The sequence below is a fragment of the Dromiciops gliroides genome, chromosome 4 (genome assembly GCF_019393635.1).
Source record: "Dromiciops gliroides isolate mDroGli1 chromosome 4, mDroGli1.pri, whole genome shotgun sequence".
Lineage (NCBI taxonomy): Eukaryota > Metazoa > Chordata > Mammalia > Microbiotheria > Microbiotheriidae > Dromiciops > Dromiciops gliroides.
In genome coordinates, this window is record NC_057864.1 from 23094595 (window position 1) to 23166683 (window position 72089).

Sequence of the window (72089 nt, forward strand, 5' to 3'; positions counted from 1 at the left end):
TCCTCAGAAAGGTCTCTTTCTACCATATCTTTTCAAGCACATTGCCTTACACTATTCTCTTAGGAGTTTGCATGGGTCCACCCTCAATAGTGCTTCTCCTATGGAAGGACAAAAACATCTCCAATAGTTCTGACAGGTATTAATGTTTCCCCACTTTGGTGGGAGTTTCCAGCCACATAAAACCCCTAATGTTGCCCTCACCTTAAATTGGTCCCTTTCAAAAATCTGTTGAAATATTTTGAATAGTTGAAACTAGCCCTATAAATATGTTTGGAGTCATTCCTCAATTTAACAAGGAAAGGAAGTGTGCCATGACAGACCTGCTTGGCATGCTGCCTTGATCCATGCAGGAAAGAGGAGGATAAAAAGTTTATTTCTCTCACTTTTCAGAGCTGCCAACAAGAGAAATAAAGGTACTCATTGAATGGGTCTGCTTACTTAGGGACTCTGGAATTGAGATCTACCATTATCTATTAGGAGAAAGTCAAGTGATACCTTCCCCAATCAAATAGCCATATGAACTTACACACTTGTGTTAAAAAATTAGAAAAAATGTCTCTACACCAAGCACTTTTTTCATGGTCTATTTGGCTTTGTGAAAATAATCAGAAGCCAGTTGCCCCCATTCTCAAGTTTGCTGAACTCAACAAAAGCAGTTTGCTTCGATACCCAATATCCAGACTTCCTCTATTCCTTTCACAAAGTTCCACTTTTAAGTCACTTGAGAGTGTTCAAGTAAAACAATGTTGTCTTGATTTTATTCAAGAATGGGCAGTTGTTTGATGAAAATCATTAATTTATATCATCCCATTATTCTGTCCCCCCCTGGGCCAGCTCTACCATGCTGACCATGGCACTTTTCATTGTCAATTTCCTGAATTTGTTTGATGAAACCCCCAAACCAATCAAGTTGTCTTTAAATCTGGGCCAATCCACCATAGTACATGAGAAAGCATTTCCTCCACGATGCCCTAAACTATCTTTCCACCTCTGAAGTACGACCTTCTCTTGCTAACAATGCCTCCACTAAAGGATGGTAAAGGTCCATTCCTGAGTGGCCAAACACTGAGGGCCTCAAGGTGTCCAAGAGGCAGGGAATGAGGGCCATTAACATGTTATATAATCCAAGGGACAGGACCAGTGTGAATAAAATCCAAGGATGAATGGCTTACCTTGGATCCCCATCCTGAACATTAATCCAGTAAGGATTTGACTAGCAGCCCATGCCTCAACTATGGCCAAGAAACGTACATTAAAGCATTGGATTTTGTTCCCCACAATGACCTAAAGACACTTGGCATAGCTCCTAAACATTGATACATAGAAATATTTATTCCATCTCATCCTTACACTTAAGTATCAGGTTTTCTACGGCATAGCCTATATTCACTTTTCCATATCCCTAGTATTCCTGCTTTCCGAATAATATTCTATATGCCTAATGGTTCCAAAACAATGACTGCTAAAATTCTTTACCATCAAGATTTACTCTAGACCAATAAGAAAATCAGTAACATTAAAAGTGACAATTATAAAATTAGCTAATTTCCCAAGACAACCAATTGTGGTCAACCTCCCCTCCCAACACATACCCCCACTCAACCCCCTGCCAATTTTTTTTTTTTTTTAAGAACTGCTCTTAAAGCAACTCGGGAGTGTTTTTTTTTTCCTGAAAGGAAGTAAGTTAGGTTAGGGAAAAATGTGATAGGAAATTTCAGCCTCTGCAGTTATATTCCGTATTTTTCTCCTCCATCTGTAGCTATGACAATTAGCTAGCCTAGTAGATAGACAGAACACTGAAGTTTGCAACCAATTCAAATCCAGGTTGTATGAACCTGGTCAAGTCACAAACATCTCTTTCCAACTAATGGGATCATAAAAGCAACTACCAGGGTTCTTACAAGATCAGATGAGATATTTATGAAGTGCTTAGCACAGTGTCCCTGGGAAATGCCCATGGATGGGTCTTGGGAACCAATTTCTGATGAACTTTGGTTAGCTAAGTGCTAAAGATCTTATTCAAGACAAGGTAAAAAGCCAAAAAAAAAAGCATATGATTCCTGAGGTACTGAATTCTTAACTCATAGCATAGGATTTAAAGGGGTTTGACAGAAAGCATGAATACACCATGCCACAAACCTGTACCCCAGTAGAGAGCTGGTAGATGGAGGGCCAATCTCCTGAATTGACTTTATCAGCTTCTCAAACATTTGGAAAAGTCTTTACACCCTCATCTTGATTGTTTTTTTTTGTTGTTGTTAGCTTATTAGGGCTGATGCCCAAGGACTACAATGGTGGCAGTGAGATGGGATATATCGGGATAAATGGAAAAAAAAAATTGCTTTTATCACAAGGCTCTCCAACAAGTAGTAGGACAGGCCACTACTGGGCCAGTAGTGGGAACCAGTTTCAATCCTATTGCCATTCTCTCCTTTTTTGAATCCCACATTTATTATGATACATTCTCCTATGTCTCATCTCCTATTCCCCACACTGAACTCTGAGTGAAAAACATTCACAACACCTTCAGATTAGAGGGTATGTACATGGTAATATACAAAAAGTACATTACAAAATGTGTTTGGTGAACTGAATAATAAGAGCTGGAGTAAACCTCAAAAGACCATCAGCAACACCATTTAATTTCTTCAAAGGTGACCTGAAGCCCAGAGAGGAAATTTTCCAAGGTCACAGCTATGCTAACTCGTTATTGCACTTTAAAAAAAAGATCATATATAGCAACATCTGAATTAACTGGACACACACATGGAAGGGGTTTGACCCATGATATCCTTGGATGGCCAGTTTGGCATTAGGTTGGCACCTTGTCTAAGAATTGCCTAGAGCTCCCCCACTCTATAAGCCATTTCCTATTTCTTTCATATGGAATTTTACTCCATGCTACCTCTGCCCTTCCCCCTCCCCGAGTGCATTCCTCTCACCCCTAAATTTTACCCTAAAAGATGTCACCCAGCTGCCCCATGATGAGAGTGGACAGAGCATCCACCCCAGACCCAGGGGGACCCCAGACAAGACCTGGCCTCAGACACAAGAGAGTCGCCCATCGCACGACCCCAGGCTTTTATGCAGATAAAGAGGAGAGGCCCGGGAGGCTGGCAGAGGCAGGAGTCAGAAGAGAAATCCAAGTCCAAGGAGGAAGAGTCTGAGGAGTACAAAGAGATGGAGAAGTCTGATGTGGAGGTAGAGTTGGAGGGAAAGAGGGCAAGAGAGCCAGGGGCAAGAGAGCCAGGGGCAAAAGCAGCTTTGCTCCTGAGGCATCAGGCAGGTGTTCCCAGTGCCGTCTAGAGGGCAGAAGAGCTTGCTTCCTGGCAATGGGCCTCAGCTGCTGCCCCTTCCTCCCCCAGGCTTCTCATGCCCATTCCCCTGGCTCAAGGTTCCTTCCCTCAGCTGCTGCTGCTGGGCTCAGAGGATCAGGGCCACCCCTTCCTTCAGCCACTGTCTCCCTCATGGGCCAAGCTGGGGCTTGGCCTCTGCTCCCAAGGTGGTCACACTTTTCCCCCCTCTCTCCTGCTGCTTCTGCTGCTGCCCTGACAGAGAGAAAACTTCCTGCCTCAGCCCAGTCCACCCCTCTACCTGCTGTAATTTGGCTGCAAACACGATATCTGTGCACCCTCCCAGCTGGACCCTTCTGTGCTTTCCCTGGACATGCCCACATGCTCTCCACTGCCCCCCAACCATGTGCATATGCCCCCTCCCTGCTTCCTCTTCCCATGATCTCTGCACCACCAAACTAGTCTTGAGTGTCAGTTCTACCCACCATTTGATCTTACACCAGTCACCCGATTCATCCTGGACCTCAGTTCTCAGAACCCCTAAAATAGGTGGTGAATTCCATATCTATTATTAAGCTAGGGGGAAAAAGCAATAAAAAAATGAATTAAGTTGTCCACAATTTACAATAAAAATCATAAATGAGTGATGTTATGCCTATGAGTATCATGTAATAGGAAAATTCAATCACAACCAGAACCAAGTGCCCAGAGCATCTTGGTTAGTCTTGGAATGAAGTGAGAGTTCTAACCCTTATTGAAGTGTATCTTAACCACACAAGAGTGGAATTGACTTTTCAAAATGAAAATCAGCGATCAGTAGATCAGAGAATCAAAGCAATAAGAAAAATCTGTAGCACTTTAGATGGTTTAGACTTTGAGGCCGCTAGACAGTATACCAGACTGGATCCATTAGATTTGAGAGATTCCTGTATTTTACTTAACACATTTGTTCATAATTTGTTGCCAGAAATCCACAAATATCTGACACAAATCTGATCCTTTTGTAAATTAAAGCTTAAAGGCTCCTTTCTTATTGGCCTGGGAGAAATATCTAAAAAGGGAAGTTTACAGGAGAGGGTGAACCTAAAAGGTCTCTCATATTTCTAGGATCCCAATATTTAGGGGAGTCACCCAATTAACGCTCCGTATATAAAATTTTGGCCCTCACATTAGCGAGCACCCAAATTACTTGCCAAATAGATAACTATGGCAATACCCTCTTAGAATATAACTTGTGTGTAAAATCTTAAAGGTCAGTAATTAATTAGCATGTATAATCTCACAAAGGGAAGAGATTGAAGAAACCATATCCAGTTTATAGCCAACTTGCCAACGTATGTAACCAAGAAAAATCATTACAAGAGAAAAAACCACCATAAGAGCAGAGAAGAGCAAAACACATTTGTTAAGATGTCAGACTTCTCAAATGAATATATTGTCCTGCCCAAACTTGTACACCTTAAATCAGTCCTAGACATGCTTATTGGCTCTGAATAGAGCAAAGCCCTAGAAGTGGGTCAATAAACATTTACTAAGTCCCTATGATGTGCCACTGTGCAAGATTGTCCCTGTCCTCAAGGAATTCAGTCTAATAGGGAAAGACAACATGCAAACACCATTGTAAACTACAGTAAGGCAAAGCATCCCTAATAAAGGTCAGTTTTTACATTGAAAATCTGCAAGGTATCAAAAAGAAATCATGACACCCAAATGTTGAGGGGGAAAAAAGCAGGGCTTTTAAACCGTATTACTGAAAAAAAGACTAAAGTGTAACTACTGACCCTCCCATTGAAAATAAAGCCTTTAAAATTCATCATCATACATGAAGAGTTTGATCATTCGAAGGAGCAATACTTTACATATGCTCCATGGCCATATGGTTGAAGGCATTTGGAGAGAAAAAGGAATCTGCCACAAACATTTGACATCTTCCATTTTATAATGGACTGAAAGATAAAGGTACTGTAACATCTCACTGTGCTTGTTCAATTGTGAATGACAATTGTATTTAGTGGGTCAAAGTGTCACCTTACTGATTTTCCTTTTCAAAAGATTTCCTCCCATTCATACATCAGAATTAAAATTCCTTGAAAGATAACCCATTTAACAACCATGATTTTCGGCATCAGATAAGGGAATGTCTCCATGTTGATGTCTTAAATCTTGATGCTGTGATCTGGCACAGAGACCAAGGCCAAAGGATTTCCTGTCAATGGAAAGATCACCTTCCAGTGTTGTTTCCACCTGATCTTGAGCTGGTTGGATCTACAGCTGAAAACTGCAAGGCTTTCTTGTAAGGATTCTGTAATCCCTCAAGATTTTGCCCTATGCTCCACAGCGGGAGCATGGAATGAATTGCTATTTCCCAGGTTATGACACGCACTGGAGAAACAAATTTTAGTGCTTATCAAATCAGTAAATATACTGGGGACAATACAAATGGATAAGTTGGGTCTAGACAGGCTGGATTACTATGATTAGCCTATTGCTAAGCCCTCACTGACAAAACTGGTTTCCATCTTTGATCACCAATTGATCTGATAACATACCAGGACATTCCTATATACTCACCAACTGACTCGGGATGCAAGGTTAACAAGCTTTCCTAATCACGATGCCTTTGTGGTTGATAAAGGTGGGTCACATCACCCAGAGCACCCCAAAAGCTCCCCCACCCAGTACTTGTGAATCTGCCCAAGTAACAATATATAAAGGCAGAGACCAGAGAGATCTGTGTCCTCAATGGGGTACACATTCCACAATACACCAGAATCAACTGCCTATATACTTCTGGGACCATAGGGGTAAGGAGCCAATAAGAAATAAGCTTTATGACATGCTCCTTTGAGCCATTTCATTCCTTCTCAGTATGACACCCACAATTTCTTCCCAGTTACCTTCACAAAATTCCAAGTGTCCTTTAATAACTCCAAGAATCTCTCAAGAGGCCAGTCTTATCAAAACCAAGATTTCATAAGTATCTCTTTTTGGGGTGACATGGAACCCAAAGATATATGCATTTCAGATTTAGAGGACAGTAGAGGGACAGAATGGATAGAAGCAAGAAGAAATAAGCAACCGAGAACTTGGTGAAAGATGCCACCTATTAAGTATAGTAAGAAGAGAAATGATCATGTGTCAAATACAAGGCAGATGATCAACCAGAGTATTCTCCTAATATATAAAACATAGCAGGTATAAATGTTGAATTAAGGTATTATATGGCAGAACAAAGGATTAGGGGTGTTCAGTTCCCCTCTCTACCATCCCCTTTGCAATGAGGAAAACTGAATCTAGTTCTTGCATTAAAAACAAAGTGACCATCATCATGGGCAGAGATCCAATGGCAATTCTATCTCTGTAAGTGCACCTGTGCGACTGTAGGGAGCCACAGGCTTGCATGCCTGGAGTTCTTAACTTTCTCAGTTATGGATGACTTTGGTAGCTGGTCTGGTGAAGCTTATAACCTCCTCAGAATGTTAAATGCACAACACATAGAATTATCAAGAAAGACAATTCTATTCAGTTTTCAAAATGTTAGGACAAGTTCAGAGACCCTAGGAACCCTTTCTCTATACAATAAACCACCAATTCTGTGGTTCATAGGATGAATGAATGAAATCAATACACTCACTAAAACCATTTACTACACTTGAAAGAGTCTCAGCTAGAGCCTGAAGATTTGGGGTGCGCTACTCACTACTTAGGTGAATGAGTAAGCCCCTCAACTCCCAAAGATATTTCCACACAGTAAAAGGAGCAGGTTGAATTAAACAACTTGTGTCACTCTATAGTAATGGAATAAGATTCCATGGATCATTTCTGAAGTCTAATTTAGGAAGACTTTAACCTGTAGTCACAGCCCCATTACCAACTATTTTCTGATATTAAATCCACGTTCACATTTTCTCCTTGACTGAATATGAAACTAAAACAACACTCAGGGTGACTGAAGATACCAGGGCATTTTTCTTTTAATTTTTAGGAGTCAAATAATTTAACATACACCTTAATGTTTAATGCCTGAACAAAAGGAATATCAAAGTCATTTTGAAGAAGGCCGACTTCTAATTGCAGCATGTCTCACATGCCAAGCCCTTTACAGTGGGCAGTCATTAACCAAGCTAGCTCATCTGTTACTTCTGAGTTTCATTTGCAAACTCTTTTCATAGGTCACCTTCAGGCATGCCTTTGACAGTTGAGCACTGGAGAGAGCAAAGGGAGATGGATGGGGATTAAGAAAGGAAATTCCTTCTTTCTGTTTGCTTTTGTAGCAGCCTTAGCAACCTCCTTGGTCTCATACAGCAACCAAGCTCAACACCACCCTTAGTCTATCCCTTAGATTTATACAACCATGAAAGGCTGTGCTATGTACACATAACTAAGCAGCTGCTGCCCTGGACTTCTGGCCCAACAAAATTCTTCCCAAGCACCCAGTTCTCTTAAGCAGTGCCTTCTATTTGCCCTAGATCTAACTAGGGAAGTAGTGTCCAGAAAAAAATATCCCTCTAGGTGACATATGCTCATGTCCTTCCCTGACTGCTATTTGCAATAGCAAATGTTAGTGCCAAGTCCATGACTGGTTTTATTGACACTCCAAGGAATAATTGGTGTCCTGGCCAAGTCTCAAATGTTGAGCTGATTGGGAGCTGGTTTCTTCAGGAAACCAGTGCACATGAGTTTCACCTCAAACTCTGTACCAAGTGTCCAATTAAAGCCCTGAGAATGGGCCAAAGTTCTCCAGCCCTTTTGGAAGGTGCCAAAGGAGCAGGACTTCTGGTATTCCAATTCCATTAGCCTACACATAGGCTAATTATGGCTTTGAATTTGCCATAATAGATGCTATATCTGAACTGAAGAGAGGATAGTGGAAAAACACGGGAGTGGGGAAGATGAGGGGGAAGTCAGGTTCCTAGAAGGTGCAGCCCCATGTGACTTCCCTACCCTTTCTTAAAAAAAATCCAATCTAATGCACTCCAACAAGCCTTTAGTGAGGGCTTCTATTTCCAGGGAACTGCATTGGAGGTGAAAAGGGGGAAATCTGAGACCTCTAGTCTTAAAAATGCATTTATTTCATTTTCCAAGGGAAAGTAAGAATCGGAGGCTGTTTGATATTGTCCTCAGCTGGAACAGAAGTCATGTCTCTACTAAGCCTTCTTGTCCAGCAGGAGGCTTGTTCCTCTCTCATGAGCCCCCCATGCAGGAGCACTGTCCAACATTTTGGAAGCTCTCTTCCATCTCTCAATGTTACATATGTTGATGCAGAATTACATCAAGGCAAAATGAAGTTATGGTCCCTCAGGTCAAAATACAACTTGGCCACCAGGTGCTGGGCAAGTCACTTCACTGTCACCATCTCTACCTTCCTAATAAGTGAGGGAGCTAAATTAGATAATACAAGTTATCACTTATGACTAAAGGTCCAAGGGGAGCTGACCTCCACATGTGCTTTATGCTATGAGTAGTCTTGATTTGCTTCTATGTTCAATTATGAGAAATCCTCTCCTCTAACAATTGGACTTTGTACAATAAAGAAAAGCCTACTCAACCCTGAAGAAATTGAATAAATCATTACACCTTCTGAGCTATACTTACTTTCTCATGAGCACATAAATAGGAACAAACATTTTGAACTAGAAGGGACTAAAGGCCATGATAGCCAATTCCCCTCAATTAACATATGAGGAAACTGAGGCCCAGAAAGTTGAAATTTCTTCCCCGAAGACCAAACAGCTAGCATGTAGTGTGGTATTTGGACTCTGGTCTCCCCAATTCCAGGTCTCGTCTACAATACCGTCAGCATCATGATAGCTACCAAATTCTTCTAACACATGTAAGTTGATACTAAGCCAGGAACATCTAAAGCCAATGTGGAGGCATGTTATCACCCATGCTATCTCTTGCTGAGATTTTTCATGGTTAAGTCAATTAATAACCATTGAGTGCCTACCTTCTAGCTCTATGAGGGCAGTGGTAAGCTTTTTATTTTTTAGCTCTTATTTTACAAGAAAGGAAACTGAGGTTCAGAGAGGAAATGGCTCACTTGGATAGATAAGGAACCAGGTGTGTTCTGATTCCAGGTGTTGGTTTTATGCTAGAACATCAGTCCTGGGCATCAGTAGGTGCCCAGGGAATATTTTTATCTCACTGTTTCTAAATTCTTTCCTTAGGCATCTATGCGCATTTGTATCAGGAAATGTAATTGTTCAACTCTCTTCCTATCTCACATCTCTCAATGTTTCCTGAAACATAGCCTTCTACCCAGTGACACACAACTATTCCATGAACAACATACTCCGTATCTCTTGCTTCTGGACATTTTATCTAGTGGCTGTCCCATGCCTAAAAAGCTCCTTTTTTTATGAAAACTGACCTGCCTGGCTTCCTCTCCCATCTTTCACAGGAAAGAACTTCCTCTTAATTCTAGAGTCTTTCATTATTTCCCTATTTACCCTGCATACCAATTGTTTGTACATAGATTTCTGCCATTAGATTGCAAGCTCTTGGAAGACAGGAACAGTCTTTTGCTCCCTATAGTCCTAGGGCCTGCCAGATAAGTATGTGCTTAATGTTTGCTTGATTTTACTTTCATATAACTGTCATTATGTGAAGGCATGTGTGAAGAACCATTCGTGCCTCCCCTTCTAAGATTCTACCAAAAAGGATTTGGTCAATGAAATGGCAGAGGACAACATAGACTATTCCCATCTGGAAACTGAATTTCAGGACTCCACCCAAGGAGTTATGCCCCCAATGACTTGTTATAAAGACCAAGAAGAAAAAAAAAAATCAACTCTCATCCATACATATTGTGAGAAACTTATTACCACTTCAGTTCATCCTTCACTAGTCATCAGGATCTTCCTGGAGCATATGTCTGACCATATATAATCCCCAATCCAAACATCTCCCTATCACCCCCTTGAGGATCTAGTATAAGATCTTCTTTGGTGTTCAAAGCCCTTCATCATGCCCTATCAGTCATCTTACATCCTCTGTGAGTGCGCGCGCGCACACGCGCACACGCGCGCACACACACACACACACACACACACACACACACACACCCTGTGCCCTCAGCTCTCATCTCCTCACCTTTATCCAAAGGTCTAGCCCACAAGAGAGAGGGACCTTCTCATCACCCAATTTAGCACCAGTGACTTTTGGTACAGGAGGCTTTTCTTCATATCACTGATTAGTTTATGAGCTAGAAGCCTCTCTCCTGAAACGAACTTCGACCTTTTGTTTGCTTTGAATCGAGGGATCTTTACCATTCATTTTTCTGAACTTGAGTCTGGCAAATAGATTTTTTTTTAAATTGTCAAGTTGAATTAAAGAATTGAAACTGAAAGAGCTCAACATCTTGAGATCTTTGGCAGATTCAGAGGAGGGAATACATTATTTTTCCCCCCAAGAAGTAAACAAAGTTCAAGGATAGGACATCAGATCCCCAAACAAAGGAACCTCATCAGAAAAGGAGTTGCTCTCAAGCAACGGCTGCGGTTGCAACAAGTTCAGAAAAAAGTTCAGTTTAGTCACAACGGGATTCTTTAACTCATTCTCCAAAGAAAAACCTACAACGTACCAGACACATGGTCATCCCGTCTCTACCTATATGAAGGTTTTCAATGGGGTGATACTCCATCTCCCCAAGAAGATGATTTCCACTCTGAAATGACAACTGAAGATTTTCCTGGAAACTTTAAGCACTGCTTTTGAACCCCAGGGTTCCTAGCTTGGCACCAGGGGGACCCAGCAGATCAAGGCTTTCTCAACCCTCTTATGTTAAGGATCCTTGGGGGGTGGGGGGGAAAGGAGTCACATCCTCTGCTAGTAAAAGATCCCCACTGGAATTAAGCAAGCCTGGAAATCATTCTGGACATCCTTTGTTATTCAGAATCACTGATTCTTCTGTCACTGGTTGTTTAAAACAATTTATTTCAGGTAACCCAATTGGAAGTACTTTAAGTTTCTCTTTTGATAGATTCTGCAAGCAAGAAAATATTCAAGGACCTCCTGCTGTTCTCTCCCTCCCTCTTCAGTGTTCCTTTTCAGTTACACCTTCTTGATTATTTTGATGAAGCCCTGGCTTCCGGGGATTCACTAATATAGTTATTTACTCACAGATAGAAACAGACTATAGACCTATGGGTTCCGGTTTTCCCAGTCATAGATATTGACATAGTATTGTTCATGCATTCCTCCTAGTTCACATTCTTTAGACAGAAGACCTATTTATTGCTAGATCCAGGTGAGCAGCTGCCTAAACCAGATTAATTGAAGGGCCACCCAACCCCTCAAAAAAACCCAAAAAACCCAAACCAAAAAACCCGACTACACTGGAAAGCCCCTGTTTTAGTTTTGTCCCTGAAGCTAGATACCTTTGATCTTCTACAAAAGAATTTAATGTGAAAGAGGAATAAAAAGTTTATGTCGTTAGAAAAAAAGCCAACACTACAGGAAAATACTTGCCCTCAAGCAAAGAAATCTCAAGCTAGGGCAAAGACAAACCTATCAGAATTTCTTACATTGAACCCAAGTTTTGATTTAAGAGACCTACCAAAAAAAAGTCTCCCCTCCAAAGTACACCCAAGAACAAGCATTCCTTTCTTTAATGACAAACTTGGACAAATTACATCTCTCCCTCAGTTTCCCCATCTGGGCGTTGGGTTTTTTCCATTCCTAAGTTTTCTTCTAGTGAAGAAATTTTGTTTTTGAGTTCGGCACTCTCCATCACATTTCTGATTCTTGATAGCTGTGAGACAATAGGCAAGTCACAAACTCCTTAAGCCTCAGTTTACTCTCGATAAAGAGAAACACATTGTCTTGTTCTATTGCAGTTCTATCATAGAAACATTTGTTTTCAAGGTCCCTCTCACCGTGAGATCTGTGATCTGAGAACACGAAGGTCTCTTCTATGACCGTTATGGACTCTGCCATTCTTGACCCAACTTTTAACTTAAACCCTGACAACATTAGAGGTTCTTTATTCTAAGAAAGAGTGACTTCAGAGTCGGAGATGGTCGTCCTTGGGTCACTTTCACCCAACCTTTCTCCTTACATCCACTGGGCATACACAGCCAGTCCAGTTCTAGAGCTCCTCTTTTAAAGGAGCTACAAGAGAACTTACAGCGTCTCCCCATTTGACAAAAGCTTCAGAGACAAATCTTTTCTCTCTATGATGTAAAGAAAACGCCTCATTTCGTGTCCTTAAAAAAACAGGAGACAGAAAAAACGCCAGCACCCCTCAACGCAACCCTAACAGAAGAAAAACACCTCGCTCCCATTGAGCTTTAAGTCCCCGAAGTCAGGACATCCCGGATCATCCCCACCCCCCCACCTCCTCGCGGCCCTCACAGAAAGTAAACACGAAACCCTAAGCCCCTTTTTCTTTACCCCTTTTACTAACAAACTGACCTTCAAAAACCCCTGAGCTGCAAATAAGCTTAAACTCCCTACCCAGGCTTTATTTATAAAGTCCCAGGATATTGTCCTCAGGTGATGCCCATTCCTCCTCTCCTGTCTCCACCCACCACAGGTGGGGGAGGGGAGGGGCTGACTGGGTTTTTTGGGGAAAAGGCTGTTTTTGCTGAGTCTGCAGATCTCAGTGAGCATGCGCATACCGCAGCCTTTAAAATCCCCTTCCCCATTAAGAGAAAGGAAACAGAACAGCTTCTTTAGTTTGGGGACAAGAGTTAGGACTATGCTTCCCTCTTTTTATATAAAGAGTTAGCCCTGGAGTAAAGGTCTTTATTCTTTTTCTTTCTTTTCTTTCAGAAATGTTATCCCAAGGTTTCTCTTTTTTAAGGCTGCAATCCCATCAAGTGCTTTCTGTTTTTAAAAATATTTTTGTTTCCTCCTGGAGGAGTCTTTTCTTTTCCTCTCTCTTTTCCAATAAATAGTCAATCTGTCTCTAGGGAAGATAACATAGGTAGGGAGAAAAGAGTCTTGGTGTGAGGTGAGGACTGAGACTAATGAATGGGTAGCTCTGGGTCTCATACTTAGGAGGTGCTCAGGAAATATCCTGGCTCAATGGAGGTTGTCTTAAGTCATCTTTCTGGGCCCCTTATGTTTTCTCACTTTCAACTTAAAAAACAAAACGAAAAAAACCTTTTGAGTTGTATCTTGAGGACCTAAACGTGGGTAACTGCCATTTAAAGCTAGTTCTCAAATCTCTAATTTCTCCTTTGTAAAGAAAGTGATCCAACTTGACACTTCTTGCCCCTTGGGGTATCTGATGAAAAGGTGCCCGTAAATCTGGCAATGCTAACCGTCTGAGTGGGGAAGGCACTCTCAGTAACAAATGCCTGATACTTTGTGCATGTTAACTGGAGAAGATTATTCTCACAAACATTGAAATCCCTTCTGGCCCTGGGTCTGACCAGATGACTCCAGAGACAGCCTTGTGCAAACACAACCGATGGCTTGTGGTGTAACCTGGCTCCCAAACACCATTCTATTGGGCAGGTTCTACTTACGGTGTTTTTCTGTTGTTTAACAAACAAGGAAGATGAGGGTTGGAAACTCAAGACTTCATTGGACTCGGCTGATGAGGATCAGGATTACGGCCCAGGTGGTCTTCATTCTGAATTACCTGGGTCTAAAATGTTCCTCTCTTTCCATGCTGTGCTTAATTGTTCTAGAGTAAATGTCTAAGAAACATGGCTTGGAAGGGAGGGTGCCGTTCATGTATTTGTTGTGATTTAGTTGGGAACACAAACTTCAGGGCACCTGATAGCCTGAGACCTGGATCTTTGCTGCTAAAAGAGGTTCAAATAAAAGAATCAAAATAATGCCTGAAGAAGTTAGGGACTGACTGATTACTACAAGCCCGAAAGAGTCTTGAGCTATTCCAGAGGATGGCTATTGAAAGCCTTCTAGATTAGTGTAAGAATCTACTAGACTGGTTCCTAGTAATGGCTAGGGTTCTTCTTCAGTTGTAGGAGAGAATTAAATGTATGAAAGTGCAAAAATCTTCTATAAACACGAACAAATGCTGTGATAACATCTAGGGGAGAGGGGTGAGCTTTTTACAGCACCTTAAGACAGGTCTGGTGTTGACAGCAAAAAAGGGCTAATTCTTCTTATTCCTTTTTACTAACAAATTTTAACAAAGCTCACTTGGTGAGTGGTTGCTAGTTAATCTTGTGGCTCTATAAGCTGAGGCAATGAGTAAACAATCTCTGCTATTGAGGAAATTCTCAGTAAGTATAGAATGGTGACTTCCCATAGCCTTCGGTCACAGGTTTTCCCAGTTCTCTAATGGGCTTATCCAAATAAAAACTGCAGTTCACCCCAGCTTGAGGGGAGGGGAAACCCCAACATTTTAGAGCCTAAACTTATTCTCTTGACCTGAGGTGTTGCAAAGAAGGCTTATCCACTCTAATGCACCTTGGTGGACATTTGAGCTATTTTTATCACTATCATAAGGATTTCACCAAATAAATACAATGGGAAGATTTTGGAGTGGCTGCAGTCAGTAAAAGGATAGAAAATATCGAAAAGGGTATAGGAGGAGGAGAGGTAAGTCGATACAAAAGTGTTAGAAGCAAGTATATTGGGCAGAGACAAGTAGTTTGTATTGAATAGTATTAACTGAACCCAGGCTTTACTAATCTATTTCTATTAGCTGGAAAGATCACTATCGGTATAATCTCCAAATATCAACTTTTTCTCTAAAATTTTAATCTAATCTTCTAAAGCAAACAAAGCTCTGGGGCAACTCCAGAGTCTCAGCTTTTTTCCCCTTCTTCTTTCCTTTTTTTTTTCTTTTTTTGGCCATAGAAATCAAGCTCTGAACTAATACAACTGCCCACCTATGTAACAGGATGAAGCTGGGACCACGAGAAGCTAGAGACAGAAGCATAGCATAACAAAAGTAGATAGTTGCTGATCTGGAATTTGAACCTAGACCCCAGTTTCAAATGCAGTTTTCTTTCCACTGCACTAGGGTTGGACCTAAAGGACACACAAATCCTCCAACTTTTTCAATATTCTATCTTCTCCCCCTCCTACCCCCCCATTACTACAAATTGACTTCAAAGGTGTTAATCTAAGTATTTTTCCTATTTCTTGGTTCAACTATGGGTGGAATAGTATTCTAACTTTCTCATGACTTGTTCTGGCTATTTAACTTGCATTAAGAGCAACCTGTGAGATGTAGGGGCGAAAAGTTCCTTGAATACATCAAGCACAAGAAAATCTGGCCCCCAGTCATTCTAAATGCTACCTGTTCATTGACTTCTTATGAGGACACAAACTGTTACTTGGGTGACAAATAGCCTTTGGGAATCATGACTTGGGATTTGCCTTGGGTAAGAGGAAAAATCTCTAGACAAATTTTTAGCTCCCAGTTGAGTCTGCAGAATGGATTGTATTACTTGGAGCTAATCAATTGCCAATGCTAAGCAGGCTGTCAGGACTTGGAACCCAACTCTTGATGTCCAAGGTTAGGACCTGTTATTCACTGAGCCATGCTACAATGCTCTTTATCTCATGCTTTTTCTTTCTCAAAAGAACTGGTGAACAAGGTAGTCTAAGTACTGAATCCTTCAGAACTGGGAATGCAGAGAAAAACATTTCAGGAGAAATAAATGAACAGAAATCTCACAAGTGTCCTAGGCATGATTAGAGTCTAGGCCTTCGAAATAAGGCATCTTTTTGTCCTTAGCTGTTAGAATTCATTTGGCATTTTCAGTAAAGCAGCAAGATGTCACAGTAATTGAAGACGACACATTTAACTTAAATTGGGGCTCCTCTAACTGTAGGAGAGAGGACTATCCTTTTCTCTCATTGGTGATTCTATCCTTCCCAAACCCTTTTTGCCTATAACCCCATTAGACCCTCAATAGACCTGTAAAGTGGATGCTTAGCTGATATCTTAGGGGATAAAGACAGTTGATGACTTGTCTAGTCACCCTAGTAAACTGTCACAGCAGGAGTTTGAAACCTATCTTCTGGACTAAGAGTCAGACCGGTTTCAGAAATGATGCCACGGATAGGTCACAAAGGCTTACTTACTATTTCCATTAAAAATTTAATCCTAGGCTAGTCAGGGGGGACATTCCGAATTTTGGAGAGCTGGGATGTGTTTAGTCTTGGACTGGAATATACAAGGATCCCTGAAGTCTCAGTACAGTCAGAAGCTATGAAAGTTTCCAACACCAACAAGATTTGGGGGCAACCCTGTACAATGCAGGGAGCTCCACTTGATTCCTGGTTGTAAATTTTTCTTTTTATCCTGGGGATAAAAAAAGAAACACTCTATTTGAAGAAAGCTGACAATCACTTGGCTTTCTAGCCACACCAAGGAGGCCATTTACTTGTATTGGTATCTGATCTGTGTAACTGTGAAATGTAGGGAGGGATTCAAACCAAGGAGATCACTTGATAAACCTTTGTGTTTACAACTGATCAAGCCTCCATCTGGATTGTACTGAGCTGAGTGGGAAATCCTCTTTGGGAGGAGGGAATGGGGGGCGGGCAGTATTCTCCGAGCTTTTATCTTTTCTGGTTTGCAATATTAATATCAATATCAATATTGATAAATCATAAAAGCAACCAAGCCCTCCCTTTGAGCTGGCTACTACTTATACCACATGTTTCAAGTCCCTAAGGTGACTAAGAAGCAAGAACACTTCCTACAGAAGATAACTCCAGGATGCCCATAATGATAGCAGATTCTCACAATTCCCAAAATAGAAGTGGAAGGTTCTAAAAGGATGTGAGCCATTCATTGTCTGTGCAATTCACACAGAACCAAACACTGCTGACTGATTAATGAGTCCCTCACATGCTAATAACCCCCTGAGGATTGACAGCAATCAGCCATATGCCTTCAGTTCTGGGAAGTATAGTCAAAGGCCTAGGTTGCTCACTTTTCCTCAAAACACTTCACCACAATAGAAATAACCAGTCAAATGTTGCAAGTCAGAAAGTAATGGAAAGCAGATGTGGTACTTTGGAAATCAAAATAGATTTTGATCAAAGCTGAACTTTATTTAATTTTTTTAAAGGCCTGAATGTCTGGTTTTATTTTTAAGTGTAACTTTCACATGACAGGTGGCGCTCTTTTCGACATTGGAGAGTAGACTTCATTTGCACAGGAAACTCAAATATTGGTTTCTGGCACAAGAAAATGTCTTTTGGGGCTTAGTAATATATAATTTGATATGAAAAAATTGCCTTCAGAAAAGAAATTTCACAAGTTTTATTAAACATTTCAATTATTTTACAGCTTTCATATATTAAAAAAAAGGGTTTCCTTCCAGAAATGTGGCTTAATTACAAACTAAAATCTAATCGCTATCATCAGAAACCCTCTCACAGGTCTCATTGTTGGAGGCTTCTGGTTCCGGTTCATTCCCAGATCCTCATTATCAGAGGCGCTCTCTCTGAATCCCGGTCTGAATCAGCACTGGGTGAAGCTGACAGCGACTCATTGTCAGCCCCTGCAGAGCAGCTGCTCCCAGACCTGACGAACTCATTACCAGACTGTTCAGAGACTGAAAGCCTCCTCTTCCGAGATGACCGATCGCTGTCAGCCATCCTCTGACTGTTGCAAGCTGGGCCTCCGGGGACTGCCGGCTTCACTCCCAGACTGATTTGGGTTCTCGTCAGAATTGATCTCAGACATGACGCGTTTCTTGCCTCCATCACCATGATCTGAATCCCTATTGCTGTTCCTGGCATGTCCGTCAGCAATTAAATTTATCTTCATCTGAAGAATCCTCACTTGATGAGATTATGGCTTTTGACTTTATCCTTCCTTTCTTTGAAGGAGGCAGCCATTCTGGCTTGGGAGTCTTCTCCCCCTCCCGAGGAGGGCGACGCTTTTTCGGCCGGGGGCCATTTTCGGTCTCTTGCTCATCAGATCCCTCATCTCCCTTCGGTCTCCTGCGCTTTTTCTTCCCCTCATCCTCCTCTTCTTCCCCTTGCTCGCTTCCACTGCCCTTCCTTTTCTTCTTGGTCACAGGCATGTCTTCATCGGTGTCATCGTTGACAAATCCATCAAACTCGCCTCCCTTCTTAGAAGGCCTGCCCCTGCCGCCGCCTCTCTTTTCCTTTGTCCCTGCGGCTCCTCCTGTGAACAGGAGGATGCTCTTGGTCTTCTCCACATACAAGGCTCGCTGCTCCAGGAGCTTCTTCTGTGCTTCTTTCTCTCGAAGCCAGTTCTCTTCCTGTTCCTTCAGCAGTTTCTGCCGTAACAATTCTTTCTCTTGCTCCTGCTTGGCCCGTAGCTTCCTCGCCTCTTCAGCCTGCTTTCGTGCTCGGGCCACGTAATACGGAGCCTGCCTCAGTAAATCGGAGCACTGCCTGGCTTCCGCAGCAGCAGCCGGGACCAAGTCAAATCTCAGTTTGTCGCCTACTTTACTCAAATAACTAAAATGCCTGTGGGCAAGTTCCAGTTGCTTGACCACATTCAGCACCTCCTTGAGATTACTCTTCTCGTCCTTAAGAACAGAAATAGCTAGCCTCTGAAGTATCAGAGCCACGTTGAACATGAGAACCGTATCACTGGGTGCCACATGTCTGGCCTTCAGCAAAGTCTGTTTGCACTCCTGCAGCTTGCCACACTTGAAGAGGGCACGGGCCAAATAGAGCATGACCTCCGTGTTCTGGTGTCTGTAGAACTTTTGTAGACAGTTTTCATACATCTGAACAGCGCTGATATATTGCTTTTGCTCCACGTAGATGTGTGCCAAGTTTAGCCACACATCGCTGATATCTGCAGTTGCCTCTCGTACCTGAGAAAATACATCGCGAGCTTCCCGGAAATAGCCTTTGTGGGCCAGCACAGCACCTATGCCATTGGCAGCGTAGAGGTTCTTAGGATCGTTTCCGAGGACCTGCTTGTAGATGGCTAGTGCACGATCCTGGTGTCGCTTTTCCTTCTCTCGGTCTCTGGTGGGTTGATGCAAAGTTTGTAGCCAAACATTGCCAAGAGCCAGCATCGAATATGTGTCATTTTGAGTGGATGGCTGCTTTAATATTCTTTCAAATTTCTTCTGACACGGACCCCACTCTTGCTTGGCCAAATGAAGATTGCCGATCAGAGACCAAGCATCTGGATGATCCTGATTGATCTGAAGAGCTTCTTTAAACCAATCTGAAGCCTCATAAAAGTTTCCTTTATCTCTAGCCATCACTCCTAAGCGTAAATAGCAGTCAACGTAATTCGGATGTTCTCGTAATATATTTTTATGCAGCTTTTCTGCTTCGTGGAATTCACGCATTGCCTCATAAAGCCTGGCCAGATTGTATGACGTTGTAACAGAGATGCCATTATAGTAATGGTCGTCATGCTCAGCTTCTCCTTTGGCACGATCCACAGATGCCAAAAAATATTTCTTTGCCTCCCCTAAGTTTCCGAGCCTAAAATGGAGGGCACCCACATTATTCAGAATCTCTGGTGGGACGTCAGCCTGTACCTTTTCCTTCAGGATATGTGTTGCTGTTTGGTATGCTGACAGGGCACCCTGTATGTCAGTCTGTTCTAGGATTTGTGCCAGCTCGATCCAGGCCTCGACGTCATCCGGGCACTGCTCTGTGACCTTCTTCAAGTGGCCCTTGGCAATGTCTCGTTTGTCTTGATCTTCCCAGGCAGCATAGAGAGAGCCAAGGATTTTCATTGTTTCATAATGGTTGGGATAGGCTTTCAAAACTTTCTCAAAGCACTCCGAGGCTTTCTCCTTGTCACCTCGGTAAATATACATCTGGCCCAAACCAAAAAAGGGGAGCACAAAAGAGGATGTGGCAAATTGGGTGGCTTGATAGTAGTACTGGAAAGCTTGGTCATAGTCCTCGTGAACGTGGAAAGATCTAGCCAGCTGATAACAGCTTTCTGCCTGCATAGCTTCCACCTCTGTGTTATGGAAAGCATGGAGGACCAAGTGCCGGACTTTGTTATAATCCTTTTTGAAGAAAAAGTGATTGGCCAAGTGGTTCAGTACCATAGGATTGCTAGGATCGATTGTATAAGCTTGGGAAAGAAGTTCGATGCCATTTTTGATAGAGTCAGCCTCTTTATCATTGAGTTCTAGGACAGCCAATCCAACTAAGGCTCCCACACACTTGGAGTTGAGCTCCAGGGCCCTGCTGAATGCCAGACGAGCCTTCTCTAGTTGGTTCAGTTTCACAAAGCAATGACCCATTCCTAGTCGAACTTCTGCTGGACAACCTGGGTTAGTACGAAGTGCTTTCTTATAGTATTCAAGGGCTCCTCTGTAATCATTCTTGTTGAATGAAATACAAGCCTTACCTAGAAGGGCTGGGATATTATTTGGAGACTGGTTGAGTACAAAACAGAACTGTGCATCAGCCTGGTCCATCTTGTCACGTTCCAACAGACAGAAGCAGGCTCTTCCCAATAAATGGTTCTGATGATACATGATAACTTTGTCAGCCATTGTATACAACACGGTTGCTTGTGTGATGAGTTCCTTCTTCTTGTCCTTGTTTTTTTCCTTCCTGGCCTTCTGGACGTAGTAGGCTGCCAATGTATCTAAGCAAGTCATCTGGTCTTTTTCATAGTCTCTATAATCCAGGTTGCCATCTATTCTTGCTGCTTCCAACAGCTTCACAAAATCTTCTGTTTTCCCTTGCTTGTGATATTCCAGTGCTAAGGTGATCCATAAGTGCAGCTGAGAATGTTCCTGTTTCAGAATACTGATAACTTCATCCCCTTCTGGTAACTGATTGAAGTCAAGTTCAATGACCTCATCCGTGTCCCAGAGGGGAATCTCAATCGAGCCTCGAGACATGGTGAGGCCAGGATCACAGCACTGAGGGGCAACTGGCTCCTGCTTCTCCTTAGCACCCAGCTTCAACCACTACCTCTTCAAACTGAGTGTGGAGGCTTTTTATAGGTCTGGAGCACAGCGGGGGTCCTTAGACACTGCTTCAAGCTGATTGGTTAGCGTCATCCAAGTCCATTGGTTCACAGGTCTTGAAGGTGGTCTCCAGATGAGTTCACAGTTCTTAGCTTCTGAGAACAATGCCTTCTCAAGGGCCAGCCAGGTGTGATTACAATCTAATTAACTTGAAGCAGGATAATCAGCAGTCAATCACTCTCACTTAATTCAGTCAGGTTAGATTAATCTCCAGGTGGGCCTTTGAGTATCTGCCAAATCCGATTATTTTCTCACAGTTCATTACATGTCATCCAGCTCATAATATGACCACTCAAGTAATGTCAACCAATGGAACTGAATGATGCTGGCCAAATAGCTTAGATCAGTGTGTAATGACCTGCCTCTATCAAGAGGATAAATGCTGTGAGACCCCAGGAGGGTCATGGGTTTCTTGGCATTCTCTGCTTCTCCTGGGCCCAATGTGGGTTGGTCAGTGCTCTCTTAGGAGAGGGTAGACTGGAAGGCCATGTGCTCTCTTAGAGACAGTATGGTACTAGGGCTTTTCTTCTTCCTTGGTTAATACCATGAGGTCAATACTGATATTGAATACTAATTAATATTTACTGTCTAAATGGTTGCAATAACCATTTATATAAATGGCCATTAATGAGTAGCTATTTTAAAGGTCTAGTTTAGCCCCCCAAATTTAAAAAAATGCACTATATACCTGAACATATGTTCCAAAATTGGAGCCAAAGAAAAGCCATCTAGTCAATGTTAACTCCTTGATCGAGGACCACTGGACCAAGAAGTAGAAGGAACATTGGTTTCCTCATGGGGTTGGAATTAGTTGGGCCAAAGACAAGGGAAATGGAATGAATTGATGAACATCATATGAATGCTTAATATTCTGGAATGGTTTTACCTAAGGTTGAACACAACAATTGGTATCACAACCTGATCCATAACCTTTTTTTCTCCACATACATTAAGAATGTAAGATGACATTTCATATAGGAACAAAGTTGAAAATAAGGATAGCAATGTGAATTGAATCTTCCAAGCTCACCTTCTCTAGGCCAAAAGTTGGCTTTGGAAAGTAAGCACATGCCTATTCAAACACCTGGGGGTACCCTCTGCCAGTTAAATCGATCTCCAAAACTAGAATTGGTCAGAACTTGGAAACAGGGCAATTACTGGAGCACAGCCAATGATATGGGAGCTGCTGACTGGGCTTTATTCCTTTCTCAAGATGCAGATTTTCATAATTACCTTACCTAGTTGTGGACCAAGAGGAATGATGGTTTGGATAGATGCCAGTGATACCATGGCTGAAGTGTAGCTAGAGGCAGAGAATGTGCTATGTCAGATGGATCCTCTGCCAAGGTGATAACTATGGCTGCTTCTAATACCATCAAGGGTTAATGGTCTGAGACCAGATAGGCAGTGACTGGGGAAGGGGAACTGTGTGGATGTGGGGATTCCAGGTTCATTTCCAGTGGCTGGTGGTCTGGGAAGGATATAAATGTCAACATCAGAATAGACACCTGGCCATGCTCATCAGTGCACTGCCAATACCAGAAGTGGGACTTGAATGACTAGGTGTCTGAAATGAGTAGTGTCTTCAGAAGTGAGGAGTCCAGGAGTCTAAACCCCCTTCCTTAATCCCCTTCTCCCCAACAGTCTTGCAATGACTTGACAAGGGAAAAGCTCCTTCCAGCTTGCCCTTTCATCAGCCCCACCTCCTGAGCAGATCTTTGCATTCCAAATGCTAGAGACCATATTTCATGTGGGATCGTCCATCTCCTCCCAGACTTGACAAAAGGGCATTGGCAGCATCAGAAGGAAATCCAGTCGACTGTGAATCTAGAGTTCCTTCAAGGATCCCTAGGTAGGTCTGATGTTGACATGGCCCAGAAAAGGCCACCAAGGGAGGCCTTCCTCAGGGACAGGGACAAATTACTCTGTACTGAGGAGTCTCGTCTCCGGCAACTTCGAGGTGAGACAAAGCATGTCTAGGAATGGTCATAGCAAAGGTTGTACAGTAGATAAGATTCAGCCCCAACACGAATTTACGGTGCTGAGCTTAGCCATGATATTCCTAGGACAGATGGGAAGAACACATCTAAGTGGTCCTGGGTCCCTTTCTCCAGGACAAACATTAGTTCCAGATGTCTAAAAGCTATAGATTGGAGGTCTACAGAATGCATAGGTTTGAGAATCATTTGTTTAAAGATAAATTCATAGAAATGGACGAGGATCAGCAGGTGAAGTAGTGTATATAGAGTGGATGGCCCAGGATCAAGCCCCTAACAAACAGTTAGGGTTACCAGGTGTGACCTAGAATGAAGATATACAGTAGAAGAAACTGAGAAGGGGTCAGATAGGTAGAAGAACCAGGAGAAGAGGAATCCCCCCCAGATCTGAAGAGGATTCAAAGAAGATACTAAGTGGAAGTAGGGGGAGAACCCAGGAGCAAGGAGTATTTTTAACTCCCCTGCTTAGACCAGTGAACCAAGGGGAGATAAGTAAAGGTGTAACCAGGACTGGAAAGGGTGGTCAGCAAGTCTGTCATCAGAGGATCCAGTTTTCAATGACTTTGAGAAACTCAAAGGTGGGACGAAACCCAGCAGCAGAAGAGGAATTCCATTTAAATTGACTGTAGACAATATAAAATATTTGGGAGTCTACCTGCCAAAACAAACTTGGGAACTTTTTGAACACCATTGTAAAACAGGATTCACACAATTGAAATCTACACTGGAAAAATCAGTTGCTCATGGGTGGGCCATAAAATGAAAATGACAATTCTACTTTAATTTGCTTATTCAGTGTCATACCAAACTACCAAAAATTATTTTAGAGTTAGAAAAAATAATTCATCTGGCAGAACAAAAGGTCAAGAATATCAAGGGAATGGAAAAAATGCAAAGTGAGGTGGCCTAGCCATATCAGATTGAAAACTCTAGTATAAAATGGCAATCATCAAAGCTGTTTGTTACTGGCTAAGTGGTGAATAAGTGGATTAGGTTGGGCACACAAGAGGCAGAAGTAAGTGACTATAGCAATCTGCTGTTTGATAAACCCAAAGACTCCAGCTTGTGGGATTAAAAACTCACTATTTGACAAACTGCTGGGAAAAGTGGAAAATTGAATGGCAGAAACTAGGCTTAGACCAACCTTTTTTGTATCAAAGGTCAAAATGGGTACATTATTGAGACATAAAGGGTGGTACTATAGACAAATTAGGACAGGAAGGAATAGTTTACCTGTCAGATGTATGGAGAGGGGTGGAATTTATGACCAAACAAGAGATAAAGAGTGATATAAATAGCAAAATGGATGATTTTGATTTTTTTTTCCCCCACAAACAAAACCAATGCAACTAAAAGCTGGAGAAGATTTAGGATAAAGCAAGTTTATTGTCTATAGAACAGGCATTCCAAAGAACAGTGGGAAAGGGTAGTGGTCAGAGTTTTGTGTGGCCAGAATACCTGTCTTCTTACTCTTTTTTTACGATCACATACTTAAGTTTGTGTTATTTTCTTCCAATGCCCCAAAGTGTGAAGAATACAAAAGTCATTGCTGGAAATACATGATTCTGCCCCCTGTATAGAAGGGCTAGTATCCTAATAGAGCTACACCAGCTGGGGCTGGTTTCTTGTGCTTCCGACAAGGGTCAAGGAGCCACTCCAATAATTTTTTTTAACAAAAGTATTTTATTTTCCAATTACATAAGGATAGTTTTCAACATTGGTTTTCATAGGTTTTTTAGTTCCAAAATTTTCTCCCATTCTCCCTTCCCTCCTCCCCAAGACAGAAAGCAATCTGACATAGGTTAAATGTACAGTCACATTAAACATCTTTCTGCATTAGTCATTGTGAAAGAATTGGAGCAGAAGGGGAAAAAACCTCAAAGAAGGAAAAAAAGCCCCAAAGTAGGAACAGTATGGTTCAATCTGCATTCATAGTCCACAGGTTTGGGTTTTGGTTTTTCTGGATGTTGAGAACATTTTCTATCATGAAGTTCCTTGAAATTCTTTAGGATCATTGCACTGCTGAGAGAAGAGCCAAGTCTATCACCACTGTTTCCATCATACAGTGTTGCTGTTACAGTGTACAATGTTCTCCTGGTTCTCCTGGTTCTGCTTCTCTCAGTCAGCATCAGTTCACATAAGTCCTTCCAGGTTTCTCTGAAATCTGCCTGCTCGTCATTTCTTACAGCACAATAGTATTCCACTACATTCATATACCACAACTTGTTTAACCATTCCCCTTGATTTTTAATTCTCCACCACAGCAAAGAGCTGCTATACATATTTTTGTACGTGTGGGTCCTTTTCCCTCTTCTATGATCTCTTTGGGATACAGACCTAGCAGTGGTACCATTGGGCTCCAATGATTTCTTTAGGGGAAAAAATAAGTCAAGACAAAACTACCTCAACAGTCCCCATAACAGAGCCTGACACATGGAATGAATGAAGGAATGAATTTGCAGCCTAAGACAGAATGGCAGGGCTTTTTTTCACCCCTGCCTCTTTCAATCTCTGGCTTATTCCATCTTTCTCTGAAGTGAACCACATTCACTTCAGGTTCAAGTTCTAGAAACTGCTCTAGAATCATAGCCAAAATAGCATTTTAGTGACTACCTAACCAAAACACCTCATTTGACAGGTGAAGAAACTGAGGTACAAAGAGATGGTGATTGGTCCCAGGTTCCAAGGAGTGTTAGAGCTGGAGCTCCAGTCCAAGTAACTTAGATTCCCAATCTATGTGTGTTCCTTTTTCCCAAACCATCCCCAGCACAGAAGAACCCAAAGTGAAGAGGCATATCCGACCTCACTGTTCAGCAGGAAAGGTCCTGGCCAGCTGGGTTCAGTGAGGAAGCCTCATTCATTTGAGGCTGTGCTGGCTCTCCCGGTGCTGCTGGTTGTCTGCCAGCTAAAGGGTTTGAAGCCCATGTGTTTGGGGCCCTGGGTGATCAGGTTGGAGCTCTGGCTAAAAGCTTTCCCACAATGCCCTTGTGGATTTCTCTCCAGTGCAGATGTCTTCATGTCTGGCTTTGGGGTGAAGCACTTGCCACAATACTGGCAGATGTAAGACTGTGTGTTTCAATGGATGAAGAGATGGGTAGACAGGGTGGAGGAGCACTTGAAAGGTTTTTTTTTTTTTTTTATGGCAGATCTTATATTCAAGACTTCTCTCCTGCCTTAGGAAACAGGCAGGCAGGTAGGGGTAGGGGGTCATTGGGAATATGTGAACTGCACTGGACCCAGCTGGGATCCCTTAGGAGTGTATATGAGGGTGCTGCTCAAGGTTGAGTGGGCAGGTCATGATTAAGTCATTATTTGAAGTACTTAAATTATGTTGGGACCTTTTATTTTTGGCCAGGTGGAAAATACAGTTCCAAGTACCCATACACTCTTCCTAGAAGATACTGGAACTTTGGAGAACATACAAGATGTCAGGATCCATAGTTTGCTTCATCAAATGCTTTTCTAGCCTGTTTCAGTTCTTCATTCATAGTAAGCAAGTCCTTAACTCTGGCAAACTTCCTTGGATCTTTTCAAATCAAGAAGATATCTTCAACCTGCACTCGACCTTGTCTTCCAATAGACATTGCTTTGTGAGTCATGTCAGTGATGAATTCTATGACAAGGTCTTGAAGAATATCCACTGACTCAGTGTAAGGATTTTGGTCATCACCAAAGCCATACATCATACACCTTAATTCTTCAGAGAAAAATCTTTTCCTTTTACCCTGTCTGCCATCTACTCCTCCTCCTCCTGCATCTTCATTTTCTTTTTCAAAAGTCAGATCTTCTTCCTCATCAGCCATCCCCCTAGTTGGCTCCCAACCATCAAAGATTCCCCTCTAGCTCAGTTTGTCTTCATAAGAACCTAAATGATTCTTCATAAACTATGGGCCCCATTAAGTATTTATTAAAGCATACCAGGTATTCATGTGGAGTTCAGAAGGATAAGAAAAGGCCCGTCTAGCCTAAAGTTCCAGCCTGGGCAGGTTCTTCCTCAAGTCCTCCACCATGAGCCTACTTCAAGCACAAACTGCCCAGAAAACTGAGTGTGGAAGCTTTTTATAGATCCAGAGCAGAGGCAGTCCTTACACACTGCTTCAAGCTGATTGGTAGGTGTCATGCAAATCCACTGGTTCACTGAACTTTTAAAGGTGGTCTCCAGTTGAGTTCTCAAAGTGCTTAGCTTCTGAGAACAATGCCTTCTTAAGGGCCAGACACGGTTACAATCTAATAATTAACTTCAAGCAGGCTAATCAGCAAGAGTAAATAGATTACTCCACCCAATTGGGTGTGTAGGTGTTAATCCTTCCTTGAGGCAACTCTGAGTTTAAGGTCTTTGGGTCTTTTCTGATGAGTGTAAAATCCATTGACTGCCCTGCTCCTCTCCCATCTCTTCCCCCACTTCACTTAATTCAATCAGTTTAGATTAATCTCCAGGTGGGCCTTTTGAGTATCTGCCAAATTCCATTATTAGCTCACATTTCCCAGCTGTTGAGGGAGCAGGTCCAGTCAATGGGCTGGAAACTTTGGCACAGAAGATCCAAGGTGTATAATGTGTTGTAGAGGGACTGCTACCTCAGTCACCCAGACCACAGACACCTGGTTAGCCTTGTATTGCTCTTTCCACTTTCCAACCTCAGCATCTGGTATTGCAGGTTGGGGTATGGACATAAGTGAGGAGGTAGCAGAGAGATGATCCAGCTCCACAATAAATCCAAGGCCTGTGCCGTATATAAAAGGTTATAAAGAGATAGAGCTGTCCAAGGTCCAAATGAGGTGGAAAATCATGAGTTGCCTTTTAACATTCAAGTAGTGACTGCCATGGGAAGAGAGAACCATAGCACCAATTGGGTTACCTGAAAAGTTATTTCATTGACTCTCCATGCCTACTGAGCCTGTTCACAATGATGTCATAGAGCTAGGGCTTGGTTATTGTTGTTGGTTATAATGGCTATAACCAGTGACTTGTCATTGGTCTTGCACATCAGGCTCACAAACATTGGGCATATGTCCTCCACTTTGGAAATTGATGCTTATGCTCTCCACTAAACCTTCCACGTGGGCTTTTGTTACTAATTACCCTAGCTTTCTTCAGAGCACAAGTACTAATGGTAGGTCAGTATTTCTAGGTACATTAGACCAGAAAACATCCTCAGAATTTTTCCTTGGACATTCCAAGTGAGACGTTCATTCGCACACTTGGAGGGGGAGGGAAGGCAACTTAAATATCAGGTCTGAACTAACAAATGAATGGAGCTGGTTCATGATGAGCTGTTGGCATAAGACAACTGGTTCTATTCTGATGCTGGGAAGAAAGAAAAGGGAATGCACAGGAACAGGATATAGTATGGTTTCTTCATGTTATGCCCTAACTACAGAGAAAGCTAAGGATCCAGGTGTTGATTTTGAGTCTTTGGTAATGAGGCTTCTCAAATGTGTGAAATCTCTGTATGGATAAGTGCCAGAATTAGTATACTTTTGTTCTCTCCCCCCACCCCAACTGGACCTCAATAGACCCCTTAATCTTAACCAAGCCCTAATGGACTTAATATCTTATTGGGAGGATTTCCCTTAGGGAAGTGTATCATGCCTGTTGGTCCTTGGCAACTTTTTAATGCTTCCATACCCTTTTTGGACATAATGGGCATAAGATAATTCAGCACTGTTCCAAATGTCTAGATGCCAATGGAACACATGACCCTTTTCAAGGTTATTTGTCCTAATGCCATGAAATAAATCTTCCAGCTTTTTTTTCTTGGCTATTTGAAGCATTCTGTAATGCCTTCTATATGGTGGAAAGAACACTGGCTTTGGAATCCAAGGACCTGGTTTCCAAATGTGACCTTGCCATGAATGAGCAAATTAACATGAATATGGGGAAGTTCTATGAATGTGGGCAAACAATCCACTTTTTTTGGTCTTAGATGATTCCTTTGCAAAAGTGGGGGTTGGACTAGCTGGTTTATCAGGTCCCTTCAGTCTGAGCTTGACTGATCCTATGTTAGCTAGTCAAAGTCATCATAAAGCATTATATTGATGCTTGGCTAATACTCGGCTGAAATTCCTTTTGGATTTTTTTTCTGATTCAGCAAACATTAAGCAAGTTTTCTGTTCTGTGACATGGAGTATGACTCCTCAATATAAGGAGCAATAGATAAATAACCCGCAGAAAAAAAGGAGTGGAGAACCAAGGGAAAGATGGACAGGTTGATATCTCAAGAGCAAATAGATGAGATCGAAAGGAAGGCTTCATGGAAATATATTTCTTGAGCTGAGCCTACAAATTTCATTAGGCACTGCTAAAGTATATTTTGGGCTTCAATAACCTGCATGCTTTGAAGTTATGGGAAGATGGGGAAATGGGGCAGGGAGTATTGTACAAGGATCCATTATGGGCAGCCTAGGCAGTTTTACCCAAAAAAGCCTAAATTGTTTGTTAATAGCAGTGATACTTCATAGCTCAAAGCATCTGGTATCATCAGTGGAGCACTCCACTCCATCTGTGACCTCACACATATGGTTGTTTCTTCAAAAGATAAAAATATGTACCAATGCCTGCTCAAACATACCATGAAGTTAGTGAGTATCCTCTGGCAACTTAACCACTGTCTGCCTTTCCTGGGTTTGTCCCCCTACAAGGATACTGATAAATCTTGGATATTCACATGTGACTAGGCCCTCTTGTCCTATGATAACTTCCAAGACCAATCATAACTTAAGGGCAATGGATTTGTTCCTCTCCACTCATTTCCTTGGATAATTATGCAATAAGTATAATTGGATCTTTGATTACCTACCTTTCTCTTGTTAGTGCACCTGTGAAAGCTTACTTAGGGCTTCTTCATCTTTATCAAGGATAACCTGGGAAGTATGCTGATCTCCATATTTAAATCTATGTAATTGGAAGTCATTATTATTGATTAAGTTAAGTGAGGAGAACCAGTAATGTATTTTTGACATTGTCTACTGCATGGTAAAATATATTAGCATTTTTTAAGGAAAAAAAATCATTCAAATTGGTTTTACTTGAGTCAAAGTTGAACTGGATATAAATAGCTTTGCTACAGTTGGCTAGATCAGTCGACTCATAGAAGACTGAATTTGGAGGGCTGGATGAGCACCTGGTTATGCATGAGTCCCTTTTTCCAGGGCTAGAGTTAGTTCAAGATGTCTGGAAGGTAGTAGAAGGTAGTAGATTGGAGGTTTGTGGGATAGGTATATTTGAGAATAAGCTTAGAGATCTAAAATCTGAGATCAGCAGGTAAAATAGTATAAAGAGAAGCAGACCCAGGATCTAGCCCTGGGGAATACTGAAGGTTACCAGGCATGACCTAGAAAAAGATATAGCAAAGGTGACTGAAAGGAGGTAGTCTCTCATGTAGAAGAATGAGCAGAGGGGTATCCCCAAAACAGAAGACGGTGATTAACAATGTTACAAGGCTTCAGAGAGAGAGTTAGGTCTAAGAAAGGCTACCAGATTTGACATTAGGAGATCATTGGTAACTCTGAAAAAAAGCAGTCTCCATTGAATTCTGAAGTCAGAAAATGGATTGTGGTGGGGTCAGAGTATAAGGAGAGGCAGTGGAGGCACCTATTGTAAGCAATCTGCTCAATTTTTCTTTTTTTTTTTTTAACCACAAATGGCAAGAGATGGACGATAGCTAGCAGAAAGATAAAGTGAACTCCTTGACTATAAGGAAGACAAGAGGCATCTCAGTAGAAGAGCAGCTAGTAGACAGGACGATGGAAGATAGCTGAGAGGACAGCCTGATGGAGATTGGACAAAATGGGATCACTTGTACATACAGCCAGGCTAGCTTTGGTGAGGAGAAAAGCTACCTCATGTGGTGTAGGGTTAGAGGTATCAGTAGCAGAAGACATCTGGGTGATAAGAGGTGAGGAAGAGAGGAGAAAGCAGTGCTCTGAGCAAATTGGCCTAAGGTTGTTTTCAGTCAAATGAGTCAATATTCTTTTCTTAGCTGGGAGGACAGGGGTAGGGGGATCTCTGGGAGGTTTGAGGAAGAGTCGATATGCATGTCCTAGTCCCCTAGCTGGAGTGGAGGAGAAAGACTGAGCCAGGTATCGAATTCCTTGTGGAAGGAAGGGGAGTGTCCTGGAGGTCTGTAGACAGCAGCAACCTGGATTCTGATTGGGCGCTATATTCAGATTGCATGAACAAAGGAGAGATGACAATGCTGGTAGGGGTCAGATTGGGAAGCAAGGAAAATCCTAATTCTCTCTTCCCTGCTCCACTCCTTGACCCCCAAGTTGGGGTTGGGAGGTGAGTAAAGGTACAGTCAGAGTTGGAGTGGCCAGGGAATCTGTGATCCACGGGGAGCCAAGTTTAAGTGATAGAGAGAATGAGAAGAACAAATTAAGATGTAATCCGACTTGCCTATGGAACAGGTATTCCAGAAGACAGCATGGAAAGAAGGGGACAGTAAGGGATCCAAGTACTGGGGGATAGGGAAGGGTTAGGGATCGCTGGGATTGGAAACGCGATGGTCAGGGTTACATACCCATTAAAAGAAAAAAACTAGAATGTTAGTGCCAATAAGGTTATAACCTTAAACTAGAGTCCAACTGAGCTTCAGAATTCTTTATATAGTTACTGACTACAAAATATTATAATTATAATTTCTGATTATAAAAAACCTAAATATTTAATCTACATTTTCCTGAGCTTCACAGTTTTTTTTTCTTAAGTCTTAGGATTGGGGGCGGCTAGGTGGCGCAGTGGATAAAGCACTGGCCCTGGATTCAGGAGTACCTGAATTCAAATCCAGCCTCAGACACTTGACACTTACTAGCTGTGTGACCCTGGGCAAGTCACTTAACCCCCATTGCACCACAAAAAAAAAAGTCTTAGGATAATCTTATTTTTTAAGCAGTAAACTAAAAGCTCATTAAGGGACATCTTTCAGTGTTACTGCTCACAATCTTCCTTGTCGAAGACTTTACAAAACAATTCTCTGTGGAAACTGAGCTGGCTTTGGCCATCATCTCTATTTGGATCCAGGTGGGGCAAGAAGGCCCGGATGGCCAACATGTTCTTTACTCTCTTGCACCCTAGTTAGGGGAACTGATAGAAGTCCTATGTACTCATATTCTTTTTGTTGAAGGGTAATGGGAATCGAGGGGCTTGCTTCCTGACACTGCATTATTGGAGTATGCTTCATAAGTTGCCTATTTGACTGTAGTCCCGCTTTGAGAAAACACTTATTAATTTCTGAGAACTTTATCTTCAGTCTACCAGAAATGACTTGTTTAATCAATCTGCTCAACCAAGTTTGTCATATGTTTCTGTCTCGAAGTAGTCCCTGAATCATACTTTGAATCAGAGCATTAGCACTGATAGAGCCTGTTCTTAACTGAACTTCATGCCCTCGCAACATTAAGTAGGATCATGAAACAAAAACCAACGGATCAAAAGCCTCAGATGCCAGATGATGCTCAAAACTTCATGGCCACTTCAAGTGGCAGAATCACATTCCTAAATGGCTCATGGGAATTCCATTGTATGTAGAATATATAGCAATCTTGGAGTCAAACTAGGATTGAGAAGTGCATTCATCTAGCACCCTGGACACCCTGGTGGGAACCAGAAAAGTCCTTGTTCTCTCTTAAACATGCTTCATTTGGTGCTTTGCTCAAATAAACACCCTGATGGGTGACTTACCACTAGTCCAGACCTGCTAACTGATCCTGCTTCTAGGACTCAAGACTGAGTCTCACAAACATATAAGCTCTAAAGTTTTTAAGCAAAAGCTGTCACGGTCGTGGCTTATCCGTCTTCTTTGCAGAGCTATCACCTTCTTGCAAGCAGACTTAAATAAAAAAAATTATCTTCGTTTCCCCTAATTTCTTCTGAACTGCTGGAATCTCTCCTAGGCATGTTGCAGGCTGAGGCTTCCTAGCCCCGATTTGTCAGAAGTACATAAAGAAACTGTTGAAAGTTGTAGTCTTTCATATCCATCTGCTAACAGAACCCTCAGAGGTACGTGAGTCACTAGTCTCTCAAATGATCAAGGGCAGAAGAACCTGCCTCTTGCTACAAGGGCCTTCATTGCTTATAGTCCCTTCACTAAGCTATGTTTTCTAACACTTCTGTAAAACGTATTCCCCACCACCCCTTAAGAAAGGAAGTAGACAAGTGGGACCTAGTCCACTCTGAGATCTTGTCTTTCCAGCCTTGCTCCTGGCAGTCCTTTTGTGATTCCCCCCAGTGATTCTGACCTTATCATTGGCTGTACTCATATCTAATAGTGGATATTGGCCATCTTTCTATTAGTTCTTGCTCATATTATGACAAGCTTCAGCAGGAACAGCTCCCTCCTACATGGTGCCTCTTGTCATCCCACTAACAAGGGGGCCACACAGACAACCTGGGTTTACTCCATCTGTTGCCAGTGATTATGCAGAAGGAGCTGATGTAACTGTCTTGTCTTTCAATGGAACTACTATAAATTTGTTATACTTCCTTCTTCTTACAAGGACAGGGCCAAGAAAAAGCAAAGGAGAGGAAAGGAAAGGATATTGACTTGAACACAAAACGGTTCATAAGAATCTGGTCCAACTCTAATCTGACTAAGAACATTGAGCAAGATATGTGGTTGCTATGAAAATAATCATTCCCTGCTCACCACCTGTGCTGAACTTTGTAGTAGGTCTTTCTGAACTCAGCTAGACTGGTTCTGAGGTGACAGATGGACTAGTAATCTCCATGCCCATCTTCAGGAAGCTTTCCTGGCTTGGTGGAATTTCTGTTAATGTTCCATTAGCATCCCTTCAATGCCTTATCTTGGTATGGATACTTTCTCCAACTTCCCGAAGTAATGTTTTAAACTAGACTTATTTCATTGATGTAGGTAACTCCTAGTGAGAACTCTTGACTTGGGAAAGGTAGATGTGTAAATAAGTTTCTAGTCATGGTGTTACCTGTCAGCACTGAAAGATTGTGACGGGCTTCTAGGACTACACTCAATAAGTATGAGTTGATCTGTGGTACCACCTGACACCTATCAGATTGACTAATATGACAAAAAAGGAAAATAATAAATATTGGAGAAGCTGTGGAAAAATTGGAACACTAATGCATTGTTGATGGAGCTGTGAATGGATCCAATCATTCTGGAGAGCAATTCGGAATTATGCCCAAAGGGCTATAGAGCTGTGCATACCCTTTTATCCAGCAATACTGCTTTTGGGTCTTTTCCCCAAAGAGATCATAAAAAGGAAAAGGACCCAAATGTACAAAAATATTTATAGCTCCTCTTTCTGTGGTGGCAAGGAATTGGAAATTGAGGAGTTTGCTCATCAATTGGGGAATGGCTGAACAAGTTGTGGTATATGAATGTAATAGAATTCTATTGCCCTGTAGGAAATTATGAGCAGGAAGAGTTCAGAGAAACCTGGAAGAACTTGCATGAACTGATGAGTGAGATGAGCAGAACCAGGAGAACATTATATACAGTATCATCAACACTATGTGTTGATCAACTGCAATAGACTAGATTCTTCTCACCAATCCGATGGTACAAAAAGTTCCAAAGGACTCATGATGGAAAAAGCTCTCCAAATCCAGAAAAAAAGGAACTGTGGGATATGGATGCTGATTGGACCATACTACTTCTTTTGTTTTTGGTGCTGTTTTTCTTTTTTGAGATTTTTCCTTTTTGCTCTGATTCTTCTCTTATAGCATGACTAATGCAGAAATATGTTTGATGTTATTGTGTGTGTGTATATCTATCTATCTATATCTATATCTATATCTATCTACCTATCTATATATATATACATATATATACACATATATATACATATATACACACACATATATACATATATACATATATACATACATATATATATACATATACATATATATATATACATATATATATATATATATATGAGCGGGGGAGAGGGGGGAATGGATCTATGATTTCTTAGTGGATTCCCAATAGGAAACTTACTCTGCCAATGTAGTTTGATGCCTTCATTACAACTAAGTATCTGCCTAATTGTCTGGGAAGTCGACTGACTTGCCCAGAGTCTCACAATTTTTACATCAGATGTGGGATTTCAGCTTGGTTCTTCTACTTTGGAGGCTGGCTCTCATTATGCCTCAATGCCTTTATTTTGCAGGAAAGGAGGCTCAAGTGGTTCCAAAGAGTATGTAGTGAGGCTCCGTTACGTAACTATAGATATCATTTCTTTCTATGGTTTAAGAGAGCTGCCACCAAAAACAAATTATCTCCAGAAAAGTCTGACACTTGATGGGTATCATAGTTACTGCCTAATGATTATTATTATTTTTTGGGGGTGAGGCAACTGGGGTTAAGTGACTTGCCCAGGGTCACATAGATAGTGTCAAGTGTCTAAGGACGGATATGAAATAAAAGCACTTGCCCTGGAGTCAGGAGGACCTATCTACTGTGCCACCTGCCTAATTATTATTATGGAACTTAGTGCTATGCCCTAGAGAGTATCCCAGCTCTCTGAAGAATTTTGGGATCTGTCTATAGTGAGGTATAGGAAGGAGCAAACTCATTAGTTATCCAATTAAGAGAGCTTGAGAAGACAGTTATCATTATTCAGGTGTTCCTTCAAATACTTGTTTTCCCATTTGGATATAGTTATTCTGATTCTCATTGGTGGTTCCATTCTGGTTCAAGTGATTGTGTCCACAGAGTGGACTAGATAAATGAAACCGTAACCTGTGAAGTTCTTCAAGGACTCCTGGCTGTGGAGCTCGTCACTCTAATAACCACAAAGTTTGGCTCATTTATACTTCAACTGTTCTCTGACACTGATCAAAATCTCCAGGCTGGTTTGTCCCCCGCCCCATGATCCCCACTTTTTTTTCCTTACTGAAGATTGATGAAAACTCTTGAAACTTGAAGCTTAATGCTGAGTTAAGCCAGCTAGTTCATGACTATTATGTGATTGTGATTGTGATTGTTAGATAATAATTGTTCCCATAAAATTTTGCCCTCTCCATCCTTCCCACTCTCCTAGGCCAACTTTTATCTTTATCCACCAAGGGATTTTTTGCTATCTTTATCCTCTGCCTGAGAGCTCGAGATAGAGCCATTAGTCTGCCTGATTTCTAGGTAAGTGGCTACTTGGAGTGTTGCATAGAATCCTTGGTTGTGACCTTTAGGGAGAAGAAAAGTCACTAAGCATTATCATTTTGGAACTGGCAAAAAATGCTCACTGCTGCTATTGTTACCCATTGCATGCTTATTTGTTCTTCCGAATCTTCCCCAGAGATGGAGGAAGCCATTCTTTTTTTTTTTTTTCCTTCATCACTATTCTCATCTGCCCCACTATGTTTGATCCTATGTTTTCTTCTAGTCACCTTGTACTCACAGTAATGTTTTGGAAGATCATTGTTTTTCCCTTGGGCTCAGGAGGTTGTCAGTGAAACTGAAGTGTATGGGCTTGTTGGGCCTAAACTTGGCTGTCTAGCTCTTCTTGAAAAGAGCATCTAAATCTTGACTAGTGGTGGGGTTATCAATGGACCACTCTTGCAAAAACAGTAGCAAAGCCAGATATCAGAATGATGCCCTCCTCCTCATTTCATTTTCCATAAACAATATGTATGGGGAGGATTGCCATGCAAATCCCCGATAGAGAATTGAATGCCTTATTGCCCCTCTTCCTCCTTTAGAAATGCCATGATTTGGCTTCCTATCCCTAAATTCCCAGTATACTTAGAGAATCTGTGTGCCGGTAATATTAGATGTGCAGGAGTTCTCTTCATTATTGGATTGCCTGAGGGATGCTCCCACCTAAATTCAAAGTTTCTGACTCTTTCTGCCAAGAATTATACATTGCCTTATTCCAGTGATTCAGTACTTCTTGATTTCTACCTCTGACTTTTTACTTTCCCAACTACCGGATGAGTTTTGTTGGCCCCTGTAACTTCTCTCAATCTAGTCCCTTTATGTTGCCTTAAAATCAGCTACTCTTTGAGGAAGAGTACTGAGAATACATGAACACTTTCATGTTCTAAAAGCCAGATAAGAATCCATTTAACATAGGTACTTGTGCTTCTGATAAGAAAAATGAAATACTGGGAGCAGCTATGTGGCACAGTGGATAAAGCACCAGCCCTGAATTCAGGAGTACCTGAGTTCAAATTCAGCCTCAGACACTGGCATTTACTAGCCGTGTGACCCTGGGAAAGTCACTTAACCCTCATTGCCCCATAAAAACAAAACAAAAAAAAAAACAAAGCAAAAAAAAAAAAGAAAAAAAAATACTGATCCACCCAGTACAGGACCATTTCTGATATTCCCCACAAGTCTTAAGTCTTTCATGAAAATGAAATCCATTGTTTACCTCCATGGCAGTCAAGGACCAAAATGTACTGTTAATTATTGCTGTTGTCCTCATGGAGCCTGTGGCTTTGTGGGGAGGAGGGGAGATATCTTAGCTGGGAGGGTGAGAGGCAACTTTACAAATGTCATTCTTGCTCACAGGCTTGGTTAATGGAATTGGCCATTGGCCTTTAGGGTATCCTCAGTAAAAGCGGAGAGTATGTTAACTCTAGATTATCAAGGCCAAATAGCTTCAGGATAAGAGGCAAAATGAACCCCTTCCTGCATCAGATCGCCTCTATCTAATGCTTTTATACTCGAACTGGATTAGCAAACATGTAAACCAAAGCCTCATTTCCCATTTAACTAGAAGCTGGCCATTTCTATTTTCTTAGGTGTGTATCCTTGATCCTTTTCTTACTTGAGCATATATTTTGGAAAGAATGTTCTCTGCTCTACCTCGAGCATCCCATTGTTAAATTAAAAGTTGGTAAATGGGGGGAACTATATTTGTATGTATATGCCTGTGTGTGTCTTGGTTTAGTTACAGGGATATCCTCTTCCCATTTGGGTTTTGCCATGCATTACTCAAGAGTTGTGAAGGCCTTAGAAGAAGTCCTCCTTTACCTGCCTTAGATCCTCACTAAGGAGGGCAGATGTAAGTCTAGGTAGACCCAACTAAAAGTTACATCCCCGGGGGCAGCTAGATGGCACAGTGGTTAAAGCGCTGGCTCTGGATTCAGGAGTACCTGAGTTCAAATCCAGCCTCAGACACTTAACACTTACTAGCTGTGTGACCCTGGGCAAGTCACTTAACCCCCATTGCCCTGCAAAAAAAAAAGTTACATCCCCAAAAGTGAAGCAATTAGGAGCAGATTAATATCCCAAATAGTACACTATAGTCAATAAATGGAAACATCATGCTTAAGATTCTAACATCACAGAACAATGCCCCTTGTTTCTGTCGATGCTTATGATGATGACTTGGCAGCAAGATGAGGCATAAAGGGATCTCTTCAGGAAAGGAAATACTAGGAAAGAGGAGGAACAATTATAACAAAAATGAGAGAGAGCCAAGGGGCAACCACAGGCTCTACTGACCACAGAAAGTAAAGGCCTTGATCAAGGCATCTATGGATAATCAGAAAGGAAGAAATGGACCAATTCTCTGACAAAATTAAAACTTCAGAAGAAAAATGAAGCATGTTGGCAACCTCTTTAAAAAAGTTCATAGACCCAAAGTGCAAAAGTCCAACGTGCATTTTCCAACACAAACAACATGGCAATGTGTTCATGTAAAATTGTTACAGGGATTTCTTGCCTTTTTTTCCATTGGCTGGGCAGCTGTGGGAAGAAGGTGAAGGAAAAAATAGCAACAGGGTTCCCAAATTGAAAAAGGGGGGGAAACAAAAGGTAGAAGGAATGAAACAAGCAGGATGATTTTGAGTTACATGCTGAATTTAATGTGCTTTAAAAAAAATTCCCTCCTGTTCTATAAGATAACATGGAAGTGCTCATTTTGTTTGTACTATTCAACAAGGATTTTATTCTGTTTATTAAAACTTTTTAAAAAAGTTAGTCAATATCAATATATTGTCCTGTTCACTCAAGTGTTTTGGAACAAGTTGAACTTGCTTATTTAACAAGAAACGATGGTAAATCATCTGGAATTTCTCTAGAGAAGGACAGAGAAAGAGAACTGGCTCCCAAATGACTCTGAAACACAACCAGTGGTTACTCACTGTATTTCAGCATGAAACATGCATGGGCAGGGTGGTTCTGTCTTGGTCATATCCCAGATTCTTCTATGTTCTGGCCATGCAAAATGTATGAAGCAGGATCTAGAAATTGAGTCCAATCAATGAACTGCTGCTACAGATAAAAGGCCTAGAATGTGCCAGGCATGGAAGGTCCACATAGAAGGTAGCATTTGAGATGGGTAGAAGAAAATCACCAATGCCAAAGTGGTATAAATGAGAGTATTTTTTCCTCTAGCTATTGAATAGCCTGTGCAAAGGCAGAGGTTAGATTACATGGGTCCTAATCAAGTGGACTTCCTGTCCACTTTTGTGGAAAAGGAGTAATGTATAATAAAACTGAAGGTGTGTCAGGTTGAGAAGTGTTTTAAATGACAGATACCTCCAGCTCTTCCACAAATGTAAATTTAAAAAAAAATTTCTATAAATTTATTAAACAAAATAAATACACACTTATAAATGTATATACACACAAGTTTATAGAACACCCATGCTTAGAATTCCTGAGGTAGAACTTTAGTGGAGGACTTGAATAGCTGACCTGGTTGCTCACCCACTGCTGGGGCCTGTCGCAGAAGGGGGCAGCATGGTTCAGGTGCTCCAAGTACTTGGTGGGGATGGGCTTATTGTAGTCGCTGTTTTCCTGGAAGCCATTATACTGTTCAGTTGGGGCAATCCTAGCAGTTCTGGTTCCTGTAGGGCACCACGTTTTCCTGGTTACAGAACCAGCAGTTGACAGTTGTGTGGGTCGGCTTTTTCCTGCGTGCGATGCTGTAGAGCAGCACGCCAAAGTGGGAAGAACCCAAAGCTCTGGGTGGGACTAGGGGCAGTGTGTGGGGAGGGGAGTCGAGGAGGTCAGGATGGCAAGTAGTGAAGCGTTACCAGTGGAGGCTCCTTTTCTAGGTTCTGGAGTCAGTTTTGAGGGGAAAGGCCCAGAGAACTCATCTGCTGAAGATGGGGTGGGAAGATGAAGGGACAAGGTTGAGCCTGTCACCTTTGTTAGTAGCTCATCATTGGGGCCATAGTGTTGAGGCAGAGGGAGACAGGAGGCCTCAAAGGACTGCTGCTGTCACCTACTGATGAGGACCATGGAGTGTGCTGAGCACAGAGGCCACCCTGAGCTGATTTCCTCTGAAATATAGCTACTGCCTTTGGAAATTAAGTGGGGTGTTGAGAGGCAGACAGTGTAGCCTCTGGGTACTAGAAGAAGGCACTCTCCTCAGTGAGGATACCAGTCCTGGACTGAGCTCCCTTCTGTCCCGAGTGAGACAGAGCCTTCCTGCTGACCTTCCATGTTTCTTGGGCTAGAAGACTGTCTCACAGAATCTTTACTGGTTCTGCTCTTCCAGAATTTGGTGGTACTATTTTAGTTGTTTGGAGATGATTGTTGGAGAGTTCAGGCAATTCCTTGCTTACTCCACCATCTTGGCTCCTAGAAGTCATTCTAAGGCCTTCTTATGATTTGGCCCTGAGTCGGAAAATTTCCTCTTACTTCATGTTTTAAGATGGTTTTTCCTTGAGCATGAAGGTAGCTATTTTCTTCATAGCTGTAAGCTTTGTCTTTCCTTGACTTTACTTTTTTGAGCACCAAGCTTTGTAGTGGCCATTAAAAAAAAAACTGGTACCAAAGAAGGGCATTAGATTTTAGTCCCTGAGACTAAAAGCTCAGGAAAAGACATATATTGCTGAGACATTGGCCCTTTGGCCACAGGATCCTGAGGAACGTATTCCTGAGACTATGGGCAAGTTTCTGATAGTGGCAGAGACTGATTTTTTCCATTGGGCATAAAGTTATACCAGTGAACTTCTGAGGACTTGAACTGGTGGTCATCTACTCAAAGATAAGCTCTAATCCCCACAGTGTCAGCGCCCCTTTCTACTTCGGGGTGACTGTTAAGAGCTTGACATGGTTTCCTTTCTTTTCTGTCTCAGACACTTGACGAGATCATTCTTAGAATAAAGTGTATTGAGGGGGGTATGGCTTAATTTTTTACGCCAACTTACCTTTCCAGGTACAAAGTCCAGCTGCCTTATTCTCTGTTATCTTGAAACTGAAAAAGACTGAGCCATCATTGGTAGCAATTAAGTGGCCTGAGCTACAATACTACTGTGTGGTCTTTTATTCCATCCCATGATTCTAAGACACTTTAGGTCATTAAGTTTTGTTTGTTTTTAGTGAGGTAATTGGGGTGACTTGCCCAGGGTCACACAGCTACTAAGTGTTAAGTGTCTGAGGCCGGATTTGAACTCGGGTACTCCTGACTCCAAGGCTGGTGCTCTATCCACTCTGCCACCTAGCTGCCCCAGGTCATGAAGTTTTAAGTGGGAAAAGTTTTTAAAAATTATAATTCCACTATATTTTCAAAGTGTATTTGGATCTTGGACATATCCATGAAATTTCTCACATTAGAGTTGTGTGATCACTGTGGCACTGACTAAAAGGAATAGACTGAGGGCTGGTAATGAGAAATCATTTCTCTTATATTAACCAACTATCTTTCCTCATTCAAAGCCCTATCTTTGAAGGACATTACTGAAAGATTGCCCAAATCCTTTGAGTACATACTTCTTGACCTTTGTGGGAACCCCAATCTAGAAGACCTTACAAAGAATCTTATCTGGTGGAATTCTTGCCCCACCCATAGTTGGTTGTTGGTTGACTGGGTGGCAGCTAAGCCTCATCCTCAGGAGGAGTTGAAGGCTTTCAATCTGCTTCCTTCCTCACCCCCTCATTGATTGTTAACCAGAGTTGATTTCCACTATTTGGCATACTCCCTTTTCCAACAGTGTTTAAATGTTCATAACCTCCATGAGGGATTTCTGGCTTCCGAGAGTGCCATTGACCTCAATTAGCTACCCATAATTAAAAAATCAATTATTAATTACCCAGAAATTCTCTCAGTAACACAGTAACATGATTTAAGCTTGTCATGCTGGAAAATTCTTCTCTCAAGATGCATGAGAAGACAAAATCTACCCTTGCTAGACCACCTTCTATGAGTGCCCAGAGCAAGCCTCAAGGGATCTAAGACTATTGAGTGTTATTTGCAGATTTGGGAGCCTTAAAGAACTGCATTCATTTTAGCCTTTGCTTTTATTAACCATTCTTTGGGCTATCTTGGGCTTATTTCTAGATAGCCTTCAGACAGAAAATTGGAGAAACACTGCAGGGGCAAGTCTGCTTTTTAAAAACCTCATCTAAAAATAGTCTATAGACTAATTGTAAGTCAATAAAAAGATTACTTAATACAATTGATAAAATAGTGCTAGGCCCCGTATTCCCTGGGATGGGAATCCATAGCAGACAATTACTATTTAGGAAGGCAATTTCCTTTTTGGTGTTTTTAATTCACGTTAAAACTGTCTCCTTGCTATGTCTGGGCCATTGAGGATCTAGTTAATTCTGCAACCCTATCCATATGGAAGCCTTTGAACTTCCCATTCTGATGATCTTTATCTTTTTTTTTTTTTTTTTTTTTTTTTTTTACAGGAAGGTAACAAGCCTATTGTAGTTTCAGGCATCCAGGCAGTCTGGTTTACATTCATGATCTGAAAAGGATTATGTCCCAGCACTTCGCTCAGAAATTTTTTAATTTAATTTTTTTGTTGCATTTTAAATTCCAAGCTCTCTCCCTTCCTCCCCATCCCAGTGTGGACAGGCAAAGACTACTATTGGCACAGAGATAGAAAGTAAATCCATATGCTGCATATTTCTATATTGGTTCTTTCATTGGAGTTGAATAGCATCTACTTCATAGGTCCTTTGTAGTTGACTTGAATATTTATAATATTCAGAATCTTAGTCACTCAGTTATTCTCCAATCAATATTGTTACTGTATCCAATATTCTTTTGGTTCCAATGATTTCATTCTTTATTTCATGCAAGTATTTCCATGTTTTCTAAAATCAACATGCTCATTTCTTAAAGCAGAGTAGTATTCCATTACAATCATAACATCTTGTTCATCCTTTCCCCAACTTGATGAATGTCCCCTCATTTTATAATCCTTTGCCACCATGAAGAGCTGCTACAAATATTTTAGAAAATATAGGTTCTTTTCCTTTTCTCCAATCACCTTGGGAAACAGACCTAATGATGGTATTGCTGGATCACAGTTTTATAACTCTTTAGACATATTTTCAGGTTGCTTTCCAATATAGTTGAATAAGTTAAGTTCTACTAACAGTGTATTCGTATCCCATTTTTTTCTGTATCTCCTTCAATATTAATCATTACTCCCTTCTATCACTTCAGCCAATCAGATAGGTATGAGATGATCTCCTTAATTTTAATTTCCTAATCAATAATAATTTAGAGCTTGCTTAGGATTTTGCTCACTACAATGCTTTGAATTCAGATGCCTTGGGTTCAAATGATACTTTGAAAATGTCACCTCTATGACAGTATAACAATTAGAAGGCCATAGAGACTGAGGAACATGCCAAAGACCAGAGAAGTAAGTTTATTACTGTATGCTCTTCCTAGTTCCCAATCCGTAGGGCATCTGGGCTTCAGCCCAGTTTCACCAAAAGTTTATTGAAGTCATTTCCCATACTTTACTCATGTCACTCTTCTACCTTTCTTTAGGAAGATTATTGTGATCATGTTTCCCTTTGCCGTACTTACATTCTCCTGGATCTCAAGCCCTTTTGATCATTAGGCTAAACCATAGCCCAAGAAATAGGTAACAGTGGTCCAGGACTTGAGGATGCCTTTGGGAACCCCCTCTCTCCTTTGACTTCAATTTCACTAAACTTGTTTCATGTTACCATTCAGCAAAGGAAGCAATGACAAAAGCTAGAAAAGAACACAGTAATTCTTGAGTTAAACTCTCTTGGCTAGTGAATTTAGAAATTACAAGTTAGGATATAGTTACCAATCCAGATCCTGTGTACTTCTCAACTGGATACCTCAAGAAAAGTTGAGGCTCTTAAAAGGGTCTCCTTGATGGCTTCAATTGGCAACAAGCAACATCATATTGGAATCTACATTAGAGATTCTTTGGACTGACTGACAGTAAACTTAAATATTCATTACTATGTCATAAATAGGCTATTACTGTAGTTCTTCAGTATTCTCAGTGATGTCTATTTATAGGTTTCACTCAACCATCCCTCAATATGTCTTCAGAAGTATTCTATGGGCTTTAATTTTCATGACCATGTCTGACAGGGTACAACTTGACTGTTAATGCAACTCTCTATGGAGTATAAAAAACAATACACGACATGAAGGTAATAATGTAGAAAAGGTCTCAGGATCTCTTCATACAAGATTCTTCAAAGGGGAAATTGAGATAAGCATCTCTCTGCCTTAAGACTGACATATCCAGGCATAGAAAACAAACATCTAAATCAAAAGGATTGGAGGATGGATCACTTAAATTCTCAGCTTCCCAAATGTCATTAATGTAACTTTCATCTCTCCAGGAAGATGCAGAGGAATGGTTATTAGGTGATCCTCCTTTCTGATGGAGTTAGAAAACCTTTGCCTAGCTGTACCCAAAATCCTATTTCTCCTTGAGGTATCTCTTAATCCTTAGGGGATCTTAGAGTAGAATTTGGTCCTACAAGTACCTGGGGATTTTTTTTAGCATTTGATGCTACTGCTCACTTTGAATTATCACTCTCTGGAATATTAGAACAATATTCCATATCCATTTTATGATCATTTTTTAAAGATTTGCCAAGATGGGGAGCAGATCATGATTCATCACTGTCATGAGCCTTATTCTTTCTATTTTCCCTCCTCCTGTTAGGAGCTATCCATCACTGTAGAGCTACACTAGGAATGCCTTTAAAAATGATCCTGAACATGGAGTGAAATATTCAGTGGTATCTGCCTTGCAAGGCTCCCAGATCTGGACCATTCACATGACAGAAAAAGTGCCTCGTGAGACAACTTGGATGCACAAGTGAGAGCAGCATATGGTGCTCATAGGTCATTTAAGTCCCCAAAGCATCCTTAGGTACTAAATAGACATCAAATGACATAGCTTTCCAATGGACACCTAGATGTTATATAGGCTAAGCAATGTAAGCTAACAATCCTTAAATCCAGAATGGCTGAATTTGACATCAGCAGCCAATAGAATTCTTCTCCCCCCTGTTTTGAAGATGAAATAAGAAAGTATTTAAGTTCTGTATCCTATAAACTAGATCAATATCAGCTCTTCATATTTATAGTAAGCCTTAAGTTAAGACTCTGCCTAGCGGGGGCAGCTTGGTAGCACAGTGGATAAAGCACCGGCCCTGGATTCAGGAGTACCTGAGTTCAAATCCGGCCTCAGACACTTACTAGCTGTGTGACCTTGGGCAAGTCACTTAACCCCCATTGCCCTGCAAAAAAAAAAAGACTCTGCCTAGCATTGGCTCCTTTTTGGCCCTTGCTATTTTCAATTGACTTTGATGCCTGGCTGGAACTAATATTAAACTGAGGCCACTCCCTTAACTTGGGACTGTCATTTGTGGTCAGAACAGGATTAAACTTTTATGGTTGTCACTCGAACTGACTTCTTATAATGGACCAACACTCTCCCTGGTGATGCCCTCTTTAGTAATTCAGATAACAATTACTCAAGTGGATTTCAGATCTCATGAATACGGGACCTCTCTGGAATTATATAGATCACAACTCTGTCTTCCTCAAGCTTGCTATTAAGGACATATTTGACTTTCTTTCATCAGAGAGCCAGTTGTCTGTCTCCCTCAAAAGTTCAAGGTAATAAGACTGTTAGACTTGGAGCTCTATATACTGAGCATGTCACACAATCTCTGGAACATAGTAACTGCTCAATCTTGCTCAGTGATGGAGGTGAATATATTTAGCCACTTTCTGACAAGGATATTGACAGTCTAGAGGGTTCAGTAGATGGAAATTATCCTAGTTGTGAGGAACTTGTTAACAGTGAAATCGAGCTGAGGTACATGGCCACCTTTATTTGGTAAGAGAAGCCTAAGTTATGTGAGGATGGGAAGGAGTTATGATGGCTTCATTCAAATAGTTGAAGGATTGATGTGAAAGAAGGGTTGGACACCTTCTGCTTGTCCATGGAATGAACTAGAAGTCCTAGGAGCATCTCCATCATAATTTGAGCTAAAGACTTGTAGCATCACTTGGAAATCAAAAGGCAGAATGCGATGTTGACCAAGGATTTCCCACTACAATACTTTTCCTTTAAACCTGGCAGAAGGACATCCATTGACCATTTCTCTCCTTGGCTGTTGACAGAGGTGGGCTCTGATGGGTTAATGCCATTTACCCTCCATGTCTTTTCCTTGAACTGACCTTTTTAGTTAATTTTGTTTTTTACTGGATAGAAACTGAGGTCCCTTCCTGCATAAATCTAGGATGTTCTGGTATAATGGCATAATGAAAATCTGGAATTATCAAGGTGGGATTCTAATTTAGCGAGAAGAAATAAGAGCACTTCACTGTCCATTTACACTGGTACCCACAGAATGTAAGTCTAAATGAGAACTCCCATAAAGCTGACTTCTCAGCTGCTACAAAACTTGGAGATGAGGTTGTTTGAGCAGATCTTTCCTTAAATTGCCCAAGGGAACAACAAAGGAAACTTGTAGAAGACACTATTACTATGTCACACTACCCTCTGGCTCTCTTGTAGAAAAAGGAAAAGGCAGCCTCTGCTTTATTGAACAGGGACTTGTAGTGGTTTCTCTGAAGCCTTACTAAGAAGGACAGATAGGTAATTCTCCATATCCATCACGTGGTCAACATATCTTTATTCAGAGCGGAAGAATTGACTTATCTATATTAAGCTATTATGATACTGAAACTTTTGCTGCTGTTTCTGAGAAAAGGGGGCCAATGCAGGACTCCTTCATAGATTATAAGGACTTGGCTTTATACTGACAAAAGTTCTTGGTGTTGAACACCTCTCCTGACTTCTCATTTCTATGCGTGTTAACAAATTTAAATCATCTGAAGACTCCCCATCTATCTCTGCCTTTGGATAGAGAACCAAAAGAATACACTTGCCTTATGATGATTAACCAGGAAGTGGTTTCATTCCATTAGCTTGTTAGATATTGGAGAAAACACAATTAGATTTCCAGATTCAGTGTGCTGGGAAAACAAACTATATAAATCTAGACAAGGGCGATAAAGAGCCTCTGCTCAGGAGGGGGTTGCAAAGTATGTGACATCCCCAAGGGAAAGCTGGGCAAAAAGTGGTGCATTGGGTTAATTCAAAAATTGGAAGGCATGGGAGAGTGCTAAGTATAGAGAAGGACACTAAAATTGTATATGCACTAGTCTGGATGTGGTCTATGAGAAGGTTTTCATGGCTACCTTTCAATATCTGTCAGCTGTGGGACTAGTGATGTTACTATATTCTCCTTACTTGCAAAAATAAGGAATCCTACTTTCACTAATAGGCATGTTGTAAGCAAAGATTTGCAAAATATAATTATGTAAACTTCACTTATCAAACATGATATTGTTCTAAGTTGGAAGAATAAAAATTAAGACTAAGTAGGAAACAATATTGGCATTTAGCTCACATGGTGAGATGACTGCCCATAGAATAACACAACATGAAGGTGGTAAGGTGGCATTCTTTGAGTCACTTGAGTTCAGCCAGTCCCTTGATATTGGCCTTGTTGAAAGGTAGAAGGTTATCATCGGGACCACCTTCTGCCATATGTTAAAATGGCTCATTACCAAGGTGAACGTGAATTTTGTCTGCTCATTTTCTTAAGGCACAGTGGCATAAAAGCCACCAAGGTGAAATTGCACTGTTTCAGACTTGCCCTTCTTATTGACTGCTCCCTTTGGTCATTATGGGACATAAATGACAGGTATTTCAAAGGATGAAACTGGTCCGTCATGATGTGAATATGACGAGCAAATGGGGATTTTGGATATTGGACTGAGTTTCTAAGAACCTAAGAGAAGTATCTAATGTTGGTTAACTTTTACATCATTCCAATGTATCTTCCAAGGCCATCTTATCTCCCTTGGTGTTTCTGATATACCTCCCCATCCTGAAACAACCTCTTTACCTCTGTTACTATTCTGGGTACTAGGGAGTTAGGCCAAAATCTAAGCTATATTGTGATCCTAGTACATAGCTGTCCACTTAAGGCTCAGAGTGTTGAGATTAGCATCAAGGGAATAGTCAACATTATATTTCTCAAGAATATACTCTGGTGTTTAAAGCTTAGAGGCCCAATCTTTGGCTCTTTTGCAGGAGGTAAAGAACAGGTATAGCTCCAAGGATGCATAAGGTGAAATCATGTGGAAGGCAAGGATTAGCTATTAGCTCATTCATTGCCTTTGAGGTAACTTCTGAAAGTGGGAGAAGTAAAGACTGATTAACGGGGAGCTGATTGGTTAAGGAGATGCTACAGCAATAAGCATTAACTCCTTTTTCAACATCTCTCTGATAGTCATTGAACATTTTTCTGAATTCACTGCTTCATCAGTTTGAAATTGATGTGAGCACTATGTGCAAAGCCTTATTAAGAATTTAGTCCCATTGCATGAACTGATGAGATGAGCAAAACCAAAAGAACATTGTATACAGTATCAACAACATTGTGTGTTGATCAGCTGTGATAGACTAGATTCTTCTCACCAATACAACAGTACAGGAAAGTTCCAAAGGACTCATGATGGAAAAGGTTCTCCAAATCCAGGAAAAAAAAAAAACTGTGGAATATGGATGCTGATTGAACCATACTATTTCTTTTGGTTTTGGTGTTGGTATTTTGTTTTAAGTTTTTCCTTTTTGCTCTGATTCATCTAACATTACTAATGCAGAAATATGTTTGATATAAGTTATATATGCACAATAATATTAGATTACTGGCTGTCTTGGAGAGGGGGGAGGGAGGGAGAAAAATTTGAAATTTGAAATCTTATAAAAACAAATGTTGAAAACCATCTCTACATGTAACTGGGAATAATAAAATGCTTTTATTAAAAAATAATTTAGTCCCATGGTACAGTGCCCAGAAGCCTTGATCTGGGTCATTTCTGTGTCTGGCACTAATCATCTAAATGGAAGTTTTAGTCCAATATTCTGAAATATTGTTAAACTATTATGATTAAAGTTGGGACACATAGTTTCTGGTTAATGTAATCATGTTATTAATAAGGGAAGGAGGTTATTAATAAAAGAATGGGGTATACCAGACCAGTCGCAGATTTAGGCTATCAATTCAAAGAATGTGTACCCCTTTCAATGGGGGGGGTAAGGAGTGATGACTCGCCCCACCAAGCCTGAGGCTTGGGGGGTAGACAGATCTTTCTGTCTGTATATCTTGAACACAATGAACTTCCCCACCACAGATAAATCCTTTGCTTCCTTTCCTTCATCTAGGCCAACCTTCTTTAATAGAAGGGAGAGAACTGTTTTTCTTCCTAAAAAGGAGATTGGCATAGCTATTCATTTCTTAGGATGAAGAATAGGGAGAGAAGGAGAGAAATATGAAGTTGGAACAAGGAAGGAAATTCCCTACCTTCTGTTTCCTATGGAATCTCGGACATTACTACGCCTCAATCTTTAGCTCAACTGACATGAGGTTGGAGTTACAAGTGTTAGAACTGGGTCTGCTTTCAAAGATCAGACTACAAGTCCTGGTCTTAGAAATATTAGATTCCCTCAGAAAGCTTTATTTCTGACAAAAGGATGGAAATTAGATAAGGAAACAATAAATTTATAAATTCCAGGGAAGGAATTGAATTAATGTTGGGCTGCTAGATTATGATAATTTAATGCCTGTGACATGGGAATTTGGCCAACTAGCTAGTGGGATGGACATACTTCTGAACTATCTCTCCTTGAGGAAAAGTCTTTGACTTCCCTCTTTGCCCCTTTCTCCAGCACCTAAATGAAGACTATCTGATTCTAATTGAACTGTGTGTGCAAGAGCATGTAATTCTTTAAAGAGGAATACCTAAGGACCCCCACCTAGTTTCCCTATGACACTTGGATTGTTGGAAACTTTAGATGGAGGGTAGAAGCTTGGCATGCACTTGCTGTTAAGGGCTATGCTCTGAAACCCTAACCTTCTGGGTACTTCTATTATAGAGAGAGCTGAGGTCCTAGAGATTTGATCATGTGGCTTTTCATGGGGCAAAGCTAGTGGTGTCTCCATATCATAGTATGTATCTGTAGTATCATATAGTAGTATATGTATGTATATCTGTAGTAGTATGTATCTATAGTAGATACCTAGTTTAAACAAATAATAACGAAATCTATTTCTTAAAATATAGCAGGCACCAGGAGACATTTTGCTTTCTGTCATCGTATCTTTTGTGGGGAAACTGAGGCTGGCAACAAGATAAAATTGAATATGCTTACTATGACATCTGTATTCCTAGTGCATCGCACAAAGTGACAGAATAAACTCTTAGAGCACAGAGATGAATGGGAGGGGGGACAAAGCGTAAAGAATGGGTCAGTTAAAGGCTGATGAAAAGGCCTAGAGATACCAGGGGGAAATAGAAGGAAAAATGTAAGGTAGATGGGTCAGCATTCAGCTGAGACCAAGTATTCACTGCCTAGGGGAAAGGCAGTTGGGAATTCAGCTGGGAAAGTACAAGGTCAGGGGGTGCTTGTGGTCCTAATGATGGACCAGAACAGGAGAGTAGAATTTTTATTAAGGAAATAGGACAGTGTCAAACCTGAAAGAGTACTAAGCTTTCCATACCACATGTTAGGTAAAAAAATTTCCACCTAAGTCATTGAACAGCCTTTTTTTTTTTTTTTTTTTTTGCAGGGCAATGGGGCTTAAGTGAGTTGCCCAAGGTCACACAGCTAGTAAGTGTCAAGTGTCTGAGGCTGGATTTGAACTCAGGAACTCCTGAATCCAGGGCTGGTGCTTTATCCACTGCGCCACCTAGCTGCCCCAATTGAACAGCCTTTTAAATCTCACCTTTCACTGAAACTTCTGGTAACTCCATGTGGATACCTCATCTGATGCCCTTTCGGATGACTTTAGGATGGATTTCCAACTCACAAATACGTGTTGCTAGATAATCAGAAGTCTTTGGTTACAATCCCAGAACCCTTTGCTCAAAGCGGGTAGCCTCGACTTTCAAAGTTCCAGGGATCTTGCCTTTTCCAGGTATGTTGTCCCCTAAACAAGATGGCTCCACAACTTGGCTTTCTGTAAAAGGAGTCAATGCATGTCGCCTGAAAATGTATAGCAATTTTCAGATAAATGAAGCGTTCTCCAAAGATTGCCTAAGTATATAGAAATTGTATAGAAGAAAGCACTAACTATTTTTTTCTACTCCTAACTAAATTATCGAAGCCCTATTCTTGAAGCAGACTATTGTCCAAAGGTAATTACTACTGACTTTGCTGGTATCCATTTTGAATACCACTCTCAACCTTCAGGAATCTTGAAATCACCTTTCTGGAATTGTCTTTTTCTATAATCACTTGATTCTTGGTTAGTTTTTGCTTTTACTTTATACCCCTTCCTCCTGCTTTGTAAAAACACTATTTACTATCTTTTTATTCCCATATTGGACTCTGCCTAGCCCTCCTCCAGGCAAAACTGACCTCAAAGGCAGGCACAATGAGAATGTGAAGGTCTTCATGGCAGGAACCTTTTTAGGTACTCTACTCCTAGAGTCATCTGACTATGGGCTAAATTTTTCTGACTTGGACATCTGCAGTGAGTGGAAATGGACCTAAGTAAGATACTGTTCAGTATTTTTATTTTGTTTTCTGGGCAATAAGGGTTAAGTGACTTGCCCAGAGTCACACAGCTAATAAGTGTCAAGTGCCTGAGGCCATATTTGAATTCAGGTCCTCCTGAATCCAGGGCTGGAGCTTTATCCACTGCACTAACTAGCTGCCAGCAACTGTTTAGCATTTTAATTCTGTGTCATGAGAACTCTTAGCATTATCTACAGGGCTACATCATTCAGTGTTTCTAAATCTACCTCAGAATGAGGGAATTCTTGACTTTGATCATCAGTGCATCATTAGTTCTATCACAACATAATATTGCAGAGTAGAGAATGCAGAACTGTATGATTTGTTCTTTAGAGTTTGAACAACTTTATGTCAACCAGAGGCTTTGGATGGGTTTTCTTCTTTATCCACATCTTCAACAAGGCAAGATTGTTTAATTCTCTACTTGTCCAATGACAGTTTTGTGACTAGATATGGAAAAGTTCCTTGAACATCCCACAAGCTATATTTGGGCACTTGATTTATTTTGTTCTCTTCCAAGTACAAATCATCATAGAAGAAAGGATCTCCCTCAGGAATCAACGGTTCTTATTTCTTTGTCAATATTGAAACTTGGTCATGACTAGTTGCCCAGGTAACTGTATACATCCTGTTTGAAGTGGTCATCTCTCTGCCCAGACTGCCAAAATTCTTCTAGGAAAGCAATGTCTCCCTACCAGTTGGAATATGCATTGTATTGTCTCTTTTCAGCGACAGGTCTTCATCCTGGAAGCCCCTGCAATATGGCATAATTATTTCCCAGAGAGATCATTCTCCTTGTGGCAATGTCTTCAGGCTCCTGGGTATATGGAGGGTCACTTTGTACAGGGTAGAAGAGGGCATATCTGGAGCTCCCTGTTAGAATTTAGTTGACTGGCATGGTAGAATCATATGAACTAGGACACCAAGGAGAATAGATCAAGAATTATAAGTAAGTCAGTAAAATATCCTGTAAAATGTCTGAGCCAGCAATCCTAAAAGCTTTACTTATGGCCCTGAATAGGACAAACAGAGCAAATCTGAGCTCCAAGGGGTATAGGAAGTATGATAACTCTTTGGGCACAGTTCCAGGTAGCTCTGCAAAATGGTTCTATCAACTCACAACTCCATCGACTATGAATTTAGTGTCCCAATTTCTCCACCTTCCCCCTCCCCCAACATTTTCACTTTCCCCTTCAATCAAAGTCAGTCCCTGCTTTCAAGGAACTTCTGCCCTAATGGGAAATAGTAGTGTATATAGGGAGAGTTGGTGATGGTGGATGAATTAGTATAGTCTGGAGATGGCTAAGAAAAGCTGCAGAGCCTCAGATGCATGCAAGGTCAGGCCAAATCTGGCCTATCACACCAGAAAAGTGCCAGGATCGGGAACCAAATATTCAGTAAGAATGAGGTTAGGATAATGACCTTCATGGACACTGTATGGATGGAATGTGGTGAATCAGGACTCAAGTTGTCAGCTTCAATAAAAAGAGCAAGGGGCCTTTCTCAGGCCTATATGATAGATTATTCATTGAATGATGCCTACCAATGTGATTCCATGGGGAATATAGATATTGGGATGTGTTTAGGGCTGTTTTTGTTTGTTTTCCCAGAAGGCTATAGTGAGCACCATTCAGAGCTTGGATCCCGAGTCCCTTACACTTGCCCTGATAAATGAGTCTTCACTCTTTGGAAGACTCGTGTCCCTTCTCTTTGCTTTGAAGCCTGAAGTGTTGACTAAACTTTTAAATCCTGGGAGTTTTATGTACCAATGGTAACCTATACATAGTTCTGTATTTTTGATTGTCTACGTGAATATATGAGTAAGATTTATCTAACAAGCTAGAGTTTTTCCTCTAGGCTTAACATTCTTAGGACACAGTTCTCTCACTCTATTGATATTGCCCTTAAATTTTGTTACAGGACCATAATGTCTTTTTCCCCAAATCTCAATAGCATTTTTGCAGTTAATTGTAAAGAGTTTTTTAAAAAAACATTTGTTTTTATAACATCCTGAGTTTGAAATCTTTCTCCCCTCTCTTCCCTCCCCTCTACCTAAGAAAGAAATTTGATATAGGTTATGCACAATCACATTAAAACATGTTTCCACATTAGTCATGTTGTAAAAGAAGAATCAGAACAAAAGGTAAAAATCTCACAAAAGAAAAAGAGTAGAAATAGTATGGTTCAATCTGCATTCAGATTCCACAGTTCTTTTTTTTTTTTTCTGGATGTGGAGAACACTTTCCATCATCAGTCCTTTGGAACTGTCTTGGATCATTGCACTGCTGAGAAGAGCTAAATCTATCACAGTTAATCATAGCACAATGTTGCTACTACTGTGTACAATGTCCTCCTGGTTCTCCTCACTTCACTCAGCATTAGTCCAGTGAAGTCTTTCCAGGTTTTTCTAAAATCTGCCTGCTCATTTCTTATAGCACAATAGTATTCCATTACATTTATATACCATAACTTGTTCAGCCATTCCCCAATTGATGGGTATCCCCTTGATTTCCAATTCTTTGCCTCCACAGAGAGCTGCTATAGATATTTTTGTACACATGGATCTTTTTCTCTTATCTTTGGGATACAGATGTAGTGGTGATATTACTGGGTCAAAGGGTATGCACAGCTCCATAATCCTTCGGGCATAGTTCCAAATTTCTCTCTAAAATGGTTGGATCAATTTACAACTCCACCAACAATGCATTACTGTTCCAATTTTTTCACATCTTCAACATTTATTATTTTCCTTTTGTCATACTGATCAATATGATAGGTGTGAGGTAGTAGGGACCATCATTTCTTTCAAGTGTCAGTGACCAAACTCTGTTGCCTAAAGACACTCATCATGTCTGTCAATGAATCACTGTAGCATGGATGGTTTTTGCTCTCTTGGAGAAGTCACCTACAATTCTAAGCTATACTGTTCCAATGAAAAGGAAATGCTGGGAAAACCAGCTTTATGTATCAGGTAACAGACTGGTATCTTTGAGAACACTATACCATTTTCCCACATAATCCAACTTCTCTAATCGGCCTTTTCCACATGGTCCTCGGGACTTTTGATAACAGGTGACATTATTGGAGTTGGCTACCAGAGCTAGAGTCCAGAAGTCTTGAGTTCAGATCCTGTTCCAGAAACTTACTAGTTCTATGACCCTAAGCAAGTCAAAGTCTGCCTAAATTCACTCGTGAATGAGTGAATAAGCATACATTAAGAACTTGTTATGCCCAACACTGTGCTGAGTTCTGGGGCTTGGAAGAGAAAAGTAAGACACTCCACGATATCAAGGAAGGATACCTTACTAAGCATCTCCTCTCCATTGAAGGGCAAAATTCTCCAAGCTTTTTTTGGCCATCTCCAGACTATACTAATTCATCCTCCATCACCAACTCTCCCTTATATACGCTACTATCTCCCATTCGACAGAAGTCCCTTGAAAGCAGGGACTGGCTTTGATTGAAGGGGAAAGTGAAAAAATGTTGGGGGGAGGAAGATTATAGATGAGGTTTAAGCTACAAGACAAATGAATTGGAGTTATTTAACAAATGGGCTCCTAGACAAGTATTCATTGTGTTGCCCAAATGAAAATAAATAACTTACCCCACTACATCCATTGGTTATGTAGCCCAAAAGGCAATAAACCACATTTCCAAGAATTTAGTTTCACAAATCAAGTGACCTACTAAGTATCCTAGGGAACATTGAAGTGACCCTAAATGAGTATACCAAATTAGAAGCCCTCTTAAGGAGCCTCATTTCACGAACTCCAGCATACTTGCCATTATTGACTGTATGCCTTACTAAGCATCTCCTCTCCACTGAAGGGCAAAATTCTCCAATTTAGAGTTGATTTAAGTTTAAATCCTATTTCAGATAGCTATTAGCTGTGACCTTGGACAAGTCATTAGAAATCTTTTAACCTTGGGGTTTCCCCATGCTAAAGAACAATAGCAGCTACATTTCAGGGAGGCTAGAACCAAATGAGAACACATAAAGCATTTTGCCAATCTTTTAGCAGTATGTAAATGGAAGCTGCTATTACCTTTGCTCTTGCTATAATGATTGGTTATTTCCCTGTGACCAGAGCACCAAGAATGATGTACTTTATTAGGAGCTTAGTGGCTAAAGATGTCCAAAAAGCTTGAGGCGATTCCCATCTGTTGCTGGCATTAAAGATGGAATACACATTGCCCAAAGCAAGAAGTCATGAAAAAGCATCTCCCTGGAGAGACTTTGTTATAACACTTCAAAGTTGTAAGCTACTTGGATAATATTGTACAACCAGAGTGAAGTCTAAGCCAAGATGGGCCAAAGCAGACTGAGGAATCAAGGTGACAATTTGATAAGGCTTCTGATGTTTGGATTTGACTCCATTTTGGTGTTGAGGGGGCAACCTTTAGATGTATCCTGTACTTGACATGAATATTTGAACACTAGAGAAAGAAATTGAGTCTATTGTCATGGACTTGGTTGAAAAACATTAGCTCCCAAGTTGGTGTTCCCTCTCTCAGGGAGTTATTGGATTTCTGCCCCCCCCCTCATATAACCATGATAAGTAGCTATGGAATAAAAGACATCCAACCAAGGGTTCATAGATGTTTATCAATTCTTAATACTGAGTCCAAATTTTTGGAGCTCACCATCAATGAGCGTGACCCTAAGACAATGTGCTACTGGTAGAAGGAGGGAAGTTGCTTCACTGGGTGGCTCTCTTGCTGGAAGCTATGTAAACCTCATTCTTTTTTAGAAATTATTGCCTGATCACTTGAAGTTTTCTTGTTATAATTCTTGTCACTTTCTCAAGCTGAGATACAGACTGCATGTATAGAAGAGCCTTTCTACTTAACACTTGTGTTCTTGTCTAATTCCTTTGTTGAATTTTCAGTTCCCTGAATATTTCATGGGTTACTAATGAACCTTGGTATTTCACTACTAAATGACTTTGCATTCAAAGTGGAAGTGGCTCTGGATTCATGCAGGTCATGTTTGCTTTGTGTGCTTGTATGATCCTTCTTTGTTTCTATGATTCTTCCATGTGGGCACCCCATGCTGGACACTCCTGTCTTGGTGTTTCCCATGTCTCTGTCAATGCTAAAGTTCTTCTGATACAGTTTGAATGTCTTTCTACCACCTCTTCTGATCACCAAATGAGCACTTAGCTTATGTGAGTTCTCTATCAAGTCTTTTGGATAAGCATGAATTTGCCATTTCAAACTTCATGCGCAGCCCGTCAAAGTTGCCCTTTACTGCAATGGTATCTGAATGCTTGGAAGTTCAGCTCTAGACCTTAGCGTCTGGTGCCTCATCTTGCCAGGGGATCTTTAGGATCTTCCTGAGACCATTAAAGTGGAAGCAGTGCAGTTTTCTGACATGGCACTGCTAGACTGTCCAGGTTTCAGATATACAACCATGTAACCAGCACAATGGCTCCATGGACCTTCAATTTGGTAGGCATCTGACACCTCTTCCACACTATAAGAGTCTCTCAAATGCTAAGCTCCCTCTGGCAATATGGGCATCAACCCTGTCTATGTGGACAGTCCTGGAGGGTGTATATATACTGCCGAGATTTCATTCTCAAATGATCATGCACTCGATCGACCTCAACTTTCCCAACCGCTAAAAAAGGGGAAATGACAGCACACTAAGAGAATCGTGGCCTGTGATCAATGGTAATGTTGAATTAAGTCTATCCACATAGTCAGCTCTTCTGTGGGATAACTGGATTACTCAGGAAGTATCTGCAAAGCATGTGTATTGGTGAGAGCTTGGAGAGTCATTAGAAAATATTAGGAATACATACTTAAAGCATGTATATGAGAGAGCATTCCACCCCCTCTTCTCTTATTATAGAGGATTATTTTAGTAAGGTTATTTGTATATCCTGGTGATATTCCTCTGCTACTTGCTAGATGATACATGGCTCTATGCTTTGAGAACATGAATTGAACTTGGTACTTGGTTTAAACCCTAAAGAAGAAATTGTCCTTCCCAACTCGCAACACAAAGCAAAGTTGCCTGTGTAAACACTGAGGAATCTTGAAGGAGATGACTTTAAAAGGCTACCAAAATCAGATCCCTGCATCTGGTGCCAGCCAATATTCTACAGGATTCTCTTAATCTTTCCACTCATTGTTTAGACTATCCATATGTCATTTCCCCCAATAAAAGCCATCCTACTTGGCTACGTGTTATCCTCCTTAGTGTTAGGTCTAGGGCACAGGTGTTTTGTTTGTTTGTTTTTAGGCATAACAAGAGAAGCTTGGTGATGGGCTGTGGTAAACAATGTTCTGAAGGAGTAGGACATCTTCCTATTCCTTTTAGATCTCCTAGAGATCCTGTAAAATGGACTTTTAGAATTACATGTATATTCTAAGTGCAAACAATTCTCTTCAGTAATCTGAATGTATTTTATCTGTTAGGCATCTCATATGCAACTTAAAAGAAGCATTCTAACTGTACCCAGAGCACCCGTGAAAGAGGCCTCTCTGGCTCTGCACTTGTTCCTCTGGATTGTATGAAAGGGAGTACTAGGGTCTCTAGACACCCAGGATGAGACAGTTGTCTCTAAGGAGGGTTTTCTCATTGTAGAGTATGGAAAAAGATCCTCATTGTTATTCAGTTATGTCTGACTCTTCATGACCCATGGACCATAGCATTCCAGGCCCTTCTAGCCTCCACAACTTCCCAAAGTTTGTCCAAGCTTGTGCCCATTGCTTCTATGACACTATCTCTTTATCTCATCTTTACCATCCTCTTTTCCTTCTACCTTCAATCTTTCTCAATATGAAGGTCTTTTCCAATGAATCTGATCTTCTCATTATGTGGCCAAAGTTTTTAAGTGTCATCTTCAGTGTTTGACCTTCCAATGAATAGTCAGACTTAATTTCTTTAAGTATTGAGCGATTTGATTTTGCTGTCCGAGGGACTCAAGTCTTCTCCAGAACCACAATTCCAAAGTGTGAATTGTTCAGTTCCCAGCTTTCTTTATAGCCCAACTCTAATAGCCATACAATGCTATGGGAAAAATCATAGCTTTCACCATATGGGCCTTTGTTGGCAAGATAACATCTCTGCTTAGTTTGCTGTTCAGATTTGCCATAGCAAGTATCTTTTAATTTCATGGCTAAAGTCTGTATCTGCAGTCATGTTTGAGCCCAAGAATATGAAACCTGATACTGCTTCCATTTCTTCTCCCTCTGTTTACCAGATGCCTACAAAAAGTGGGGCCATCGTAGGTGGGAGTTTGTAATTCATGAAGGAGATTGAAAGCTCACCTGAATCAGAACTTTCTTGGTTTTCCTAATGTATCTTGGGTGCATATGATGGGTGCCATACTCACCAAGTTAGGGAAGAAGGGCAGGCAGCAGCTACTACTGAAGATCTCAGGTTGAGAAAATCAATGTTTCTCTATCCTCAGTTATCCATTATACTTTGTATGTGTCTCAGTAGGATGCTTGGGAGCTTTTGTATTTGTTGGCATCCTGGTCCTAGCTAAGAATGACTTATGATGGTCAGATGCCCGTTTAGATGGAAGCCACATTCTATACATCGATCTCACTGTATAACACTAAGCCTGGTTCCCAGTGTTCTGTAAGAGCTCTTCAGGCCTATAAACTCGAGCAGGCTTTGGGGTCTGAAAGACAAAAGTACATTGAAGTCGAATTCTGTCTTCCAGGCTACTAATAGGCATTCTACCTTATCTTGGGGGCAATGGGTGAGACTATTGGAAACATCGGGGTTACTTTCAGTCAATAAACAATTACTAAGTGTCTAGGATGTGCAACTCTGTATAAAATAAACTATAGATGGAATAAATCTGAGATTTTCAAAAGGAAAGGCACAAGAATTAAGGGGGATTGGCAAAAGCTTCTTGGAGAAGAAGGGAATGAGATGTCAGGGCATTTCATGGGGTAACTTGAGGCATGTTGGTCATGGGGTCTCTTCTATGGTACGAATGCCACTGAGTTTGGGTCCTTGCTATAAATATCTCTTGACATGTTATTGACTTATTATTTTCCATTGACAGGTAAAGTTGAGTCTAATAGAAACATCTGCCCCCAGAGATTCAGGCAGGAAGAGCATGGCTTTGATGGATTAAATTCCAAAAGGTTTGTTCCCTAGAAACCCCCTTCCCCCATAAGATAAAGGATTTCCCAAGATCTTAGTGTAGTTTTAAAACACTGAGCTAAAGTGTTAAAACTAAGAGCCCTACTAAGACTTTGAGGACCTGCTGTATTATGCCTTATGACTGAAAAGGAATATGAATTCTTGCACACGGTAAACAATTCAGAACAGTGCCTTAAAAGTCCTAAACTGTTGTCTAAATGTCCCCAGCTGAGTTTGTCAGCCTTAAATTCGCCTCTGCCTATATTTACAGGGGACCTCTGAAGGTTTATGACTGGGCCTGCTGGAGGCAAAGGAATAAGAGGGAGTGTTGAACTTCCCTCTGGAAGTTCCTCCTCCCTTACGGGAAAGCCATAACCTCTTGATGTGCTAGCGTACCTTCTAACCTGCCCCCTTAGGGAAGTTTACATGTTTCCCTTTCATTAAAGGAGCTGGGTGTGTTAGATACTTTGCTAAGCATATCTAAAGCTTCCATAACACATGTATGTGGTCCTTCAATTTGTTGTCACAACATAATTGACCAGTATGTCATTGAATGTCTCTGTTTTGGATTTTATACTTCTAGCTCTAGGCATTCCTAAGTTGTTTACCATGTAATTTATTGGCAGTTTATTTAAAAATTATTGAAAAATTAAAAAATATTTTTTCATTCATGATCTGCCTTATGTGAATTAATCAAATGGTAAACAGATGTAGACCCTTCAATATGTTGCTTATTACATCATACTGTGTATTTTAAAATTCTAACTGTGGGTTCTAATCTGTCCCTCCAGTTTTGGAAGGTGGGAAATTGGCTAAAATCACTGAAATGAGTTTAGGCTATTTAAGAGTTTATTAAAAGATATAGTAAAAGAAAGAGATCGAGAACATATTTCTTATAGCATGGACATCCTAGCTTTCCTACCAACCCACGTGAAGTCCTCCCACCACACCGATGGTGGATGTCTCCAACCACCAGAGGAAGAACTCCTCTGACAGCGTCAACTTCTTCCTTCACGTTCTCCTCCCAGAAATGGGATGTTCTTCAAGCTGATTGGCTAGTGTCATCCAAATTCATTGGTTCACTGGACCCAAAGGTGGTCTCAATGTAAAGTTCAAAGTTTTCAGTTTCTGAGAACAATACCCTCTTAAGGGTCAGCCAGATGTGCTTACAATCTAGTTAACTGGAAGTAGGATACTCATCAGTCAATCATTCTCACTTAATTCAATCAGTTTAGATTAATCTCCAGGTGGGCCTTTGAGTATCTGATAAATCCCCTTATCCACCACATTCCATTATCTTGACACAATACCATACAAGTGCTTATTTCATTGAAAATCAACTTAAAATAGCTCAATCATAAAATGGAGACTTAAAACAAAATGGAACCATTTACACTAAGTTGACATACTGTCTTATTAAGGGAATGACTTACTTTCATGACAGTATCAATTATATCAAGTTGACAAATTTATTCTTACTATCTGGAAACCCTAGAACTTATTTTCACTACATCCTTGTTAAGGAAGGAAAAAGGAGCTGAGTATGGTCTTGATCCTACTTCCTTAGGACATCTCCGATCTTCAAACAAATCTGGGGAAGAAGTGAACCTCATACTACATTAGGTACTATCTGCCACACTTGGCATGATCAGTTGGCATTCAATTCTGAGAAACTTTTGCTTTGGTTTTCCCCATGATTGAGCCATCTGTAGGCACCTCTTCCCCTTCTCTTTATTTTTAATTGTTTATTTCTGGCCATTTGAAGTATTTTTCCTTGAACTGATAGTTCTGAAATTTGGCTGTAAAGTTCCTTGGAGTTTTTATTTGGGGATCTCTTTCCTGAGGTGAGCAGTAGATCCTTTCAATGCCTATTTTCCCCTCTGGTTCCAGTATATCAGGGCCATTTTCCTTGATGATTTCTTGAAAGATGCTGTCCAGGTTTTCCTTTTGATTATGGTTTTTAGGTAGTCCAATGATTCTTAGATTTTTTTCTCCTGGTTAAAAGGCCTTTCCTGACAACCTTCCAAGTTTCTTGGGCTGAAAGATTGTTTTGCTTAATCTTTTTGTTGGTTCTTCTGTGCCAGGATTTGTTCTTGGGGTGCTATTTTATGGTTGTTTGGATATAAGTATGGGAGAGTTAGTGATTTCCTGCTTACTTCACCATACTGACTTTCCAGAAGTCATCTTCTCCTTATATTGGTATGGGTTCCTCTGCAACTTGAAGTCAAAGCTAACTTTCTTGTGATGAACCTAAGGCAGACAGACTGGATATTTTCAGTTAGAGAAAAAGATCATAGCCCTAGAGCTGATGCTCTACCCTTATTGCCTCCTATGGTTTGTCCATAAAGGGTTATATTTTGATGGGTTAGGGGTATGAAGCACCATTGCTACCTCTCCCGCATTCTTCTTTGCCTTTTTTGCTGTTAAGTCTATGACTTGAATGTAACCCTTATTTTAAAATATGAAAAGAAGGGGGCGGCTAGATGGTGCAGTAGATAAAACACCGACCCAGGATTCAGGAGTACCTGAGTTCAAATCTGGCCTCAGACACTTGACACTTACCAGCTGTGTGACCCTGGGCAAGTCACTTAACCCCCATTGCCCCCCCCCAAAAGCTAGCAAGTCTTTATCAAGAAAATATGAAAAGGAAACCTCTTTAGGGGGAAAATGTCCTCTCTGATTATCAGTTCTTCTCAAGTAAAATACTACCAGGTCATACTGCTTTCAGCTAATGTAAGAAAGACCAAGACCTTAAGTGTTAATTATCTTGGGGCTGCCCTGATTCTTTTCCTGTGCCCTCTCAATGCTAGGGCACACCTTCTATCCAACTTGTTTACTTACCATGCTTTACAACTAATTGGTGGAGTTCCATGTCCACTATATTCCACAAAAGAATTTGGTGAAGTTTGTAATGTCATCTTCATCTGCTCTAACACTTGCTCTTAATCTTTTTTCTTCATTTTAATGAAAAAAGAATTAAACTTCCCTGGATCCCATAGAAAGTATTTACATTATAATGGATCACTTTCCTACTTGGCAAGTGTACATTAAGGCCAGTATCATATAGGTATTCCATAAATTGTGTCCTTGCTACTGAATGGGAATTCTAGAATGACTTCTGATATCCACGGTGACTGCATCTTCCTTGATAGTTTTTACTTGGTGTTGTCAAGCCTGAAAGATATTGATGTTTTTAAGTATGATCTTTGAATTTGACTCTAAAGGTCATGTTGAACCAATGGACAAATGTTTTTATCATAGCCAGTCAAAATGATAACTTGAACTTGTGGGAGAAAGATACTGAGATGAGGAAGCTGTTGATGGAGCTTCACCAAAAACAATGGTAACTGGATGTTAGCCACATACATAGTTATCGATAAGATATCTTGATCCTACTCCAATTTATAAGCCGTACTCTCTTCAGTTTGGGTAGAGATAATATTTAGTTGAAGGCCATTGAGTTTTAGCTGAGTTCCTGAAAGATCTTGCCAACACTGATTTCGAGAAAAATTGATACAGAATGTGGCGTAACTTAAATAGGAAGTTTTCCATTTGGGCACCAGATACTGTAGTCCTCACTATCTTGGTCTGTTTTTTGTAGTACATGCCTATGGAATTACTTTAAAACCAAGTCCAGGGTATTAATAAAGACAAAGTATTATAGTGTTTAGGATGGGCTTTTCAAATCACTACTCAATTATTAAGTGTTCTTTACACATCTATAATTGGCATTCTTTTTCTTGGCTTCTTAGCCAACATATGATTTTATTGTAAATAGGAACAGAACTATTTAACAATAAAGGCTGATTTATACTACATATAAATATGTAATTGAGCTTGAGGCTGAAGATAATACCATCCTTTCCATTAAGAAAAGTGAGGTCTGACTTAGATGTAAGAGGAAGCTAGTAAGAAACCCCTCAAGTTTGCTCTCCAAATTAGCAAGTGACCTTCATCTTTAGTGCTAGGAATGACTAGTGTCCCGAGCTAAAGGAGAGAAACGGGAAAGTACTTTAAGACAGTGGCAGGTACTCATAGATCATTAGTTATAATTGGTTAAGTGAGAAAAAAAATCTATAGATAACTAGAGGACAGTTCATCACATCAGTGATCTATTGGGTAGTAATACCTATATTCAGGCTGTGATCACTTTCAGCCTAAAAATAGTTGACTAGTTAGCTCCCCATAGTCTTAGAATGCTTCCCAGAACCCCTAGTCATATGGAAAGAGTAATTATAGCACTGACTGCTAGTGCTGAAAATTGTATAGAATAGTTCTTTTAAGATGGTGGCAGTCTGAAGTCAGCCACACATTCCTTGGCCACTAAACTATTGGTCCCATGTGACAGTCTCACCTGAAACATTCATATGTGAGTGCTGTGTATTGATGGGCTTTTGTTCATGCCTAAGGCACTCTTGAAACATCTAAGTTAATTTGGTTCAAGTTTAGTTGGAAGCTAGATACATGGAATATAGTCTAGGGTGGAAGATATAGAGAAGAAATAATAAATAAACTATGGAAATTGGGGATCAGAAACCTGTTTTTTTCCAATGATGTAACTAAAAGATTACCTTACCAAATGAAAGGTTATCTATGAGATTGTGACCTACTATTGGAAATTACCTAAATTCATATTCTCGCAGGAGAGTTATCACTCTCTTCCCAATAGTGAAAGCCCAGGATCCAGAATGAGATGACAAATTCTGATATTGACTGCTCTCTTCTGGAAAGTACAAAGCCTGTTGGTATAGGTGTGCAAGAGCCAGTGCTGAAATTTGATATTTGTTTGGTTTTTTACATTTTATCCTTCACAAATACCCAATATGGTATTTCAATAGAGAAGCTATTTAAATTTTTGTTAAAGTTCTTTTGGAATTTCTGTTAGGCTACCCTATCTGACTTGAGTTCAAATCCCAAATCAGGGACTATTTATGGACAAAGACCAAAAAGTCTCGAGTTTTAAATTGATAGTTGAAAGAAAAAGTATTTGATGGTAATAAAAAGATTATCCCTGATGCCATTCCAAGGGAAATGCTAAGATAAGCGTTGAATAAGCATATCCATCATGAGAAGAGACAAGAAGCCCTCCTCACCACTACTACTTCTGTTTTCAGGCTTCAGGGGGTCCTAGGTGGTATGATTTAAGGAGGGATAGGTCCTTCACTCACCTGGCCTGTTTCCTGGTCCATACATAACCCCAGGCCAACTTGCTAATTAACTAAGAAGCAAAACTTTGTGTGCTGTGGTTGTTACCTCTAAGCCTGTGCCCCTCCCCGACCTGGGCCACTGCCACTCAAGCCTACCTCTTGGTTCCCAACAGGGGTGAAACACCCAAGTTCTGTTTCAATACCAACAGAGACTCCTGTAATCTCCCCCAGCCAGCCACTCGGCCCTCTCACCAGACTGTGAGCTTAGTTCCAGACAAGACCAGCACTGCAGCTGATTCAAAGGCTCTGGGGTCTTTCTCTGGCGAGGCCTGCCTGAACTGGATCTGTGTCAGTATGACCTCAGGTTTGGGCTCTACTCCTTCCCCAGCACATTGGCCCCCTCCTGCTGACCTTAAGCCATCTTTATCTGGAAAATGATTTCAAGCCTGTCCTTTTGTGGGTCCTACTGCTTCAGGAATTGTCCAAAGTTGAAAATTTTTGCTGTTTGGGCCCCCAACTTTGGGCTGACATTGATCACAATGTAGAGTTCTGCCTAATATACCATATGGCTACCTTCCTATGCATCCTCATAATGTCCTTGTGAGATGCAGGTATTACAAGTGGAAACTTCATTTCACAGGTGAAGGAAGTTCATGGAAATTGGACTGGCCATGCTATGTTGCCTCGTGACAATCTAGACTTTATATGAGTGATTTAAATGGTCTCCAAAGAGCTGGGTCACTGCACACACACCCTAGGTTTATCTGGCTAGGGCAAGTTCTTTTCTTTTCCTTCCTCTACTACTCCTGGGGTTCTTGACCTTGGATCCATGGACCTCCCCCAAGAGCTAATAAAAAGATTCTAGGAGTCTGAACTTGGATTTGATGGGAAAATGCACTTTATTATGACTAAGCCTTGGTATCTTTTGTAAGCCAATGGGTTTTTGTTTTAAACTATAGAAGTTCTTTGCCAGACTGCCAAAGGGATCTGGAGTGAATGTGCATGCATACTTATGTACATGTGTGCATACATTGAACTACTGCTCTTGGGAAACCTGATAGATGGGCCCTGAACAAAGAGCTTAGTTAGGTCTTCCTTTAAGCTTGTTAAGAGACAACTGTCTAAAGTGGATGTGATTTTTCTTCCTTCTGTGGTATAGGTCTAAGCTTTGTGCATCACTTTGTCAGATCTTTGTATCTTATCATTGCCATTTTTTTCTATTAGAAACCAAAAGGAAGCAAAGAGCAGTGATGGTTACTTAGTCTTATGATGAGCCACCTGCCTCCCATGATTACCACTCCACCGACTAAAGCTCTGGCAAAACATTGAAGAGATCAGTTTTTACTCTTTCTGTTTTCTAAGTAGCAACTCCTAGAACCAAGATATGGTCTTGAAAAGACTTAAGTTTTCTTATGTCTGTATTATCATAGTCTAACATGGTATTTCATTCTGTCCCCTTTTTAAATTAAAATGGGGCAGAATAAATGATTTTTCTTGCTGGTAACAAAGTAATGGATTGATCTATCCATCTGTTAGCTATCTTCCTCAAACTATCCATCATTTTGTAGTTTAATTCCTTGAGAAATCAATCTGTAGTCAATGTCCCCTCTCCCCTTTTACTTTCTCTTAAATTTCTGCAGACAAGCTTTAAGCGTCATCCAGTCAATTAATTTCTACAAAATTACCAATGGCTCATTAATTGCTCATTCCAAAGGCCTTTTCTTAGTCCTGATCTCATCAGCTCCCATGGATTGAATGATCTCTGTGCTAATGATTCTTGAATTTTCTTAGTTCTATACACACACACACACACACACACACACACACACACACACACACACACACACACACACCTCTGTCAATTTCACCTTTGCAACATCTCTTGAATATACCCTCTTGTCTCTTGATGGAATAGTCAAGATGCAAAGTGATGATGACCATGGACCAGAAGTAGCCAGCTGATGGATTTGCTTACCTCAATACTTCAGAATCCAGTGCCTCTTCTATTCACCTGTCAAATGGGTCTTTCCAAAGTGCAGGTCTGTCCATATTGATTCCTTATTCACCCTCAGTGGCTCCCTGTTTCCTATAGGATCAACTATAAAATCTTTTGACTTCCAAAGTCTTATGACCTGACTCCTTCCTACCTTGCCAGCCTTCTTCTACCTTACTCCCTTCTATGTATTCAGTACTCCAAAGACGCGCAACCTTTTTAAACTTCCTCACACTGAACACAAGATGGAGCAGTGGAGAGAGGACCAGGACAGTCAGGAAGACCTGAGTTCAATCCAAACTCAAACTATGACCCTATCCAAGTCCCTTGACCTGTTTGCTCTGTTTCTTTCGAAATAAGCAAAATGAGGATACCAAAACATCTAACTTACAGAGTGATTTGAGAATGACATAATTTAATAACTGTAAAGTGCTTGGCACACAGAAAGCACTATGTTAATATTGGCTTCTGACTGGCTTTTCCTTGGTCCTGCAACTGTCTTCCTCCTTCATCTCTGCCTCTTAGCTTCCCTGCCTTTCTTCAGATCTTAGTGCCACATTCTCCAAGAAGCTTTGCCCTGCCCTTTGCTGGACTGCCTCCAATTGAATCCTGTCCATTTCTTGTCATCTATCTCCAACTTTCCTTGAGACAATTGTTTCATCTTTTTTTTTGATCCCCAACACTTATCACAGTGCTTAGCATATAGTAGGCACTTAATGATTTCTTATTGACTTAATGAATCTCATATTTTTAAGGTTTTCCTGGATCTTCTCCATTTTTTTGCCACCTTCAAATGGGCGATGTGGTGCTCATGTCTGCTCATCATGCTACTACCTTCATACAATTTCCCCATAGTTCTTCAACCATTTAATTTTTGTATGGTAGTCTTTGCGGGGGGGGGGGGGGGGGGCCGGGTGGTGTCCTGAATGGTATTGCTTGGTAAGGATGCCTTTCTCATGGATCTAATCTTGTTAATGGTCAAACTGTGCTATTCCCATAGCCCAACATCTCAGGAAACCTTTGGGGCCTTTTATAGCTACCATAAGGTATATCAGAGTGAGATGATCACCTGACTGATGATTCTCATCCCTAACTTAGTTTGAACCCATAGTATAGCTGTTACAAGTTAGGGTGATGGGGAGTAGGACTAATAAGAATAGGAATGTGGGTTCAGCATAAATCATTTAAGAATATATCATGAGACTAACAAATGGATAGAAGCTGTTCTGGGTTGTTCTTTGGGAAATATCAGAGGACTAGCTGATGTCAAATGCTGTTGAATTTTCCATTTCATCAAAATACGTGCCATTCTCCATTTCTGTCAAAGTGATGTGTTAGCAGGCAGGGAAAGTGCACTTGTATCCTGATCACTTCTGGAGGGGCTATGTGGTCAGTTTGTCCTACACTTCCCTTGAAGTTACTTTGTCTTTGCTGTCTAGTCATGACCTGATTTGGGGTTTTCTTAGCAAAAATACTGGAGTTGTTTGCCTCTGTTTTCTCATCTGTAAAATGAGAGAGAAGGCAAACAGGGTTCAGTGACTCACCCAGGGTCACACAGCTAGCATCTGAGGTCAGATTTGAACTTGTGAAGATGTCTTCCTGACTTCAGGCCTTGGGCTCTGTGTGCTGTGGTGCTACCTAGATGCCCCAATTTCACCTCACCAGACATGATGACCTCTATAATTAAGAATTATTAAGCACCTACTACAGGACAAGCACTGGGCTAAGCGCTTGGGATACTAAGAAAGGTAAGACAGTCCCTGTCCTCAAAGAATCGTTGTTGGTCCTTCCTCAAAGAGGACTATGACATGGGAGTGACATCATGATTTGCAGTGAGTTAGATTCAAGTGAGAGGCAGGGCTGTGCAAGGTCACCAGCCTCATTCCCTCCTCCAGAGCCATCTGTGTCCAGTGGCAATATATGTATAAGGATGGCTGGAGATGGCCCTGTATGTTAAGATAATTGGAGCTAAGTGACTCATGCAGGGTCACACAGCTATTAAGTGTTGGAGGTGAGATTTGAATTCAGATCCCCCCAACTTCAGGGCCAGTGCTTTATCCACTGTGCCATCTTGCTGTCTTCTTCCATATGGATTATGAGGGCAGCTCACAAAATCTGAAAAACATAAGAAAGAGAGAATACCTGGCACAGAGACCAAGTGGGGCCCTAAGGCCCCCTCTTTACCTGAAGGATCTTCAAAGAGACTCGTGTCCACTCTCTACCCTCTCCAATCAAAGGGATGGGCCCAGGGAGTAATAAAGTGGTGGAAGTTTTCAAAGCTGGATTGTCTTTTAGGAAATTGAGTCTCTGGGGACAATTTCCTACCTGGCTGTTTATAGACTTGGTTTTTATGAGGTTACCGCCTTCAGTCCCCTAGGATTTGTGTGGACATATCCTATATATCTATTTTCTTCTTCTTAATTAAACATGATAGTTACTAACCATAATGCAATAAAAATATCAGAGGCTTTGAAGATTTGATTTAATCTAATTGGAGACTAAAATTAATCCTAACCAATTGGTGGATCAAAAAAAAACAACTCCAAATAGATAAATTCACCAGAGGAAATAAAAACAATGATAAAAATAATTTTAAAAAATGAACCCAACTAAGTCTTAGGGGAGAATTCAAATCTCAAAACATGTTCATAAATAAATGAATGAATTGGAGATTCAACTTTAAAAGCCTATAAAAGTAATAAATACACACACACTCAATTCAACATTAAAGAAAATTCACCATTTAACATATCCAATAATCTACCTAAATAGTATCAAACTCAAATAGAAAAGGGTTGATGAAACCATACACAAAGGTCCCTAGAAGTACATATGGACTTAAACCACACACCAACATTATCTATGTTTTATTGTATTTTTATATATTTTGTTAACTATTTCCCAATTAAATTTTAATATGGTTTAGGGGCTCCCCTAGGGGAGGGTTAAAGGCTTCTTGTTTGACACCTCTGATCTAAACCATTCAGATTCTCTAATCCAGAACTTGGAGGCTCATTCAGATCTCTTAGGGGAGAAGCAAAGAGACTAGTGGGTCATTGATGTTGGATAGTCTGGGCTATAGTTGCTCTTACTCTTTAAAAGAAAAGGCCAATTCATTTGGCTGCTCTTCCTCTTACCAATGTGGGTGGCTGTATCTGACTTTGATGCTCTTATAATACCTGATGCTGAGACTGTGTCAGAAGCTGTAGCTGGATGGCTGGGGCCTCCTGGTCAAGTGGCTTCTGAAGATATGGCTTCCGGGGGCCTGACTGCTGCAGCTGACATAAAGCTGCTTGTGCACATTGAAAAGGCAAATGGTGATACTGTAAATATAATTGTTTTGTTGTTCAGCCCTGCTGCTGCTACACTGGTAGCTTCTCTCCTCCATAAAAGGAGATGCGTGTACCAAAGCTATCCAGCCCTTGTGTTCCCTGCAGGGTGCAGGAAGCTACACACTGGAGCTATGAAAGTGGCCTGGGGAGGGAATGAGGCTGTAGCTGAGTTTGGACTTTGGGAAATTCCATATACCAAGCAAGCAGCCTCAGTGGCTGAAGCTGTATCCGAGTAACACCTTGTTGGGCCAGCTCTCCAGCTAGGCTCATCTGGCCCTGACCAAGAGTCAGACTTGGTTGCACTTAATGGTGAGAGCTTGTGCTTGGAGAGAGATCATGTCCAAGAGATCTCCTCTTGGAGAATTTGATTAGGAGAGAAAATCTCCAGGTGCATTCATTTTCTTGAGCTAATAAGAAGCTCAAGGTACCTGATTTTTCTGTTCTAGTTCCTGATTGTCCAGTTCTTAAGTTTTGAAATCAAACCTGTATTGTATTCTCATCAATGTTTTCTCTGAAAGTTCTTCATTCTATACCAGCATTGTCATTCTCCTGAGAATAGTTAAGAATACGAAGTTCCTCTTTGGAAAAAGGAATTCCTATCTCTTACAGTTGTGGCAGGTAACACGGGGTTTCCTAGGCTCCCTGAAAAGGCACAGGGTGATACCAAGTACAACTGTTCCATTGTCCGGTCCTGCTGCTGCTTATGATGATGCAGTGGGTGACTTCGATCCTCCACAAATGCAGGAAGGTGGGCCATAGTTCTCTGGCCTTAGCGTTCCCTCCAGGGCCAGGAAGATGGTGGCTTATTGGTTGATCTTTGTCTTATGTGCTTCAGGAGAACAGCAATGACATCACTGTGTCAGGGTACACTGTCTGACTATGGCTGATCAGATGCATATGGGCTCAGAAGTCTCTACCGCAGGTTGGGCACAAGCAGTCCACATGAACTTTTGGAGTAGAGATGTCTCTAAATTTGCACTCCTCTCATTTCTTTTGAGCTTACTCAGAATACAACACCTTCTTTGATGTGGGCATGTTGTGCTGGGTGGTACTTTGCCAGTGTCTCCCATGTTTCACAATTGTTTCAAAAGTTCTGGGGTCAGCTAGGTGGCACAGTGGATAGAGCAACTGGCCCTGGATTCAGAAGGACCACAGTTCAAATCCAGCCTCCTACACTTAACACTTACTAGCTGTGTGACCCTGGGCAAGTCACTTAACCCCAATTGCCTCACCAAAAAAAAAAAATCCAAAAGTTCTTCAGAAAGACCTTGAAAGTGTCCTTGTATCAGTTCTTCTGACCACTGTGATTGCCTGCCTTGTGTGAGTTCTCCATAAAGTAGTCATTTAGACAAACATAAATTTGTCATTCAAATAACAAGGTCAGCCCATTGGAGTTGTGCCCTCAGCAGTAGGGTTTGAATGCTTAGCATTTCAGCACAAGGAAGGACCTCAGTGTCCAGTATCTTATCTTTCCAGGTGATCTTAAGACAATTCAAATTGAAGCAATCCAGTTTCCTAGCATGGTGCTAATAGA

At 41.0% G+C, this 72089-nt stretch overlaps 1 protein-coding gene and 1 pseudogene across 1 annotated transcript; both read right to left on the reverse strand.

Annotated features, from left to right (window-relative positions):
• Positions 1 to 17590: 17590 nt before the first annotated feature.
• On the reverse strand, positions 17591 to 21055 carry LOC122752596 (RNA polymerase-associated protein CTR9 homolog). The gene is given in 4 exon segments (XM_043999429.1): positions 17591 to 17666; positions 17668 to 17838; positions 17840 to 17998; positions 18000 to 21055. Coding segments are annotated over 4 exon segments (3462 nt in total).
• A 5554-nt stretch (positions 21056 to 26609) lies between these two features.
• Positions 26610 to 26984, reverse strand: LOC122752586 (annotated as a pseudogene).
• Between the last annotated feature and the right edge of the window lie 45105 nt (positions 26985 to 72089).